General features: G+C 46.3%; 4 protein-coding genes and 1 long non-coding RNA gene across 7 annotated transcripts; 2 read left to right on the top strand and 3 right to left on the bottom strand.

Annotated features, from left to right (window-relative positions):
- Positions 1 to 21537: 21537 nt before the first annotated feature.
- LOC109753051 (putative F-box/FBD/LRR-repeat protein At5g22610) lies at positions 21538 to 24665 on the top strand. 2 transcript variants are annotated; one of them, XM_020311981.4, is made up of 4 exons: positions 21538 to 22057; positions 22196 to 22841; positions 22926 to 23852; positions 24002 to 24665. In XM_020311981.4, the coding sequence occupies exons 2-4, from the start codon at positions 22809 to 22811 to the stop codon at positions 24521 to 24523; spliced, it is 1482 nt and encodes a 493-aa protein (XP_020167570.1). In that variant the 5' UTR covers positions 21538 to 22057; positions 22196 to 22808; the 3' UTR covers positions 24524 to 24665. The 2 variants fall into 2 exon arrangements, with proteins under 2 accessions (XP_020167570.1, XP_040249092.1); XM_040393158.3 differs by having other exon boundaries at positions 21621 to 22057; positions 22345 to 22841.
- A 4134-nt stretch (positions 24666 to 28799) lies between these two features.
- Positions 28800 to 37128, bottom strand: LOC109753055 (uncharacterized). Its single transcript, XM_073502255.1, is given in 7 exon segments — positions 28800 to 29599; positions 29745 to 30175; positions 30178 to 30198; positions 30201 to 30681; positions 30965 to 31048; positions 35047 to 35198; positions 37059 to 37128. Coding segments are annotated over 7 exon segments (1761 nt in total). The 3' UTR covers positions 28800 to 29077.
- Positions 37129 to 41192: 4064 nt separating this feature from the next.
- LOC120966010 (protein FAR1-RELATED SEQUENCE 5-like) lies at positions 41193 to 43204 on the bottom strand. 2 transcript variants are annotated; one of them, XR_012188283.1, is made up of 3 exons: positions 42158 to 43204; positions 41700 to 42076; positions 41193 to 41624 (listed from the first exon to the last, which is right to left on the bottom strand). XR_012188283.1 is itself a non-coding variant. In XM_073502653.1 (2 exons), exons 1-2 carry the CDS (start codon positions 43186 to 43188, stop codon positions 41782 to 41784), a joined length of 1326 nt encoding a protein of 441 aa, XP_073358754.1. In that variant the 5' UTR covers positions 43189 to 43204; the 3' UTR covers positions 41193 to 41781. The 2 variants fall into 2 exon arrangements, 1 of the variants encoding a protein (XP_073358754.1); XM_073502653.1 differs by having other exon boundaries at positions 41193 to 42076.
- Positions 43205 to 45828: 2624 nt separating this feature from the next.
- On the top strand, positions 45829 to 47759 carry LOC109753060 (uncharacterized). The gene is made up of 3 exons (XM_073500736.1): positions 45829 to 46062; positions 46259 to 46965; positions 47138 to 47759. The coding sequence occupies exons 1-3, from the start codon at positions 45876 to 45878 to the stop codon at positions 47654 to 47656; spliced, it is 1413 nt and encodes a 470-aa protein (XP_073356837.1). The 5' UTR covers positions 45829 to 45875; the 3' UTR covers positions 47657 to 47759.
- An 8711-nt stretch (positions 47760 to 56470) lies between these two features.
- LOC120966718 (uncharacterized) lies at positions 56471 to 61973 on the bottom strand. Its single transcript, XR_006665745.2, has 4 exons — positions 60596 to 61973; positions 59644 to 59829; positions 59384 to 59459; positions 56471 to 56708 (listed from the first exon to the last, which is right to left on the bottom strand). It is a non-coding gene; the product is annotated as an uncharacterized lncRNA (long non-coding RNA).
- Positions 61974 to 71112: the final 9139 nt, after the last annotated feature.

Genomic DNA, 71112 nt, shown 5'->3' with positions numbered 1-71112 from the left:
ATGTTTTGTAACCGAGTTATCGGCAACTGGCAGGAGCCATATGGTTGTCGCTTTATTGTATGCAATGCAATCGCCATGTAATTGTTTTACTTTATCACTAAGTGGTAGCGATAGTCGTCGAAGCAATAGTTGGCGAGACGACAACGCTGCTACGATGGAGATCAAGGTGTCGCGCCGGTGACGATGGGGATCATGACGGTGCTTCGGAGATGGAGATCACAAGCACAAGATGATGATGGCCATATCATATCACTTATATTGATTGCATGTGATGTTTATCTTTTATGCATCTTATCTTGCTTTGATTGACAGTAGCATTATAAGATGATCTCTCACTAAATTCAAGATAAAAGTGTTCTCCCTGAGTATGCACCATTGCCAAAGTTCGTCGTGCCCAGACACTATGTGATGATCGGGTGTGATAAGCTCTACGTCCATCTACAACGGGTGCAAGCCAGTTTTGCACACGCAGAATACTCAGGTTAAACTTGACGAGCCTAGCATATGCAGATATGGCCTCGGAACACTGAGACCGAAAGGTCGAGCGTGAATCATATAATAGATATGATCAACATAGTGATGTTCACCATTGAAAACTACTCCATTTCACGTGATGATCGGTTATGGTTTAGTTGATTTGGATCACGTGATCACTAAGATGATTAGAGGGATGTCTATCTAAGTGGGAGTTCTTAAGTAATATGATTAATTGAACTTAAATTTATCATGAACTTAGTACCTGATAGTATCTTGCTTGTCTATGTTGATTGTAGATAGATGGCCCGTGTTGTTGTTCCGTTGAATTTTAATGCGTTCCTTGAGAAAGCAAAGTTGAAAGATGATGGTAGCAATTACACGGACTGGGTCCGTAACTTGAGGATTATCCTCATTGCTGCACAGAAGAATTACGTCCTAGAAGCACCGCTGGGTGCCAGGCCTGCTGCAGGAGCAACACCAGATGTTATGAACGTCTGGCAGAGCAAAGCTGATGACTACTCGATAGTTCAGTGTGCCATGCTTTACGGCTTAGAACCGGGTCTTCAACGACGTTTTGAACGTCATGGAGCATATGAGATGTTCCAAGAGTTGAAGTTAATATTTCAAGAAAATGCCCGGATTGAGAGATATGAAGTCTCCAATAAGTTCTACAGCTGCAAGATGGAAGAGAATAGTTCTGTCAGTGAGCATATACTCAAAATGTCTGGGTATAACAATCACTTGATTCAACTGGGAGTTAATCTTCCGGATGATAGCGTCATTGACAGAATTCTTCAATCACTGCCACCAAGCTACAAGAGCTTCGTGATGAACTATAACATGCAAGGAATGGATAAGACGATTCCTGAGCTCTTCGCAATGCTAAAGGCTGCGGTAGAAATCAAAAAGGAGCATCAAGTGTTGATGGTCAATAAGACCACTAGTTTCAAGAAAAAGGGCAAAGGGAAGAAGAAGGGGAACTTCAATAAGAACAGCAAGCAAGTTGCTGTTCAGGAGAAGAAACCCAAGTCTGGACCTAAGCCTGAGACTGAGTGCTTCTACTGCAAGCAGACTGGTCACTGGAAGCGGAACTGCCCCAAGTATTTGGCGGATAAGAAGGATGGCAAGGTGAACAAAGGTATATGTGATATACATGTTATTGATGTGTACCTTACTAGAGCTCGCAGTAGCACCTGGGTATTTGATACTGGTTCTGTTGCTAATATTTACAACTCGAAACAGGGACTACGGATTAAGCGAACACTGGCCAAGGACGAGGTGACGATGCGCGTGGGAAACGGTTCCATAGTCGATGTGATCGCCGTCGGCACGCTACCTCTACATCTACCTTTGGGATTAGTATTAGACCTAAATAATTGTTATTTGGTGCCAGCGTTGAGCATGAACATTATATCTGGATCTTGTTTGATGCGAGATGGTTATTCATTTAAATCAGAGAATAATGGTTGTTCTATTTATATGAGTAATATCTTTTTGGTCATGCACCCTTGAAGAGTGGTCTATTTTTAATGAATCTCGATAGTAGTGATACACATATTCATAATGTCGAAGCCATAAGATGCAGAGTTGATAATGATAGTGCAACTTATTTGTGGCACTGCCGTTTAGGTCATATCGGTGTAAAGCGCATGAAGAAACTCCATACTGATGGACTTTTGGAATCACTTGATTATGAATCACTTGGTACTTGCGAACCGTGCCTCATGGGCAAGATGACTAAAACGCCGTTCTCCGGAACTATGGAGAGAGCAACAGATTTATTGGAAATCATACATACAGATGTATGTGGTCCGATGAATATTGAGGCTCATGGTGGATATCGTTATTTTCTCACCTTCACAGATGATTTAAGAAGATATTGGTATATCTACTTAATGAAACATAAGTCTGAAACATTTGAAAGGTTCAAAGAATTTCAAAGTGAAGTTGAAAATCATCGTAACAAGAAAATAAAGTTTCTACGATCAGATCGTGGAGGAGAATATTTGAGTTACGAGTTTGGTCTACATTTGAAACAATGCGGAATAGTTTCGCAACTCACGCCACCCGGAACACCACAACGTAATGGTGTGTCCGAACGTCGTAATCGTACTTTACTAGATATGGTGCGATCTATGATGTCTCTTACTGATTTACCGCTATCGTTTTGGGGTTATGCTTTAGAGACGGCTGCATTCACGTTAAATAGGGCACCATCGAAATCCGTTGAGACGACGCCTTATGAACTGTGGTTTGGCAAGAAACCAAAGTTGTCGTTTCGTAAAGTTTGGGGCTGCGATGCTTATGTGAAGAAGCTTCAACCTGATAAGCTCGAACCTAAATCGGAGAAATATGTCTTCATAGGATACCCAAAGGAGACTGTTGGGTACATCTTCTATCACAGATCCGAAGGCAAGACATTCGTTGCTAAGAATGGATCCTTTCTAGAGAAGGACTTTCTCTCGAAAGAAGTGAGTGGGAGGAAAGTAGAACTTGATCAGGTAACTGTACCTGCTCCCTTATTGGAAAATAGTTCATCACAGAAACCGGTTCCTGTGACGCCTACACCAATTAGTGAGGAAGTTAATGATGATGATCATGGAACTTCAGATCAAGTTGTTACTGAACCTCGTAGGTCAACCAGAGTAAGATCCGCACCAGAGTGGTACGGTAATCCTGTTCTGGAGGTTATGTTACTAGACCATGACGAACCTACGAACTATGAAGAAGCGATGGTGAGCCCAGATTCCGCGAAATGGCTTGAGGCCATGAAATCTGAGATGGGATCCATGTATGAGAAAAAAGTGTGGACTTTGGTTGACTTGCCCGATGATCGGCAAGCAATTGAGAATAAATGGATCTTCAAGAAGAAGACTGACGTTGACGGTAATGTTACTATCTATAAAGCTCGACTTGTTGCAAAAGGTTTTCGACAAGTTCTAAGGGATTGACTACGATGAGACCTTCTCACCCGTAGCGATGCTTAAGTCTGTCTGAATCATGTTAGCAATTGCCGCATTTTATGATTATGAAATTTGGCAAATGGATGTCAAAACTGCATTCCTGAATGGATTTCTGGAAGAAGAGTTGTATATGATGCAACCGGAAGGTTTTGTTGATCCAAAGGGAGCTAACAAAGTGTGCAAGCTCCAGCGATCCATTTATGGACTGGTGCAAGCCTCTCGGAGTTGGAATAAATGCTTTGATAGTGTGATCAAAGCATTTGGTTTTGTACAGACTTTTGGAGAAGCCTGTATTTACAAGAAAGTGAGTGGGAGCTCTGTAGCATTTCTGATATTATATGTGGATGACATATTGCTGATTGGAAATGATATAGAATTTCTGGATAGCATAAAGGGATACTTGAATAAGAGTTTTTCAATGAAAGACCTCAGTGAAGCTGCGTATATATTGGGCATCAAGATCTATAGAGATAGATCAAGACGCTTAATTGGACTTTCACAAAGCACATACCTTGACAAAGTTTTGAAAAAGTTCAAAATGGATCAAGCAAAGAAAGGGTTCTTGCCTGTGTTACAAGGTGTGAAGTTGAGTAAGACTCAATGCCCGACCACTGCAGAAGATAGAGAGAAGATGAAAGATGTTCCCTATGCTTCAGCCATAGGCTCTATCATGTATGCAATGCTGTGTACCAGACCTGATGTGTGCCTTGCTATAAGTCTGGCAGGAAGGTACCAAAGTAATCCAGGAGTGGATCACTGGACAGCGGTCAAGAACATCCTGAAATACCTGAAAAGGACTAAGGATATGTTTCTCGTTTATGGAGGTGACAAAGAGCTCATCGTAAATGGTTACGTCGATGCAAGCTTTGACACTGATCCAGACGATTCTAAATCGCAAACCGGATACGTGTTTACATTGAACGGTGGAGCTGTCAGTTGGTGTAGTTCTAAACAAAGCGTCGTGGCGGGATCTACGTGTGAAGCGGAGTACATAGCTCCTTCGGAAGCAGCAAATGAAGGAGTCTGGATGAAGGAGTTCATATCCGATCTAGGTGTCATACCTAGTGCATCGGGTCCAATGAAAATCTTTTGTGACAATACTGGTGCAATTGCCTTAGCAAAGGAATCCAGATTTCACAAGAGAACCAAGCACATCAAAAGACGCTTCAATTCGATCTGGGATTTAGTCCAGGTGGGAGACATAGAAATTTGCAAGATACATACGGATCTGAATGTTGCAGACCCGTTGACTAAGCCTCTTCCACGAGCAAAACATGATCAGCACCAAGGCTCCATGGGTGTAAGAATCATTACTGTGTAATCTAGATTATTGACTCTAGTGCAAGTGGGAGACTGAAGGAAGTATGCCCTAGAGGCAATAATAAAGTTATTATTTATTTCCTTATATCATGATAAATGTTTATTATTCATGCTAAAATTGTATTAACCGGAAACATAATACTTGTGTGAATACATAGACAAACAGAGTGTCACTAGTATGCCTCTACTTGACTAGCTCGTTGATCAAAGATGGTTATGTTTCCTAGCCATTGACATGAGTTGTCATTTGATTAACGGGATCACATCATTAGGAGAATGATGTGATTGACTTGACCCATTTCGTTAGCTTAGCACTCGATCGTTTAGTATGTTGCTATTGCTTTCTTCATGACTTATACATGTTCCTATGACTATGAGATTATGCAACTCCCGTTTACCGGAGGAACACTTTGTGTGCTACCAAACGTCACAATGTAACTGGGTGATTATAAAGGTGCTCTACAGGTGTCTCCGAAGGTACTTGTTGGGTTGGCGTATTTCGAGATTAGGATTTGTCACTCCGATTGTCGGAGAGGTATCTTTGGGCCCTCTCGGTAATGCACATCACTTAAGCCTTGCAAGCATTGCAACTAATGAGTTTGTTGCGAGATGATGTATTACAGAACGAGTAAAGAGACTTGCCGGTAACGAGATTGAACTAGGTATTGAGATACCGACGATCGAATCTCGGGCAAGTAACATACCGATGACAAAGGGAGCAACGTATGTTGTTATGCGGTCTGACCGATAAAGATCTTCGTAGAATATGTGGGAGCCAATATGAGCATCCAGGTTCCGCTATTGGTTATTGAACGGAGACATGTCTCGGTCATGTCTATATAGTTCTCGAACCCGTAAGGTCCGCACGCTTAACGTTTCAATGACAGTTATATTATGAGTTTATATGTTTTGATGTACCGAAGGTTGTTCGGAGTCCCGGATGTGATCACGGACATGACGAGAAGTCTCGAAATGGTCGAGACATAAAGATTGATATATTGGAAGCCTATGTTTGGATATCGGAAGTGTTCCGGGTGAAATCGGGATTTTACCGGAGTACCAGGAGGTTACCGGAACCCCCCCCCCCCCGGCAACATAATGGGCCTTAGTGGGCCTAGGTGGAAGAGAAGAGAGGCGGATAGGGCTGGGCCGCGCTCCCCTCCCCCCTAGTCCGAATAGGACAAGGAGAAGGGGGCAGCGCCCCCCCCTTCCTTCTTCTCCCTCTCCTCTTTCCCCCCTCCCAAGTCCTAATCCAACTAGGAAAAGGGGGGGAGTCCTACTCCCTCCTGGCGCGCCCCAAGGCTGGCCGCACCTCCCCCTTTGATCCTTTATATACGGGGGCAAGGGGGCACCCCATAGACACAACAATTGATCATTGATCTCTTAGCCGTGTGCGGTGCCCCCCTCCACCATATTACACCTCGATAATATCGTAGCGGTGCTTAGGCGAAGCCCTGTGTCGATAGAACATCATCATCGTCACCACACCGTCGTGCTGATGAAACTCTCCCTCAACACTCAGCTGGATCGGAGTTTGAGGGACGTCATCGAGCTGAACGTGTGCTGAACTCGGAGGTGCCGTGCGTTCGGTACTTGATCGGTCGGATCATGAAGACGTACGACTACATCAACCGCGTTGTGTTAACGCTTCCGCTTTCGGTCTACGAGGGTACGTGGACAACACTCTCCCCTCTCGTTGCTATGCATCACCATGATCTTGCGTGTGCGTAGGAATATTTTTTTGAAATTACTACGTTCCCCAACAAAAAGCACCAAGAGAACGTCTCGGTGGCCGTCCAAAGGCTGGCTGGTGATGACGGCGCCGGAGGAAGAGCTGGAAGACGAGGCGGCAGGCCGCCAATACGCGATGAAGGCGTTGGTGCCCGCGTACTCTGACTTGACGGCCTTGCCGCCCGCCCTCTTCCTCTTCCGCAGCCTCCCAACGCCAGCCGCCCAAGGAAACGGCCCCGAGAAGTTCAAGGAGCTGGCCCCTCCCCCGGCGAACTCCGCCGGAGGAGCGGCCAGGTGCAGATGTTGCTGCTGCTGCACCCGCCCAGGCGCAGCACGCCCGACGCCTAGTCGGACCCGTCATCCTGCCGCCCGTTACCCTCATCGTCGCTGCCGATGTCTTCCTCGTCACTCTCGCTCGAGGAGGATTCTTCGCCATCAGAGGAGCTCTCCACGCAGCACCTTACGCGAGTCCCGAAGTGCCCAAAGGCCTTGAAGGAGAGGAGGCTGCTCTCCATTAATTTGAAATAGAGAGTGAGCCCCTCCGTCAGGCTGTGGATGCAAGCAAAAGTCTTCCATCCTCGGCGAAGGTACATGATGTGAGGGGCGGGGAACTCGACATCGGCCCATGTGCCGCTGTTCCCACAACCCCTCATATGCAGCCGCAGCGCCTGCGGCCGGTTCAGCTCCATTTCCCGCGCAAACGGGGTCGGAAGGCGAAGACGACGGTGCGGCGGCTGGCGTAGCCTGATGAAGAACTCGCGGGGGTTGTCCCCAACGTGGCCCTCCACCGCGGGAGGGGGCGCTGGCGGAGGCGAGGCCGATGTGCCGCCCCGTCCTCCTCTTCCCCGAGCACTACGACGACCACGGCCTCACCCCCTTCCCTTTCCCCTCACGGTTGGCTCCGCCAGCACGGGCTCTTGGGGAGGAGGGACGCGCTGTCCAGCGGAGACCCTCGCCGCCACCGTCGAAGGACCGGGGTTCCCCTTCTCCATGGCGGATGAGAGGAAGGAGGGAGCAGGAATGAAGAGAAGCAGGTGACGAAGGATTGGGAGGCGCCGTTCCTCCCGCTCCCCTCTTTATAAAGGGGCAGGGGCGAGGCTCGGTCGCCCCTTTCGGCCAATCCGGCTCATTGAAGTGACAGCGGGCGGGGCCGTCGACCGCCCTCCCCGCCCAATTGAAGGCACGCGGAAATCGACCCACGCGCGCGCGACTTCCTGTATCCCGCGCGACTGTCATTCGCTCTGCGTCGTGCATGCAGCGAACGTGGCGCAAGAGATGGGCATAATGGGACGTGTGGAGCAGCGGTTCCCCAAGTACGGAGAGTAAATGAGCAGCGGCCCTCCAGTCTCAAAGAGACACGCAGGCCGCCTCTTTACTGTTCACCACGGATGGCGTCAGCATGCTTCGGTCACCCGCACACACGATCCCCACGTCACGCAATCAACGCGGGTCGTGGGGAAACGCAGCGGACAGAAGTTTTACCGCGGTAAAAAAATGCCCCACCTACCCGCGCACCGTTTTGGGCCTGGCCCAACAACGCGTTGCGCTTATGTGTGGCCCAGGCCCGGGGGCTCCTGTCGGTGTACAAAAATAGGGGCTCCCCTTTTGACCCCTTTACTTGTGCACGGGCAGTCGGAGCCACACGCCACGGCCGCACTTGGCAGGGCAGGGGAGGTGAACCGAGGTGGAACCAAAGCACAAGACAAGCGAGACGACGCCAAGGCAAGGACCACAGAGAGCAGATGGACGAAGAAGGTTTCCCCGGCAAGACCCTTGCCAGGGCAGCCTCAGTAGCCCCGGCAAGATCCTTGCCGGGGCGGCTCGCCCACACTAGCGGAGCGAGCCACCCTTGAGCCCACGATTTCCAACGCCATTAACTGCGTTGGGGCAGGGCTCGGGAGGCACCTCCATGGTGGCATGCAGATCTTTGTGAAGACAAGGAACACTCAAGATCAAGTGAGGACCAGAAGACGACGACCCTCGGCAAGATCCTTGCCGAGGAAAGCCCACAAGACCCCCGGCAAGATCCTTGCCAGGGACGACCGCAACGCCACGGCGAGACCCTTGCCGGGGCCCCGGCAAGGCCCTTGCCGAGGCATCCGCGAGGCCGCAGCCAGGCCCGCACCCACCAAGCTCTTCGCCACCAATCCCATGCAGCAGCCAGCCCACCAGCCGGGCAGGCACCTGCGTGTCGACGCAGGGCTCCTCCGCCAACTCAGCACGTGCCTACGTGGTGGCATGCAGATGTTCCTGAAGGCACCACCACCGCGCCACCTCAGCTGCTTGCCTGCCTACATGGCGCCACCGCCTTGCTGGCCCAGGCGCGTGTCAAGGCGGGGCGAAGCGGCGGTAAAGTGGAAGGGACAGTCAGGGGTGCGTTAAATGCATCGTGTAATAGCTAGCAATAAGCTTAACCACAGTACCCCGATGCCACCTCCTGGTGCCACTGTGGCGATCCCTTTGCCTATAAAAGGAGACCCAGGGCATCCAGGAGAAGGATTCGGACTCAAGAACACCCAATACATCCACCAAAGCATGACTAGGGTATTATGCATCTCTGCGGCCCGAACCTGGGTAAACAATCTGCGTGCTTGTACTGACTGCTGATCCTACTCTCCTCACAACCCAGCGCCCCGCAATCGTAGAACGGATCCTCGTGGTCCCATAGGTGTTGTTTCCCATCGACACCCCGCCACGGAGGCCACACACTCATCGGCGATGGAGCCGAACACAGACTTCGCCTCCAATGAGGTCCGTGTCATCGGATCCTCTGACTCGTTTCCGGCCATAGGCTCCGAACCGCGTGCATCCGTGCCTATAGAATCTGATTGGGCACCGATCATGGAGTTTACTTCCACGGATATCTTTCAACACTCGCCCATGGGCGACGTGCTAAATTCGTTAAAATCTCTCTCCCTGTGAGGAGACTCTTGGCCGAACTATGTCCGGCTTGAGTGGGGAGCGGACAACGAAGAAATTCGTTACCCACCCACCACCCACTTAATAGCCACTATCGACGATTTAACCGACACGCTTGACTTCGACTCCGAAGACATCAACGGTATGGACGACGATGATAGAGAAGACCAGGAACCACCGCCCACAGGGCGCTGGACAGCCACCTCATCATATGATGTATACATGGTGGACACACCCAGAGAAAGCGATGGCGAGGAACGGAAGGATGCAACGGAGGATAATCCCCTTGAAGAGCAACCAAAGCGACGGCATCGGCGCCGCTCCAAATCCCTCCACAGTAAAAACAGCGATAACAGCGCAAGAAGAAATAATACCCCGGACGACCCCATGGACCCAGCGATGGAGCAGGATGAGCCGGGGGACGCCGAACATAATCCGGGGCCGCTGTCCGATCATGATGACGGCGGAGATAAAACTGATAAACATGTCTCTGGAGAGGAGAACAGTCCGGACGATGATGCATTCATCATCCCGGAAAAGCAATTGGAAAGAAGACCTTCGCGAAATGCTTATTGCCACCGCGAGGAGCTTGAAGAAGTAGAAGCAAAGGCTTAATGCCGCGCAGGATACGCTCAACCGCATATGGAATAAAGTGCTCGACACTGAAGAAAAATACGGCGGTGATCGCTATACCAAGAGCTACCCAAAACGCAAGCTTCTGCCTGAATTCGACGACAAGGTTATAAAGCCCATACCGCCGAAAAATAATACGGCCGACCGGCCGGACCGACCATCCCATGGCCGAGACAAAGCAGCTAATAATGCTGCACACAAGTCAGCACACGATTTACGTGAGCACCTGGACAAAAAAGCCGGTATGGCCAGGTCCATCTATGGATCTAGGAGGCGTGCTCCGACACAGGATCAGGGCCGCCCAAATGATCATACTGATCGAATAACAGCTCGGAATCAAAGCCGAACACTACAACCGTCAGAAGCATCCAAATACAAAGGTGCGGCACACCCCCTGTGCTTCACCGATGAGGTGCTGGATCATGAATTTCTAGAGGGATTTAAACCCGTAAACATAGAAGCATACGACGGAACGACAGACCCTGGGGTCTGGATTGAGGACTTTATTCTTCACATCCACATGGCTCGCGGAGATGATCTCCATGCCATTAAATATCTGCCCCTCAAGTTGAAAGGTCCAGCTCGGCACTGGTTGAAAAGCCTCCCCGAAAACTCAATTGGAAGCTGGGAAGAACTTGAGGATGCTTTCAGGGCTAATTTTCAAGGGACCGATGTCCGACCTCCGGATGCAGACGATCTAAGTCGCATAATTCAACAACCCGGAGAGTCAGCCCGAAAGCTTTGGAACAGATTTGTTACTAAGAAGAATCAAATCGTCGACTGCCCGGACGCCGAAGCCTTAGCGGCTTTCAAGCATAGTGTACGGGACGAATGGCTCACCAGACACCTCTGCCAGGAAAAGCCGAGGACAATGGCAGCCCTCACAAGCCTTATGACCCGCTTTTGCGCGGGCGAGGATAGTTGGTTGGCCCGCAATGGTACCAACGACCCAGGCACATCAGAAGCCAGGGACGGCAATGGAAAGCCACGACGCAATAAAAATAAGCATCAAAATAATGAGGACAGTCCAGACAACATGGCGGTCAACGCCGGATTTAGGGGCTCTCGACCCGGTCAGCGGAAGAAGCCATTTAAAGGCACCAGAGATGGACCATCCAGCCTAAACAAGATTCTAGACAAATTATGTCAGATTCATGGCAACCCCGAAAAACCTACAAATCACACCAACAGAGAATGCTGGGTCTTCAAGCAGGCCGGCAAGATAAACGCCAGACACAAAGGGAGGGAGACGCCAAGTGAAGACGAGGACGAGCCTCGCCAGCCGAACACTGGGGGACAGAAGGAATTTCCACCAGAGGTCAAAACAGTGAACATGATTTACGCTGTAGAGCCTGTCGCCCCCAAAGTCAACCCATGGTCGGCCTGCCCGATCTCTTTTGATCGCAGGGATCATCCGACTAGTATCTGTCATGGAGGTTCGGCTGCCTTGATGCTCGACCCAATAATTAACGGATACCATCTCACCCCGAGTCCTTATGGACGGCGGCAGTAGTCTTAATCTGATATATCAGGACACAGTCCGCAAAATGGGGATAGACCCATCAAGAATTAGCCAAAGCATTACTACCTTCAAAGGAGTAATACCAGGCACAGAGGCCCGCTGTACGGGCTCTCTAACATTAGAGGTTGTATTCGGTTCTCCCGACAACTTTCGAAGCGAAGAACTAATCTTTGACATAGCTCCATTCCGAAGCGGCTATCATGCACTACTGGGAAGAACGGCCTTCGCTCGTTTTAATGCAGTCACACATTATGCTTATCTTAAGCTCAAGATGCCCGGTCCACGTGGCGTCATCTCAATTAGCGGAAATACAGAGCGTTGTCTACGTGCGGAAGAATATGCGGCAGCTCTAATAGCCGAACCAACTCCCCAACCCGAACAAATGATCGGTCGTCAAGACCACGGACGCGGCTAGACGTGTCCGGCGCACCACTAGTTGTAGCAGCCCAGATAAACCTGAGCTTGGTTGGCGGACACGCCCCCACATGTGGTGCTAGGGGCTGCCCGCATGTATAAAGGCTCATAATTCGGCTTGATCCTATTAGTAAATTAATAGATTGCATTTTTATGGTTCATTAAGAATAACCAACTTTTCGCATGATCACCAGATTCTTTCAATTGGGTTTTTTTTCTCTTTTTTACAGATGATCATCATGCTACACCCTTCCAGGATACGGCACAACGGAGACAAAGGCGTAGACGTGCAGCAGTGCCCCGTTCAAAGGTTTCTTTTTAGATTAAGTCCCTGCGTTGACCTTTTTTACTGTCTCTTGTTGCTTCATTCCCCCCGGCACATAACACAACCGAGAGGGATACTGGCGTTGTTGACATTTCGTCACACCAGATTTACGCATGTACCTGGAAATTTAGGGCTCATTATCGAGGGCGTTACTCAGCCCAGTATATGTTGTAAAGTCCGGATACCTTAGGGAGTGTTCGGCGTCGCGAGTTTGGCCTTATATGCATCAGCTCTGAATCATGTCTTTGGTCAAATGTTGGGTTTGCCCGGCTCCCGTGTTTTGATACCTTACGTTCCGCTCTATCGGCTAAGGTGCCACCGGGAGAACTACTGCGATTGTGCCCCGGTTCATCTGGGCCAGCACCTCAGTAGAGAAAGCCAAAAACTGACTGTCATGATAAAGCAAGAGACTGGTCAGCCACTCGATGACTCATCGGAATCTTCGGGATTCCTCCGCATTAACGAAGGACCGTTTCCCGGTCATGTACATACGTTGTAAGTACATGATCAGTTATAATCCGGCGCTTATTGACCCGGTCTGGTTTTGACTACAAGTCGCCAGTGTTATATATGGATAATCCGGTGTTTATTATAACCCGACACTGTTTCATTGTAAACCGGCAAAACAGGGGAGGAGTTATCAATACTCAAGATTTGGGTAATCACCCTTACTACAATAAGTTGGTAAACCAACAATGTGATTCAGTATCACAGGTATGATGTATTTCATATTTGATTATTCTTAAAGTATAGCCTTGGTTATAAACCATGGTTTTATATTGGGCGTTATGACCCGTCCGGCGGTAAACCGCCAGGACACTTTAAACCTGTTGTATGCAGAAACAGGATTGAATAAAGCTGCTAAGGATCATAAGCAGACACAGCATAATCATGACGGATTAACAGTATTATGAGAGTAAATATGCACGATGGCATAGCAGACCAAGTGTTTTAACTAGCCTATTACAAGGCGTTTTGATGCCCCAAAAAGATAATTGTTTATCACACACATGGCAGTGGGCAGAAGCTAAACCGGCCTCCAGATCATGATTCTTCCTCAGGCTGGCTTGAAGGTTGGGGATCATCCTGTGCCGGTTCATCCTCCTCTTCTTTATCCAGTGGCTGGAAGTCAGTGGTTGACCATTCAATCCCAGTTAAGGCTCTGAACACAGCTTCATCGCTTATAAGATCGGAAGGGTCAACTTCAGGAGCATAAGTATGCTTACGAATTGGCGGAATAAGAGTGGGCGTTTCGTAGGCCGGCGTGTTGACCCTCTTGTTGTGGGCATCATAAATCGACTGATGAAACAAAAGATCAGTTTCTTCAGTCAGCTTACTAGCCAACGGGCGCATTTCCCTTGTCAAAGCCCGAAGATCTTCATTATCAAATGCTGATCCGTCCTCCTTAATGCTCGGGTATCCATTCCCTATGTTAGCCGGATCAAGGTCAGAAATCCATGCTTTAGCACGGGTCAGGGCGGTAAGAGCGCCGGCCCTCACAGTTGATCGCTTTATTTCTTCAAGCCAGGCGGGCATCATCGACAGCTTCTCTAAAGTGTCCTTGATCAAAGTTGGGGGCGGTTTATTGTAAGAAGTTGTGCAAATAACCCGTTGTGCACTGGTATACAGTTGCTCTATCAGTGTATAAGCAGCTTTCAATTTCTTCTGCATGTCCGAGCCAAGATGAGTAATGCGGCTACCTGCAAAGGGTTAAAATATTAGTAACCCCACGGTTTCATGGATATTGCTTATTTAAAGCTTATGAAGAAAGTATTTACCGAAGACAGCATTGGTCATAGCATTGATTTGCTGCTTCAAGCCAGTCAGCTCTTCCATCACCGGATTAAGGGCCGTCTCAGCGTCCTCAGCCCTCTTTTGCAGTGTGGCCTTCTCTAAATCCCAGTCTGCCCGCTCCTTCTTGAAGTTTCCCTTTAGCTTCTCCATGGCTGCTAAGGCGCTGGTCAGCTCCTCTTTGGCCTTGGTCGTCTCTGCTTGTTGGGACTTGATGTTTTCCTGAAGGTCGGCGGTTTGAGAGTCCTTTTTACTCAGCTCAGCTTGTAAGAGATGAACATATTAGGAGTTGGTGGTTTATATTTGAAGTCCCAAGCACATAACAAGTTATGCACTTGGCACTTGGGGGCTAATGCCTATCACTAGTTATCAACAATATGGTATTCAACAAAGTGTGATCCTTACAGCATGAAGTTTCGATTCATCTTGAAGAGATAAACTGGCCCTTGAGGGCTACACGGGTGAAAATGAATTCTTATTCTATAAAGTCCCGGTTTAGCCTGGAGGAATAAACCGGCCCTTGAGGGCTGCACAGGCAAAGTTGAAGCATTATTATGTAATGAAGTCCCGGTTTGCACAGGTATTGCCAAACCGGCCCTTGGGGGCTAATGCATATCGGTTCAAGGCAAAGTTATGAAGTTTTTTCCCAATAAATTGGATTACAAGAAGATGATTATCAGAAATTTTGGAACCTTCATGACAGGAAAGGTACCAGTTCATCCTAAAGGTATAAACCGGCCCCTGGGGGCTACGCAAGCAAAATCAAATATTATTCTACTACAAGTACCGATTCACATTAATATTATGAACCGGCACTTGGGGGCTACTGGAGTTGATAATTTAGGCCGGTTCTAAAGAAAAAGAACTTGTGCAAAGTAATTGATATTTACCTCATATCGCTCCTTCATTAGACCTACTAAACCGGCTTCATAGTCGCGGCTTGTGTACAGGTGGTTTAAATATCCAGAATGAATCTCCTGAGCACTGAGGTGGGCATAGCTTGATAAGTCTGTTTTCCACTTGCCCTTGTCCATAGCAGAAAACTCTTCCTTGGCACTATGCTTTGATAGAGCGACAGGGTTGCCAGGAATAGTATGACCAACACCGGTAATCATAATATCATCCGTGGTGTCATCAGTAGCTTTGGTTGGGCTTGGCGGTTTATCAGTTGTTTTTGCTGGGCTTGGTGGATCAGCAGATGGGCTTGGCGGATCAGCAGACTGGCTCGTCGGGTTTATTTCTACTGGTTCAATAAAAGTGTCATGAACCTAAGGTACCGGATCATCCAGGATGGTATCAGCATTCGGATCAAAGGGCTCTGGGGTCTTCTCCGGTTCAGTGGCCGGATTATCATCGGTCGGTTTATTCAACTTGGCCTTCTTGCTGGGTCTGGCTTTGGCACTGAAAAGAACAGACAAAAAAGTTAGTATAATAAACAAATACAAGGAATAAAGGGTTAAAGTGTAATATACTTACCCAGGAACAGTTTTGAGGGGAGGGAGTTGTGTGGCCGATGACTCGCCGGATGATGAATGGGAGGTTCCCTGATAATTTGAGTCAGACGGATTAAGAGGATATCGAAAGTAACCCACTTTAGGACAAAGTGTGTCAGGAGTATAAGAAACCTCTTGGCGACGTTTACGAACCGGAGAGTTCGGTAAACCGGAGGAGGTCACTACTTGGCCGCTATGCCGGGTTGTGTGGCGAGCTTCATGCTGCTATGTCTTGACAAGAAAGTGTGGATCCAAATAAGCTAAAGGGTTTGAAAATATTACTTTCCGGACTATTTGACGGATTTTTGATGTTGGCAGCGGATCTGAGCCAGAAGAAAGAATAATTACCTCGACCGCGCCAGCATGACTAGCCTCCGCATCATCCTGATAATGGTCATTGTCAATGAGGTGTATAAAAAATGAGCCAAGGGAGGTCAAGTTCTACCTCTGACGCCGGATCATCAAGATCTTCATCAATGTTCCGGTCGGAGGATTCGGCAGTTTTCTTCTTTGCAGGTTTCTTTATAACTTTGGTCTTGGCGCGAGGCATTTTCGCCGGTTTATCCTGCGGTTTCACCGGTTTATCCTGCGGTTTTCGCTTCCAGAATGGATCATCGCCCTGCACGGATTAACAAAGGTTATAATGGAGTGTTTACAGGAGGACGGATTAAAAGAGTGATGCAATTCTTACAGTTGGCGGTTTGTTGGAAGCACAGAAGGGACTAAGCCCTACTTTGCTGCATACAGCCACCGGTTCATCAAGCATTTTCTTGACAGATTCAGTGACTTCATCATCAGTGAGCTGGATGTCAATGTGACGCTGAGGGTCCTTTCGATTCCCTGTGTACTCACACATTAAACTGGGGCGCCGGCTTAAAGGCATAACGCTCCAAGAAACCCAGCATCAAACAAAGTCAACACCTGTCAATCCGTTTGCAACAAAAGCTTTGAGTTTTGACAGCTGAGGGGCGTATTTTGATCGTTCCTTAGCGGTTAGCCGCTGGGGGAATGGATGAGTGTTGGTAAGCCGGTGAGCACGGTAACCCGGCAGAGGATTCTCATCAGTTGGAGATGTATCACGGCAGTAAAACCAAGTCTGATTCCAGTCCTTGGGATGACTATGATGCTTGGCGTGAGGGAAGCTGACATCTTTCCTCTTCTGAATTGAAACCCCGCCCAGCTCAGTGTTCGGCCCATCTGTGAACTCAGTACGGCGGTTCAAATAGAAAAAGTCTCTGAACAGCTCAACGGTGGGTTCTTCTTGCAGATAAGCCTCACAAAAAACTTGAAAGTTACAAATATTGGACACGGAGTTAGGCCCAATATCTTGAGGATGGAGTTGAAAGCTAGCAAGCACATCACGGAAGAATTTTGAACCGGGTGGGCTAAACCCCCGACCCAGATGGTCAACAAACACAACCACTTCTCCATTTTCGGTTCTAGGAGGATTTTCTGGGGCGGGAACTCTCCAGTGTATGGCTTCCTTCTTCGCTAAAACACCAGCGGCAACTAACCCATTCAGTTGTTCTTCAGTAACTCGAGAAGGGACCCAATTGCAAGCATAGAACTGTTTGGCCATTTCAACAAAAAGCTGGAGGAAAAGATCAATGTCGGTTTAAGATTTATGACGGACAAACATAAAGCGACGTAAGATCAGAAGGAGAAGACAAAGGCACATACACATTGTTAAACCGGAGTCTGATATTGGAGGGGTTACAAATATAAATGAATTGGCGGTTTAAGAGGGGACTAATGGTACCTACCGGATTATCATTTTCTAAAAAGTTAAACCGCCTACATTGGTATAGAAGGTACAAATCTCAAATATCTAAGTAAGGGAAAAACAAGTTTCACAGATTGATATGGTAATTTCAGATCTGCAGCGTGTCAATAAATCAAAATATATCCAGGCTTAAAATACAGGTGTTTAAGTAGTTCATCAGGTCCAGATGAGTTTTTCTATGCGAAGAAGATGTTCTAAGGATGAAAAAGGGGATTACAACTACGACTGCGAAAGAAAATGTTGGATCTTAGGTTGCCGTTTGCACTACGGAGATGAACAGAGAAGAACAGCTTCGAGCTTTGATGAACACCGAAACCCTAATGGCGGATCTAGAACAAGGAAAAGGGAGACTTACTGTTACTGACGGAACAGCGAAGGCGCGCCGCGTTTCTCTGGTACGTTCAGGTTGATGCAGCGCCCGGAGATGAGGTCGAGGGCGGAGCTTGACGACGGCGGCTGCGCGTGAGGGTCAGGTCGGCGCAAGGAGGAAGAAGTGAGGGGACACGGGGGAAAAATGAAAAGGACCCCCCCGTCTTATTTATAAGGCGAAGGGATAAGTGACAGGCGCGAAAATCGAGGGGCCCAAAAGTTGGATATATAACAGAGCTGTCGCCTCGATTGTCGGAGGCTCATCAATGAAGGTGAGATATATACAATTTTTAATAACTGGTGACATCATGGCGGTTTATTACAATCTTAGAAGATGACGTCATGGCGGATTACAAGGTTATGCGAAGGCGCTAAAAGGGGAATTTTCCTAAGTGTTGAAGATTGACATGAACCGGTTCAAATCAATCTGGGGCCTAATGTTGGGGATATTACTACCGAGTATAATCCGGCCAGGAGGGGCCGGGTTATACCCATAATGAGTTATTTATCTGAAGCCCATGAAGGCATAGAAGATGGCGTTCTACGGAGGAGACTTGATAAGAAGGCCCAAGGCCCAAGGGCGGATTAGGGCTCGTAGGTATAAACCGCCATATCATGTATGACTTGTATTGTAAGGAATATAAGGTGAGTCACCGAGCCGGACACGTTGTATGAGCCGGCCGGGACTCTGTAGACCTTAGGGCGTCGACCCATGTATATAAGGGGACGACCCGGCCGCGGTTTAGGGACAACGAACAACAACTCGAGAGCCAGGCATAGCGGATTCGCTCCCTGGTCATCGAAACCCTAGCAATTCCACAACAACTGGATTAGGCCTTTACCTTCACCGCAAGGGGCCGAACCAGTATAAACTCCTTGTGTCCTTTGTCCCACTTTAACCCCTTTAAGCTAACCCGTCGCGATGGCTCCACGACTAAGTCCTTTCACTAGGACATCTGCCGTGACAAAACCACGACAGATCTTCTTGATGATGAATTTGTTGGTCATCTCTTCACTTTCTAAGCCAACAATCTCATTTGTGATGAGAGCAAACCTAGAGTATGTTTCGGCGACTCCTTCACCATCCTTCATCTTGAACTTGTCAAGTTGACCTTGAAGCACATCCAACTTGGATTCCTTAATGGACTCGGTACCTTCGTGCATATCAACCAAAGTATCCCAAATTTCCTTTGCATTCTCAAGGTGGCTGATTTTGTTGAATTCTTCGGGCACAATCCATTGAGGAGAATATCACAAGCTTGAGCATTGTATTGCAACATCTTCAATTCTTCCGCGGCCGCTTCACGATCCGGTTCTCTACCATCTTCAAAGAATTCACTTTGCAAGCCAATACGAACAATAGCCCGAACGGCGGGGTTATGACCAAGAATATGCATTTCATCTTATGCTTTCAACTAGCAAAAATTGTACCATCAAAGTAAGGACCTCTACGGTGATACTTACCCTCACTAGACACCATACTCTTCTAGGTTGTGAAACCAAGGCTATGATCAACAAAGCAATGGAATAAAGGCTTACATAGACCAAAGCTCTGATACCACTTGTAGGATCGAAAGTATGTACTACTTGACAAATAAAAACCTATCCTTTTCCCAATTTTAATTGTAGACATATTTTAGCAATTATGACAAGTCAAGCAATCAACCTACACACGCAGTTCTAAGAGTATAGCAGTGGAAAGTAAAACATTGACATGAAGGTAAAGGGGGAGGGTTTGGAGAAGGCAAACGCAATGGGGACACGAAGATTTTTGGTGTGGTTCCGATAGGTGGTGCTATAGTACGTCCATGTTGATGGAGATTTACCCTCCCCCCCCCCCCGAAGGGTAACGGCTTCGTGAGTCCACGGAGGGCTCCACCCACGAAGGGTCCACAAAGAAGAAACCTTGTCTATCCCACCATGGCCATCGTCCATGAAGGACTTGCCTCACTCGGGTAGATCTTCACGAAGTAAGCGATCTTCTTGCCCTTACAAACTTCTTGGTTCAACTCCACATCATGTCGGAGGCTCCCAAGCGACACCTAACCAATCTAGGAGACACCACCCTCCAAAAGGTAATAGAGGTTGTGTTGATGATGAACACCTTGCTCTTGTGTTTGAAATGGTAATCTCACCAACACTCAACTCTCTCACACAAATTTGGCTATGGTGGAAGAAGGATTTGAGTGGAAACCAACTTGGGGAAGGCTAGAAATCAAGGTTCAAATGGTAGGAATGAAATCTCTTGATCTCAATACATGAGTAGGTGGTTCTCTCTCAGAAAATAAATGGTGGAAGTGTAGGCACGTTCTGATGTCTCTCTCTACGGAGAAGAAGGGGGTGGAGGGGTATATATAGCCTCCACACAAAATCCAACCATAACACACATTTGACCCATCTTGGTGGCACTGATCAGAAAACTCGGTGGTGTGTAAAGATATGAACGTTAGGAATCTCGGTGGGACTGATGTGCAAGGGCTTAGGGCAAACCTCAACTCGATGGTACCGATTGCATCATCTCGGTGGGACCAAAGTGGAGCAATAATTAAGGCAAAAAAGAATCAGTCAAGCCATCTCGGTGAGACCGATTGCAATTCTTGGTGAGACCGAAATAATTGCAACAAGCAACCGAGAGCTGGCAAGGCCATCTCGGTTGGACCGAGATCCATATCGGTGGATCCGAATTGTTAGGGTTTTGGCAGTGGCTAAGTCCAGATGAACTTGGTGGCTCCGGGTAGGAAGTACCGGTGGGGCCAAGTTGGAGTTTAGGTTTTGGACATATTTGGATAGAGAAAGTGGCTGAGGGTTTTGGAGCAATATCACAAAGTACTCGAGCAAATAGATCATTAAGCAACACCTTATCCCCTTTTAATAGTTTTGACTTTCCTATGGACTCAATGTGATCTTGGATCACTTAAACAAAAATAAAGAGTCTTGAGCTTTTTGCCTATCCATTTCCTTAGCATTTTGAGGGGTCCACATCTCTAGTCCTTACCATGCCAATCGTTGAACATCCTGAAATATTTATCTTGAATGGACATTAGTTCAATGAGATATATGTTGTTATGAATTACCAAAACCACCCGGGGATTTGTTGCACTTTCAGCGCAGGAGAATGTGACTCCGCCTTGCCGCCGTCCACCGCCGCGAGGACTGTCACCGCCTCCCGCGCCCGGTGCCTTGCGCGGCGGGCACGCCGTGCCATGACCTCGTGGGACGATGGTGCATCCCAAATATCGACGCGCCACCAGAGCGGTTGCGCGTCCGCCAACGCGTTCGGACGCGAGATGGACCACATGGCCTCCAGCGAGGCAGCTACGACGCACCGGATCCATGCGCCATTTGGGCGGACGCAATGGATTCCCGACGGATGGAGTCCGAGCGCAGTCGTGCATAGGCCTCCTCCCGGGCGTGGCGGAGCGCAAGTCGAACGACCATCTCCTCTTCAGGGTCGTGTGGGATGAGCTCGGGGTCGACGGATCTGGAAGTGAAGGACTCAGATCCACTGCCCGCCATGCCTGAGATGACCGGAAGGAGCCGGAGACGAGCTTGGGTGACGGGGGGAAGTGAAGGTGAGGGGAGTGAAGTGACGGGTTTGGTCCGGCGAGCGGATGAGGAGGATTTTATGTGGGGTTGGGTGGGCCAGCGTGGGCTGGATCTGATGTGGCGGACGTGCCCGGGCGCCCCTATCCTCCCCATATTTAGGCTGGATATGGGGTACCGGTCAGTCCGGACATTTGAAGGGTCCGTCTAAATTAAAAAATCGTGACAGAACAGTGACCAGCCGGCCCGTCCGTACGAACGCGGGATGCTCTAATTAAGACTAACCCTAGGCGATCTGGGGATCCATACCACCAGCCGCGGGCGCCGTCCCTCCCCTGCGGCAACCACCTACCCCTCCCCTGCTCCGCCGCCGCCGGCCACCACCACCCGCTGCGATAGCACCTGGCCCACACCTGCCGTCCGGCTCCGGCCACCAGGATTGTCCTCCGCCGTCATTTCCTGCGACAACCCTACCCCACACCTGCCGTCCGGCTCCGGCCACCACGACTCTCCTCCACCGCCATCCCATGCGACAGCCCCCCACCCCAGACCTGCCGTTCTCCCCTTGCCACCACGACTCTCCTCCTCTCTCATCGCACCCCCCCGCCACTGCATCCCCTGCCGTCCGGCCGCCGGCCACCACCGCTCTCCTTCGTTGCCACCACCTCCGGTACCTGGGCTATTATGCCTGGCTGCGTTTCGGGCGAAATAATCTCGCGGAAGACGGAGGCGGGAGAAGAGTTGATTTCCTTGTGCAATCGGGGAAGAGCAGAGGTACAATTTCTGTTCGTGCGGCAAGCGCAGTCCAAAAGGAGTAATTTTTCTTCCGGAGGAGTCTGTCTGTTGAGAAGTTCTAATCCGGATCCTACTCCTCTCTAATACTCCCTCCGTTTCTAAATATTTGTCTTTTAGACATTTCAAACAGACTATCACATACGGATGTATGTAGACATATTTTAGAGCGTAGATTCACTTATTTTACTCCGTATGTAGTCATTTGTTGAAATATATAGAAAGACAAATATTTAAAAACGGAGGGAGTACTATCCTTCCTTTTGTAGGAATTGTGCAACCGGGGAAGAGAGGAGATAAATTTATGTTTGTGCGGCAAGCGTAATCTGAAAGGAGTATTTTTTTTCCGGAAGAGTTTGTCCGTTGAGAAGTTGTAATCCGGATCCTCCTCCCTCTCCTCTAATATCTCCTCCCTTTTGGAGGAGGGCCTGCCGTCGATTAGTCCGCCGGCCTCAATAAATAGAGGAGCGGGGGGAGTAGCAGGGGGCTCTGGTTGATCGAATAAGTTGGCGTCCCTGATCTTATTTTGGCCGGCGATTAGTCTGCTTTCTTGTGCAAGCCTATAAATAAATAGAGGAGGAGGGGGGATTCAAATTAGGTCGATCCAAATAGTGCAGACGTCCCATCATCAAGAAGACCAGTTTTTTTAGATCATCAGCAAGGTCAGAAAGCCCTCCCCATCACCCCACTTACATTGTGTGTTCAACAAGACCAGTTGTTGATCCGACCAGCCATGACGAAGAAAAGACATCACCGCAGACGCAATGTAAGTGTTGTTTCTGTTGTGCCTGATTGATGTTTGTACTTCACACAAAAGGTTCTTCCTAAAAAAGCTGATTATTTGTTCCAGGTAAATGCAACACAGAAAGCAACTCACAACAAAGATGCTGCCAGCAGCGAAGAAGACACAGACAGGCTTACCAAGCTGCCTAATGACCTTCTGCTAAACATTCTGGAGAGGGTGGACACGCTCGATGCAATAAGGGCCTGCATCCTCTCGAGACAAATGATGAAGCTCCGCACCATGCTCTCGCAGTTCTTCTTAAGTTGTAGTTCCATTCCAGGTCACCATTTCAACGTCAGTGAATTTGTCAGAACCAACGGTGTTGTGGCTCATGTAACGGATAACATCTTGAGCACAAGGAGCCCAGAGATCACCATCAGCAGACTCAAAATCAGATTCCTCTTGGTGCAACCTGACTGTTACACAATTGGCAAATCTGTCGCCCATGCCATGGCAACACAGAAGGTTGGCGCGGCTGAGTTTCAGATCGTAACAGACAAGACTCATTTGATGTGCTCTCCTGCCGATCTCCTCGACCATGCAAAGCAGCTCAATGATTTCTTCGGTGCTTGTCGTGATGCATTTGCTGGCCTCAGGCGCCTGTGGCTGTGCAATATGAGGTTTGGTGGTGAACTGGACATACCCAACATCCTCAGCACTTGCAAGCTCTTGGAGTCTTTGCGTTTAACCCATTGCGACTCTGGGATGAATTCTGTGCTGCAACTAGAACATGCTCAGCTTACCGAGCTCGAGGTCGACTATGGGAAATTTGAGATAGTTGAGCTGACATGTCTACCGAAACTCCAACGGGTGAGCTATAAGAGTTGGTTCTACTCTGAGAAAGATCCCCTGTATTTTGGTTTTGTGCCACAGCTTTCAAAGCTGAGGCTTGCTAAAACTGGCTCCAGATCGACTAGGACTCTTGAGTTAAGTCAGCTCCTCGGTAATGTTCCTTCCATAAGCGATCTGCATCTGGATTTTGAAAGTGAAAAGGTACTAATAATTAGTCATTTGAATCATACCTGTCCATTTTCACTCTATATATGATGGTTATATATGTAATAACAATAGTAGCTTATAAGTTAACAATGTGATTTATATGCAACCTGCACTCAGTTTGCAAATTATTTTTTCTTTCCCAGATTTGGGTTCTACCAGAAAGCCCGGAGCTGCTTAGGCCTGTGCTCAGCAAACTACAGCATGTGATTCTGGACAAACTTCCTGAAGAATGTGATTTAGCTTGGACAATGTTTATTCTTGAAGCTGCACCGTCCCTCAAAGAGCTGTGCATTACAGTATGGGATCATTGGTGCCATATGGTGATGAGAGACAAAGAGTTTCGGGAGAGAAATGGCTACTGTGAAAAGGCAGACGTGGAGTGGAAGCCACATGCCCCTGCTTTCAAGCACAAGAATCTGGTTAAGCTCACCATCTATGGCTTCCAACCTGACGACATCTTTGTGCGATTCATCAGGTGTGTCATGGAACATGCGGTTCATATGGCGGAGATATGTCTGCATGACAGGAAGGTATGTCTGCGCTGTGGTGACTTGGATCCCAAGATGAAGTGCCCATCGAGATATCCACGGAACGCTGATGAGCGCATGCAGATCATTGAAGAACTGGGGATGTCTTTGCCTGGTTTTGTTCGCTTCATGTCGTAGTTGAGAAAAAGAGATGTATGTCACCTTTGTGGTAGTTTGTAAGCCCTCTGAACTCTGTAATTCCGTAGTTATCGCGCTTGTACTCTTGCTTAAGCTATGTGAACTGTCGCCTAATGAAGAAAATATTTAATACTGTAGTAAATTTTCAGAGTGTTCTGATATTGGTGAATGCTTCCTTTGGGATAAGTTCATAGATACGTGGCTCCATTTAGAGGTTAGAACCGAGTGCTCCTGATGTGTTGGAACAAGTTAGACCTGCTCACTTCATCTTTATGGTTCTTGCTCTGGACATATTCTTGCAATCCAATAGTTCTTGCTCAAACACTTTTTCATTGCACTACTTCAGTAGTATACTAGCATACATGTTGACTGCTCACTTCAATGGTTACTCGTCAGTTCTGGGGATGATTTTTATTTTTATTTATTTTTGCTCAAGTGAGAAGTAAAAAAATAGTAATGTTACACTGATCGTAAGGGAAAGTGACATTGTTGCCTTTCAACAAAGGTAACCTGGTAGATTTCGTGTTTTGGAATTAAGGAGCCTCCCACGAGACAACAGAAAGCTCAGGTCCAGCAAAATTATTTACAGCAGCTATTCTTAAATATCCAAAGTTAATTAGTAGGACTGCCTATTGAACCATCAGCAAGAAATCTCCCTGCAGCAAATTGCATGACATTACTATGATATGTACTTTGAAAATTACCTGTCCTATTTATCTTTTGAGCCTGCGAAAATGCACTTGTGAGCACGAGCTCCATTGCTCCAGTTATCAGACAAAGATAGTACGTGGACGTGTAATGCTTTGATTGATGTTGCCAAGGACCAAAAAATAGTATAAATGAAAAACAAACAAGCCCACTTCACCGAAAATGCCAAATGAAGGCCGAGCTCCATGGAGGCCTTAATTTAAAAACTTCAAAATTTAAACTTTTCAGCCAACCAAACTTTTGAAGGTGGCTGGAGGCGGGAGGACGAAGACGTACACTTTGATGTCCACATCGTCCTATGAGAACCACTCTTGTCGGCGCCATACACTAAAGCTGCGCGAACGAGCTCGTCGGCGTCGGACTGCATCGACTGCTGCACCTCCTATATGTCCTCTAGGTCGGTCTCCATGGAGGGTGGCTGGGAGGATGCGCTTCGACCACCCGACGGGGGTCACATGCGGGAGAGCGACGGTTGCCACTGGTCGTAGCATCGCATGGGAGCCCAGAGGTGGGGGGTGCGAGGAGACGAGGAGAAAGGGTAGGATGGACGCGGCTGATCGCGTCGTTGCAGGCAACAACGCCGGCGGCCGTCGGCGCCTACTGCATAGGGTTAGCAGTAAGATGAAGACACAAGATGGGGGCTGTTTGGTTGGTGTGACGGCGCAAGGGGTGGGATATTTTGGATTAGGAATTCGGGAGGATGCAATTGGTTAGCGCCTTGTAGCTTAAAAGGTGTTTGGTTACTCGCATTCACTTGCACGAGGTCTGCATATCAACTGCGCCTGTCCCTGCTTGGCCTGGTCAAGCCAATGCAACAACCAAACGATAGGGGAAAATAACAACTCGTATGAAAGTAGATGGGGGTTGGTAGGAAGCGGACGAATGGCTCTCGGCGACGCCACACCCTGATATCTGTGTCATTGAGTTCCTGCGATGGCATAGCTGCATTAAAGGCACAATGAATTTGCTAGTTACAGATACATATCAAATACTCGTTGATACACTGTGAGTTATGTCCTCTCCACATAGAGTCAATATTCTCAATAAATGTCACATGTGTTTGCACGTAAAAAAGTGCGGGTGCCAGTTATAAATGTAGCAATTAATACCACATTGCTGTTGGATGGAGATGAATAATTTATGTTAGATAATTTTCTTTTAAAAGAAAAACCCGTTAAGTGAGAAGCTGATGTTTACACAAACACGAGTTAAGCTCCATTGAGTAGGTTTGTCTACCAGATAAACCAAAGGCTGTAAGTTTTAAACCCTGTTATCTATTAAGGCATATTGACCCAAGTATTGTTCTTCTTTTAGATGACTCTGACATCTTATTGGGCGTATAGGGCATGCAGTGTTATTTCATTAGTGACAGAAGAATGTAAACTGCTAATGAATGATTGTGGCCGGAGTTTAGTGTGCTGAGCAAGAAATTTTACCGCGTAAGTAGTAAATGGAGTGTACGACCGGAGGTTGGCAGTTAGAGCACGTACATGTGATAGATGCATGGTGGGACCAGAGTTAGAGCACGTACATTAAATCCTCAGCCTTCTTAGAGCAGGCTAATACCTGAGATTATTATAGAAAAGGTTTCTGGAATTATTCTCATAACGTACTCAATTTCTCAATTAACAGAAAAATATGAAATAACTTAGAAAATCACTCAAATCTAATTAGATAATTTTTCATGAATTAATATCATAAAAATTAAGCTTAGTAGAAAAGTGTGATTTCGTGAAATGGTTTTTAAATTTGAGACGAAGGAGTTCAAGGAAGATGAAACGGGAAAGATGAAGTCAATGGGAAAGGCATTAACTGATGATGTGGCCATTGCTTGAGTAAATGCAGCTTTAGTCGTTGGATGTTGGCGGCTAGAGCAGGAGCGTGCTGTTCAGCGGGCCAGTGCATGCAAAGAATACAACGCTATGCATATCTAAATCAAAACATACATGCAACTAAAATGATGAATACCTATAGTGGTGCGGATCCCTATGCATATTCAATGATGAGATATTAGGGGGCTGCGCCCGCAGGTGCTCCTATGCAATTTCGGGGGTTGGTAGAGTTATATTTAGTTGTTGCGGCATGGTGCATGTAGTGTGAGAGAGCTATGCAAGTGTCAGGAAATCTTTTCCGCCTCGTGTTGCACACGTGCTTACTTGAGGGTAATCGATTGATTTGGGTGTTCCTCTTGAGCCAGGTTTTGAGGTGCTTAGAACATCGTGCTAGCCAGAACTTGGAGCCACGTTTACTACCAAACAGCTGAAAAGTAAAAATTCCCTTCTATCTACTTCTACCAACTTCCATGCAAGCCCACCAACTTTTTACCAAGCAACCAAACACATCCTCAGGTTTTTTCTCAATCTAGTCAATGACACATAGGACCTACTTGACAGAATGTAGTAGTATACGGGTTTGCCGTTCACGGGTATGGGAACCCATACCCGCACCCACCTTATCAGATGGATGCATTTTTTCCCATTTAAGGAGCCCCGTAATGTTGCAAAAGTATCCTTCTGAGCTCGAGCTCAAATGAACAGTAAAATCAAAAATAATTGATAAAAAATCAGATTTTTTTATGGTAAACTTTGCCAAATTTTCAAGTGTTTGCAAAATTTCATCATGAGATCACATCTGTGGAAGGCGTGGCAGAAAAAAAAAAACCAATGCTCCAAAATGCTTTCGAAAGCAGCATTTTCGGACCATCGTTTTTTTTGTCACGCCTTCTACGAATGCGATCTCACGATAGCATTTTCGGTACTAAGTGCAAATTGACTAAAACTGCACTCATAATGTTTTTTTGGAACAAGCAATCCTATCTGGAAGCTTTGGAACAATCAATCCCCTCTGGTCTTACTTACCAAACAACACCAAATGTGCCAAACTGATTCCATCAGTTAACCTAGATACACATAAGATTCATACCAACATACACCTAAATTACTAGTAAGAAGTAAAAAAAATTACTAGTAAGAAGTAAAATTGCTGAACATACAGAGGATCTGCACAAACCTCATTAGCGCATCCGTAAAACCTACGGCCAGTGCTCACGCCTTGGAATACAACACCCCTCTGCACCGGCATGTTGTGACTGCACATCGGTCCTCCGGCAACTATGCCACACCACTCTGGGTCAACGATGGTATGTGGAACCTACAAGGGTACAGATACAGTACAGCCTCAAATCCCACATCAAATCGGTCAAAACAAACCTAAAATTGAGTTCAGATTGAAGAAAACCTAACCCTAATTGACACAGAAGAGAAACTCACGTAGGATTCTTCGGCGTGCGAATTCAAGAAGGGGGAAACAAACTCCTCGCTGCTAGTTTCACCGTCCTTCCAGGAGACCATGACTGCGGCGGTCGGCGGTGCGGTGTGGGCGTCGGCGGCAGAGAACTACACAAGAGAAAGGGGAACGAATGGGTTCGGTTTGACAACCTGCTTAGGTTTTGACCGACGCCTTCTAACGACATGACACGAGCGTCGTCTCGCCCAGGCCACGTGACGCCTGACAAAGGGCCCCACCGGTCAGAAATCTACTCAAACACGGTAAATCACCGCATCAGCGTTTTTTGAAAACTGTCACCCCAATGTTGGTGGTTTTTCGAAAAAAAACAAATGGTGGCGGTTTTGTGAATTAGTGTCCCCAATAGTGGTGGTTTTTTGCAATTTACTCCTATTTTCTCCATTAGGCAACAGTTCACATAGCTTCAATTTAAGGGAAAGCAAGTGTACAAGCACAATAACTACTGAATTATGGATTTCCTGAACTCCTTCCAACAACAGACCATAGAACACAGAACTTACAAACTACTACTAGGTCATACATCTCATTTCTTTTCAATTATTACGACGGGAAGTGAACCATAGCAGGCAAAGAAATCCCCAATTCTTCAATGATCTTCTTGCGCTCATCAACGTTCCGTGGATATCTGGATGCGCACTTCACCTTTGGATCCACGTCACCACAGCACAGACATACCTTCGTGTCGTGCAGACATATCTCCGCCATATTGACCGCATGTTCCATGACACAACTGATGAATCCCACAAAGATGTCATCAGGTTGGAAGCCATAGATGGTGAGCTTAACCAGATTCTTATGCTTGAAATCAGGGGCATGTGGCTTCCACTCCACGTCCACCTTTTCACAGTAGCCATTTCTCTCCCGAAACTCTTTGTCTCTCATCAACATATTGCACCAATGATCCCATACTGTGATGCACAACTCTTTTAGGGATGGTGCAGCTTCAAGAATAAACATTGTCCAAGCTAAATCACATCCTTCAGGAAGATTGTCCAGAATCACAAGCTGTAGTTTGCTAAGCACAGGTCTGAGCAGCTCCGGGCTTTCTGGCAGAACCCAAATCTGGGAAAGAAAAAACAATTTACATACTGAGTGCAAGTTGCATATAAATCACATCGTCAACTTAAGCTACTACTGTTATTACATATAACCATCCTATATAGAGTGAAAATGGACAGGTATGATTCAAATGACTAATTATTAGTACCTTTTCACTTTCAAAATCCAGATGCAGATCGCTTATGGAAGGAACATTACCAAGGAGCTGACTTAACACAACAGTCCTAGTCGATAGGGAGCCAGATTTAGCAAGCCTCGGCTTTGAAAGATGTGGTACAAAACCAAATAACAGGGGATCTTTCTCAGAGTAGAACCACCTCTTATAGCTCACCCGTTGGAGTTTTGGTAGACATGTCAGCTCAACTATCTCAAATTTCCCATAGTCGACCTCGAGCTCAGTAAGTTGAGCATGTTCTAGTTGCAGCAAAGAATTCATCCCCGAGTCACAATGGGATAAACGCAAAGAATCCAGGAGCTTGCAAGTGCTGAGGATATTGGGTATGTCCAGTTCACCAAACCTCATACTGCGCAGCCACAGGCGCCTGAGGCTAGCAAATGCACCTGGACAAGCACCGAAAAGTCATTGAACTGCTTCGCATGGCGAGGAGATCGGCAGGAGAGCACTTCAAATGAATCTTCTCTGTTACGATCTCAAACTCAGCTGTGCCAACCTTCTGTGTCGCCATGGCACGGGCGACAGATTTGCCAATTATGTAACAGTCAGGTTGCATCAAGATGAATCTGATTTTGAGTTTGCTGATGGTAATCTCCGGGCTCCTTGTGCTCAAGATGTTATCCGCTACATGAGCCACAACAGTGTTGGTTCTGACAAATTCACTGACGTCGTAAACACGAGTTCTAACATGGTGACCTGGAATGGAACTACAGCTCAGGAAGAACTGCGAGAGCATGGCGGGGAGCTTGAGCATTCGCTTGGATAGGACGCAGGCCCTTACTGCATCGAGCGTGTCCACCCTCTCCAGAATGTTGAGCAGAAGGTCATTTGGCAGCTTGCTAAGCCTGTCTCCGTCTTCTTCGCTGCCAGCAGTGTCTTTGTTGTGAGTTGCTTCCTGTGATGCATTTACCTGGAACAACAAATAATCAGCCTTTTTAGGAAGAACCTTCGTGTGAAGTAGTACAAATATGAGAGAATTTCTTATTTAACACTGTCTTAAAATTTGTTACCTTATTTGACACTGAAAACTTTTTTCTTCCTTATATAACACCGTGTCTAAATTTTATGCCCTTTATGACACTTTCATCCATTTGAAGCCATAACGGTGTTAAATGACACCTGAAAAGACCTACTTACCCCTTATGTGATAGATGGCCTAAATTTGTATGTATTCAGTCATAGAGGGAACAGACACTTTCAAACTGCTTGTGCGGAGCGTCGCGGTCAGCAACGAGGCTGTGCCTCGGCTTCGACTGGACGCTGGCTGCCTGGCTCCTCTGGATGAGATGGAGTACAGCACATGAGCAGCTGAGCAGTACGTGTGTGCTCGTCGATGCGCGAGGATGGGCTTATGCGAGCAATACGTGCGTGAGGATGGGCTTGTGCGTGCAACATTCGTGAAGATGGGTCTATCTCCTACGGCAAGCTGCTGATACATACTGTACCTTATTACATGACACGCTCCCATTACCTTTCTGAGCTCCTCTTTCTTTAGCTGGGTACACACGGGTATTCGGAATGCATAAACGTATGTGTACGTGGCTGGCCGGCACGCGGGTATTTCAATATGTACGCGTACTTTCCGGCTACAGGCTAATAAGACTGTATGGTTGCGGACACCCAAAAGCCACGAGCCCTTAGATGCATGCAGATACTAGCACCAGGCCTGACTAGCACGTAAAGAGTACGTGAGCAACCTAATATGCATGCACGTGTGCAAAACTACTCAAAGATGAGCTACCGCATGCTGCATATATGCATGTACTTATGCATGTTTGCTTCCCTGTATATTCTGCATTCATTTTATTATTCAGTAATTAAATTCTCTTTGGTACAAAATCACGTCGAACACCGTCCAGATAAAGTCACAAATTGAAGCTAAAGAACAACGTAAAATTTTGGTCACATACCCCATGAAGGGCAAATTGGTCTTTCCAGGTGTCATTTGACACCGTTAATGCTTAAAATGGATGAAAGTGCCATAAAGGACATAAAATTTAGACACAGTGTTATATAAGGAAGAAAAAAGTTTTCAGTGTCAAATAAGGAAACAATATTTAAAAGAGAAAAGTATGTTTTTGGTCCCTCAAGTTCCCACAAAGTATAGACATGATCCCTCAAAATTTTTGGATATACATTTGGTCCCTCAAGTCTCAAAACCGGATAAGCTTGGTCCTAAACCAGATTTTGAGCATGTTGACCGGGTTTGACCGCCACAAAACCGCCCGATGAATAGTAAATTTGAAAAAAAAAACTTCAAAAAATGACAAATTTTTTGCAAGAGCCCGTCCGATCTCATTTCAGGACAAAATTTTCGTCGCACCTTGCGCACCTAAGCATATTGGACCCCAAAAAATTTCATAATTTTTTGATTTTGTTTTGATTTTTTTCGAATTTACTATTCATCAGGCAGATATTTTTGTTTTCTTTTTGCCACGAGCTCCTCGCGTGCCGAAAGAGCCTGAAATTTTGTTCGCATCTTGCGTATGTAAGCATATTCGACCCCAAAAAATTTCAGATTTTTTTGAAGTTTTTTTTTCAAATTTACTGTTCATCGTGCGGTTTTGTGGCGGTTAAAACTGGTCAATATACTCAAAATCTGGTTTAGGACCAAAGTTATCCGGTTTTGAGACTTGAGGGACCAAATGTATACCAAAAAAATCTTGAGGGACCAAGCCTATACTTTGTGGGAACTTGAGGGACAAAAACATACTTTTCTCTATTTAAAACAGTGTTATATAAGGAATTTTCTCCACAAATATCAACCAAGCACAACAGAAACAACACTTACATTGCGTCTGCGATGACGTCTTTTCTTCGTCATGGCTGATCGGATCAACACCTGGTTTTCTTGATGATGGGACGCCTGCACTATTTGGATCGACCTTATTTGAATCCCCCTCCTCCTCCTCCTCCTCCTCTGTTTATTTAGGCCGGCACAAGAAAGCAGACTAATCGCCGGCGAAAATAAGATCAGGGACGCCAACTTATTCCATCAACGAGCGCCCCCTCCCACTCCTCCCGCTCCTCTATTTATCGAGGCCGGCTGACGGAGCGCCAGCAGGCTTTCCTCCAAAAGGGAGGAGGATCCTGATTACAACTTGTCAAATAGACAGACTCTTCCCCGATTGCACAAGGAAATCAACTCTTCTCCCGCATCCTTCACCCGCAGCCATGCATAATAGCCCAGGCCAGGCAGCGGAGGTGGTGGCAACGAAGGAGAGCGGTCGTGGCCGGCGGCGGACAGCAGGGGGTGACTGTCGCAAAGGGATGCGCGCGGAGGAGAGCCGTGATGGCCGGCGGCGAACGGCAGGTGTGGGGTAGGGGGCTGTCGCAGCGGACGGCAGGTGTGGGGTAGGTGGCCGTCGCAGGGGATGGCGGCGGAGGAGAGTCGTGGTGGCCGGAGACGGCAGGTTTTCCTTTTTTTTAGCGGTAGGGTTGTCCCAGAGGATGACGGCCATACCTCTTCGGCCCAGCCACAGAAGACTGAAGCCTTTTCGTTTGCTGTATACTACTGGGCCGGCCCGTTACCAGCGCTCGCTCGCTCGCTGTTGGTTCGCTCAGTCGTGGTGTTCGATGCAGGCGTTCCCCTTAAGAAAGTGTTCGATGCGTTTTTCTTTGTTATTTTTCGTTTCTTTTTTCGGGTTTTTTTATTTCTTCATCACTTTTCTTTTTTTTTGTTTTCTCATCAGTTTTCTTCGTTTTATTTTTGATTTTACTGGTTCTTTTCTTTTCTTTCTTCGTTCTTATTTGTTTCTTTCCCGGTTTACAGGTTTTTTCTTTCCTTTCTCCATATTTTTTGTTCCTTTTTTTCCTTGTTATCGATTTTTTTGTTTATCTTTGTTTAATTTCTCAGTTTTCATTCTTTTGCATCGGTTTTCTTTGACTTTTGGTTTTCTTTGTTTTTCATTAGGTTCTTTTTTTGTTTTTTTCTCAATTTTCATTGGTTTTCTTTTTCCAAATGATAACGCTCACACATGTGTTATATTTGTACATCGCCCACACGTCTTGATCCATGTTGATTCTATTTTGCACGAATCCTAAAGAAATTTGAGTGCCACGTAGGCATGGCGTGTTGTGTGGGCATTAGAGCATTCGCCCACACGACCCGCAGCGCGCGGTTGCCAGCTGCGCCGTGTGGACGAATCAGTTCCCGCCCACACAGTCACCAACCAGTCCATGCGCGTGTGGGTAAACTGCTCTTCGCCCCCTCGACGATCGTACGGTGATAGATGGCAACTGCAGTTGTGCGTATGCGGCAACTAGGTAAACACACATGGCAACTATGATTTGTTGGTAGATGGCAGTTGCGTGTACGTGGCAATCAGGTAAACACACATGACAACTATGATTAACCATACATTGCAACTATGGTTGGACCACACGTGGCAACTAGGTAAACACACATGGTAACTATTTGTTTGACCACATGTGGCAAATAGTTAATCACACACGACAACTATGGTTTGATTGCACGCGGCAACTATCATAAATTAGACATGGCAACTACAGTTAACCAAAACACAGAGAGTTGCCATGCTTTTACAACTACACTTGCCCCTCCCCCCCCCCCCCCCCCCCCCCCCGAGATGGTAACTAAAGCGTCATCCCGCGGGTAACTAACTTAGCTGCGCCAGGACGTGTGGTCATTTTTCTTCGTGTCACATGCGCGGGGTGGGATGAGTAGTACTTGTTGGGCTTGTGGCACGAAGTAGGTGCGCCCACACGTGTGGGCAGTTCTAATGTTCGTCCGCACATGGCCTGTGTGGGCTGCCTCCTGCTTACGCCACATACGATGTGTGGGCGGATGTCTAGTATGCCACACGTGTGGGCGTTATCAGCGTCCTTCTTTTCTGTTCAAAACATATCAACTTATTTCAGTGCACATTCAACATTTATATACATTATAAATATATTTTAAAATGTGTTTAACATTTTAAAATAAATTACTAACATTTTTTGAAATAATATATTTTTGAATTCCTCCATTTTTTTCATTCACATTCTACATTTCTAGTATATATATAATACATTTTCTAATACTTGTTAAAAAATTGAAATACAAATTAATATTTTTGAATACATGTACATATATCAACACTATTCAATACACGGCGAACATTTTTCACACACAATCTACATTTTTCGTAAACATGAGGAACATTGTTTTACATGTTTAACATTTTTTTACATACATAATCGACTTTTAAAATATATGTTTTTTGATTTCTACTTTATATTTAATGTATGATGTACAATTTTTAGTACATCCTACCCCCTCCCCGAGGTTGTAGCTCGCCACGGCCACCATTGCAACACCGCGCCGCTCGTCGCCTGCACAACAGGACTCGCTGTCCGTGATTCGCAACATCCCACCCCCATCACCCTCGCCGTGCTCGCTGGTGCACTTGTAGCAAATTCCATCGCCTGTTGTAGCAAAAACCGACTATGGTTGCAGTAAACGTCACATCATTGTCATGGGTCGCAGCTAATACATGAAGTTTGAAGCTTTTTTCAACGCCGGTTGTAGCTTTTGTAACCGCCGGTTGCAGCTTTTTCATTGCCGTCCACGGCTGTCGTCTCTACGGTTGAAACTTTTTTCATCGACGGAAAAGATTTTTTTCGTCGCCAGATGAAGCTTTTTTTATCACCGGTTGCAACTTTTCGTTGTCATCAATAGCTTCCGTCATGTATGGATTGAAACTTTTTTCATCACCGGTTGAACCTTTTTTCATTACCGGTTGTAGATTTTTTAGTCGTCGGTTGCAACACTAGGCATCTCTCCTGGCGCTCGATTTTTGCTGTAACGGGGGCAAGCGAGATGTTGCAAGCGTCAGGTGCGCCCGACAAGCTGCGACATCGGGGATGAGCAGCGGCAAGCTGCGGTCGTCGCCACATGAGCTGCAACCGCAAGGTACGGCTGTTGCATGGGCGAAGGCGGTGACGAGAGAACGGCCTTGCGAGGGCTTGACCGAAGAATTGGACAGCCGGCGAGGACGGTTGGTGAGGGGCAGCGACTAGAGATGAGGACGGTAGCGAAGGCGTGACAGAGGGAGAACGCGTGCGGCCGGCGGGCCGAAAGGGACGATGAGATGTAGGGGGGTTTCTTTGTATGCGTGCGTTGACGAAGACGAGGAGCATCAGACGGTTCCCAGCGCCCAAATCAGACGGCTGCGGGCCGACCGGCCTAAATTTGGGCCGGCATGCCGGCGCCGAGCATCGCCCTTATCATTTAGGCTGGTCATAGTGGGGGTAACATAACCAGTAACGTGCACTTGGGACTAGCAAACATGCTTATATGCCACACAATTAAAGAAGAGAGAGGGGGTTAGAGTAACATAGGTAGATACGGTATCATGTTAAATGCTATGCTACTTTGTGTCATGCATGGCAATAAATATGGTCATCTATGATACTATTTTATTATGTTACTATGCATTATGGAGGTACTCCCTCCGTCCCAAAATAAGTGTCTTGAGCTTAGTACAAATTTGTACTAGAGCTAGTACAAAGTTGAGACACTTATTTTGGGACGGAGGGAGTAGTATCATATACTAATATTTTTTCAAAACGGAACATCATATACTAATATCATATGCATGATACTAGTATATGATACTTCTTACTATAAGTAGCCTTAGGTTAAAATAAAAGTGTCATGAATAGCGATAAGTAAGGTGGGTGAATCCCTAAAAAAAGAAAAGAGACATTTTACGGTGCATCAGATGAATTTTGGCCGTTCATTTTTCTGTATGGATGGCCCAGATATGGAAATACTACTCCAGATTTCTGGTAGTATATTTTGCGATCAGGGGTAGTTTCGGTAGTTCACTGTTTAACGAAAACGTGGGCTGGTTCCCCCGAAAAACAAGTGAAGGGCATTAGTGGAATTTAACATGATCATTTGTATTTTCAATAGCCATCGTTGCCCTTCCTCGCCCGCAGTCTGACGGCCACGCACAGAACCGAATGAAAGGTGAAAGGAAAAGGGCGACCGATGGCGGCGCTATGGCGACAGGACGACGGCGAACCCCGGTCGCCGTGAGTACCCTCCGCGCAGTATTTGCGGGCGGTATGGTTTGGCGCCCCGCCGTACTCGGAGGGGCCAGCACCGCAGGCGCCGCCCCTTCCCGGTTTCCTAGGCGGCTGTGGTCGGCGGCTAAATGTCCCCGCCGCCCGTGTTCCCCTCCTAAGCTGCGGGATGTGGAGCGGGTCGCCGAGGGGGAGGACTAAGGCGAGACGTCGCCGGCATGCCCCGTCACGGTCAAGGCCCTACGCGCCGCCGACCAGTGCCGTACAGATCTGTCGCGGCCGATGCAGGTACTCGCATCCGACCCATCGATCCATTGGCCCCCATTTCTTTTGTCGAGTTCCTAAGCTAGCTTGTCCATCGTAAAAGCTGATCCAGCCATGGTCCTCGCCTAGGAGGAGGACGATTTTCATGACACCAGCAGTAGTTCAGGTCCATGCTCATCCTCTCTGCTCATCTTGTGTCGTTGTTCAAATTCAGAAATCAACACTAGCTTGTATAGCAGCAAGTCCGAAAGTAGCTCATGTAGACAATGATTTTTTTGTATGTGATATTAGTGCAGAGCATGTGCAGTTTCAGATTCCACAGAGAGCATGTTTCAGTTTCAGATTAAGTCATAGTCATATGAACAGACATTCCAGTTCAGACACCTGTTAAACACTCAGAGGTTAGGCAATGGCTAGTTCCCAAGTTGGTGGCCAAGTTGGCTCATCCTTTGACATTTTGTAACGGGGTAAGCAAACAGGACAGCATTTGCCTATCGTTCATTGGCATAATACAGAACTGAAACCCCAGGTTTAAAAAGGATGTGTTGCTTCCAAGGACACAAGTAGCAAGGAAATTGCCACCGGTAGTGTAAAGCCACTTAGAAATTTGGTTTTTGAAGCACATCCTATAAACCAAAGGGAATTGCATCATTAAACAAAGAATACAAGATTTTGTGCATGAAAGACTTTAATTAAAAATTAATGTAGATATTCAATGCAGATAAAAGTAGTAAATGTACGGCAATTTGCCGTATATATGAAGTAGCACAGCCAAAAAAATTGTTTGATACATCTCCGCTGTATAGATAAAGTAATAAAATTGAAAACGGTGTGGAAACCGTCTACGGGGCAAAAAACACACCACGCCCAATCCTATTAACTCTACCCTAAGTCCAGCAGCACACAACTATAGTGCGGAACCATCGTCTCCTGAGACATCTCCGCTGTCGTTGTGTCCGTCGTCACCTCCGAGGTCGAGGTCTTCTAAATCATCTTCTAAATCAACTGCTGGTATGGCCTTCCGAACTTTCAACTCATTGTGAGGTGAATTGATCAAGGCAGCAGCAAGCCATCTTCTGAACTATCTTATGTCATCCTGCATAGGAGGTAGACGTTAGGACCCTTTGTATATGTGAAAGTTAAGTTAGATAGGGAAGATGTAGTTACCTGGTTGAATATTGCCGACAATCTCACTCCGGTCCAATATTGGATGAATTTCAACACCCAGAGAGCACAGGAACAGCCATCTGTTTGTTGTGGCACTTCATAGTCTTTGATAGGCCACGAAGCCACTTGAGTGTCCGGCCATCTACTTCCTTGCATTCCATTTTCCATCACTGCTATATCAATATGTGTTTCCATTCCAAGAAGCTGCAAGTAACATATCACTCAATTTAGTACCGTATTCGTATAAACTGTAAGTTATATAAAATGTTGTTAGAGCCTCACCGCAGCAATTACTTCTTTCCGGTTGTTGCGTGATTGGAGTGAGTCCAGAATTTGAATCTCCCTCTTTTGGGAGTTGACAACAGCCAGGAACCAGTGGTTCTTGGGAATATTTGAAGGTAGGAAAATCTGCGTGCAAAATTTGTAAGTGGTTTGAAGTGCCTAAAAATAAAATTTCTTATTATTATAACAGAAGGGTGGATGTTGTTACCATGTCATGTTTAAGGTAGTTATCTCCCCATTTAGTGCCTGATTTGCCGCTTAAAACATCCAAGGTACAATTCGGGACTGTGCCATCTCTCTTCAGGATGTTGACGATGGTCGACCTTTCGACATACACGGTACCATGATCTCGTACACCTTCTAGTCCGTCCAGACGTAGGAGTTCGATTGCCGCATCGAGTACCTAAGAAAGAAGATATTAGTTCAATTGGAAAACATATAAATAATCAAAGATACCATATTGCGTTAGCACTTACATCATCATCCACCCAAGCTGCAAAGGAGGAATGATCTGGTGTTGTAAGGCATTTAAGATACTTCTGCGTTAGAAGTATGTCCTTGATCTTCACCAACTTGGCGGTCTCTGGAGTACTGTTTACATAATCTGCTACTATATTCTGTGTAACTCGATCTGTTTCTGCCTGAAAATTGATCAAGTCCTCCTTGAGCTGTTTTAGCTGCTGGCTGTTGCTTTTCCCGGGATTCATCTTCTTATTCTGTGTGTACATAACATCGTTACTGTCATGTGTCTGTTGAGATAGAGCTCTTTTCTTTCTGAGCGCGGGGGTGTAAAATTCGTATTCCTCGCTCTGAAGGAGTGAGGACTTCTTTTTCTTCCGGCCGTCATGTCTGACACGCCTCCCTATGGAGTCCATGTCATCCATGGACGTAGGCTTGACCTTCTGCGATATTTGACTTAAGGTTAGGAATATGGGTTGAGAAAAACGTTAGTTAGTTATTTGGTTCAGACATGTGATGCTGACCTCAGATTCGGAGGGTAAGTTCTTGCTATCGTCTCTTTCAGTCTTTGACTTCTGGGGGTGTGCATATGTTTTCTTCACCTTCTGCAATATTGTCATCAAGTTAAGAATATGGTTGAAATAAAACCTTTGCTAGCAATATGGTTCAGACATGTGATGCTGACCTCAGATTGGGAGGGTAAGTTCTTGCTGTCACTCCTAAAACGCTTACCAAATGAGTCCACAGCGTCATCTCTGTCTGTTTTTCCTTTGTGGGGGTCCACAGGTGTTTTCTTTACCTTCTGTACAGATGAACAAGTTAGTAGTAAGTATGGTTGACAAAAAAACATTGTACCAAGATGGAATTCATACCTCAAATTCCCCAGCAAGGTTCTTGCTGGGGTTGCTGTAGACACACTTTGGCACTTCATTTGTACTAGCAGCAACATTCTTTGAGGTTTTCTAAAAATAAAAAATGGTTAGCATACATTCTCTGACATGAAGACAGTTAGAAATGTTGTGACATACCTTGATATTATTATCAACTCTCTGACCCTCATTAAAGTCCTTTCCTATGCCAAATCGATGATCCTATTAATGGAAAAAATGTTAGTCATGCACGAAGGATGTATTACAAAAAAAAAACAAATGCATAGGACTTTGTAGGTTGATGTGAAACCTTGTGCACTGGCTTCCAAGGGCGCCTGAGGTCCTCAACCATCTGCAAAAAAATTTATATTATGAGCAATTTTGCAAAAACTGAGCAGATGACAACTAGTAACAGTAAGCATATACCTGTCCTACTCCTACGTAGTTCTGCGATATTATTTTGTCCACCTTTCCAGCCTTTGCTTCGTCCCAGTATTGGATCAATGGTTTATCTCGTTGAAGATAGGAAATGGTGCAATCAATATGGTCGACTCGGAATTTCTCATAGAACCAAGTCTGCAAGAGAATTAAAAAGAATACATAAGTGACCAATTAAAGAATATCATAGGAAATAATGAGTTCGTACTACCTGCAGTAGTGGGAGGTTCCCCTCCAAGTTCGCGGCACCGTTCACAAACTTCCTCACACTTGACATTAAGTGGTCGAGAGATAGTTTAGCATAATTTATGGATTTTATACTAGGTATGTCCACAACAATTCCCAAATATTTGGGATCAACATAGGGTTGTGTCGCTGGGCAAACCAACTTGCCAATGGTGTACAAGACGTAAGGCTTCACAAACCGTGGCCTCTCTTCGCCGATCATCTGCTTTCGAAGACCTGAAAAGGTTGTTTGTCAAGAATTGTAAGTATTGTAATTATGAAATTTGTTCCATTATCAGACGAAAAAATAGTTCTGAAAATATCATATACCTTTCAAGGTCAGTTTGTTATCTTCAGGATCCTTTAAATCAAGCCATAGGTCCTGCACTTCTTTGAACGGAGGAGGGACATAGTCCCTCCCCATGCTAGGCAGGCCTGTGATGTGTTCTACGTCTTGCAAGGTTATTCTCATAGGTACCCCGCGTATTACAAACGCGTCAACTTGTGAATCGTATGTGCTAGCAATCTCTTGGCACAAAACTCTCCTAACGTTCATTGCGGGAGTCTTCAGAGTTTCGCGAATTGTCGTTTGACTAGCTATGACATACTGTTCCCCAGTTAACGACTGGACAAACTCTGAGTACCCGTGCATTGATACAACCTGGGTACCCTGTATGTGCAAAGATTATTTTCAGTGACAAGGCAACAAAAATAAGAGATTTATTGTGAAGAAATAATTAAGCTAATCATTTAGGCTGTTTATTTGGCTTCTTAATTTAAGACGTGCAAGGCTGATGTAATGATTTGATTAATGTAAACAGGAGGAAATCGGGACTGATCTACATAAGAGGCGTCATGTGCACCTGACTTTATTTGAATCTAACAATAAGCGAGATTTGTACACGAGTTGATGTACGGGTTCAATGATATATGTATACCTTCTTTGCCGACGAGTGTGGGGGCTTCGGTGCACCTGACTTTGTCGATGAAGTAAAAAAGTGAATGTATAACACTTGTGACCAACAATTCGATAGAATAATGGCAAACAGAAAGTGGCTTCATTGTCATCTTTTCTTTGTCCCCCTTGTCTGTCTACTTAGACTTTCCAGCCGTTTTCCTGTACAAACTCAAATAAATTAACATGGTATCGACACAGGGTTCAACATGTACTTCTGAAAATGCATAAACTTACTTGAAAGGTCTTTTGTTCTTAGCACACACTTCGTCATTGTTCTCTTTTCTCTTTCTCCCCCGAGTCATCATACTAACTTCAGTCACCTTTGCTGAAGCTTTCCTGTGTAGTGCAAAACATTGTTTAAATTGCACATATTAGCATGCTTCAACAACAGTTCGACTTGCACAAGTACAGTAGACAAGATACATGAATTTTTTTTAAAACTTACTTCACCGGTTTCCTCTTCTTCTTCTTCTTCTTCTTCTTCTGCTTCTTCTTCTTCTTCTTCTTCTGCTCCTCCTCCTCCTCCTCCTCCTCCTCCTCCTTCTCCTGCTTCTTCTACAGTATTGTTCACTTTTTTCTTCCTCCCCCTACTCAACTGACCATGAACTTTCCTGCAAAAAGTAAACCATATTGACAGGCTGCAACCAAGAAATGAACATATGCAGTACACATCAAAATGACCAAACACTTACTTCAATGTTTTCTTTTTTGCTTGCAAATTCTCCAGGAATGGCTTCAACCTCTTATTCGATTCTTTGGCTGGTCTGCCTTTGGGATTTATTATTGGTTTAGGGTCTTGGACTTGATCTGTAAACCATTGCCGCGCCCCAGAAAAATAAGCCGGCATAGGAACAAATGATGGCGTGCCAGTATTCCCATCATTTTTGTTGCCCTCGTCCAATATGCTCCTCAGGTACTCCATCACCTTTTCTGACTGCATTTCACTAGCTGAGGCCGTGAATAAAGCCTCACTAGCCATATTGCGCAGTTCATGGTACTTATCCATCTGTTCTGACCATACATGTGTATTGGCACTCCTCACAGAACTGAAAGCAGGCTTGGCTTGCATTGTCCATCTAGCCTTCACACAACATGCGGGGATGGTGCATATCCCATTGTACTTCAAAACGCAAAATATATGAGCACATGGAAAATCCTCGCTTTCCATCTTCCTACATCCACAATATGCACTTTCCATCTTAGATCCATCAAAAATACATGTGACATGGAACCTAACGTGCACCGACTCTTTGCGAGCAACTCCATAGCTAACCAAACCAGTGTCCTCTTCCACCTCAAGAACATTCCATCTTGATAAGTTGACAATCTCGTCCTTTACCTTACTGAACATAACAGGGGTATAAATAGATGAGGCACTTATCTCAAGTGGATCGGCAGTCAATCTAGTGAAGGAGATTGTGTGCGAAGCTACAGCGTCCAATGCTGCTTCATTCCTACGCAAAACTGACACACAGTGTTCAACGTGTTGCACGAGATCAACGAGTTTCATTCTCCTATTCAGGTGCACATGAAGCCTCGAGTTTAGAGACTCACTCCTCTGATTGCTCAACATCCCTAGGAAATACCTTCCCTTGTTATATGCTACAGACCACTTTTCTCTCAGCTCGTACATCCTGTGAATCCATGCATCTTTCTTTTTCCTTGTGATTCTGAATCTCTTCTTATAAGCCAACCAGCGTCTCTCAAACTCATGAACCTCCATGGCATAGTAAATAAATTTCCTAAATTCCTTAAACTTTTCCTTTCGGAGGTGAAGCACCATATTCTGCTCGATATGCCAGATGCACAGACGGTGATATGTGCTAGGCCAGACTGATGATATGGCTTTGGCCATTGAAACGTCGCCGTCTGTGATCGCTGAGATGGGATGCTTCTGGTGCATTGCCTCCAAAAAAACCTGAAGCAGCCACTCATATGAGTTAGCCGACTCGTCGGATACAAGACCAACCCCAAACACGACTGTGCTGCGGTGATGGTTCAGCCCCACAAATGGAACAAACGGCAACCTATATTTGTTTGACCGGTATGTGCTGTCAAACACCACCACACCACCAAATGCAACATAGTCCAAGCGAGATTGGGCGTCTGCCCAGAATATGTTCTGCAGATGCCCATCACTGTCTGTGGTGTATCTGTAAAAAAAATCTGGGTCTTTCATCTGTTGTGCTGTCATGTAGTTCAGCATAAATTGAGCATCGCTACCTTCTATCTTTTTCTTCTTCTCCAACGCGACATGGTTATACAGATCGCGAGATATAAATCCAACCTTGCCCAAACCACCAGCCTGCTTCTCCATCACATCCATTATCTGATGTGTGCGAAGTCCACCAACCGAGTACTCAATGACATCCGCCTTCTGTGGATCGGTCATGCCACGATGAGACCACAAGAAAGGTGACAACTCAGGATTTATGAATGGATGGCTATGTTGGTCAACAAAATTCTTTACAAACCACAACCCAGTGCTTGCTTGAAGCTCAACCTGCAAAAGAGCAGGACAACCACACCGAGAGAGTGCCCTTGGCGTCCTTTTCTTGTCGGTTTCATCAAAGTGCTTTACGTCACGATATCCTTGTTTGCAACACACAAACGTCCTCCGGTATGCATTTTCCTTGTTTCCCTTATATTTCAGATCGCCCTTTCTAACACCAAACCCTTTGTTCTTCGCATACCCTAAGTAGAACTTGTACGCTTCGTTCTCACTTTTAAATGTCTGCCTGACCATCGAGTCGTACTCCATAAATTCATCTATCGAGATGGCTTCGCCAGCCATGCCGATATCCTGCCATAAGAAACAGCAAAACCTGTTACATATTTACATGAAAGAAAATACGCTGCAACTAAAACATATTAATTATACATTGTCATCGATTATCATCTGTAACTGAACCAATAATCTCTGACATCCTTACTAATTTTCTGAGCAGCCAAGAATCCTACTGGCCATAGTATTTAACCCATCGTTTTCATGTTCTAAGAAATCTGTATTATGTTCTTGTAAGAAGTAACATGCATCCCACAATATCAAACTCATAATCTGAGAGTTCTCACACACACTACTATTCCTTGCTAGGAAAAATGAGAAGAACTAGGAACCTCTCACACACTACTAATCCAGCATCCACACGGACAGAAAACCCAGCAGCCATTTTCGGATTCGTATTGCGTGCACAGCCAGCATCCATGTGCGCCCAGCTATGGTGTTTGGGGAGCATCAGAGGCAACGTACCTATGCGAGGGATCTCAACCACGACGCGCGGAGGAACCGATCTCGGGCGCCGTCCGAAGATCCTTCGATGGAGAGAGAGGGCCGCCGGGCGGCGCGGGCCGGCTGCGCCGTTGAAGATCTTGGGGCCCCGTCCAAGATCTTGCGGCAGCGCCCGCAGGGCGGGAGACGGAGCGGCCGCCCCAGTGCGACTCAGGAAACGGTGACCGATGGGCGGGGGAAGGAGCGACCGCAGGGCGGGGGAAGGAGCGGCGGCCCCTGTGCGACTCAGGCGACGGCGGCAGAAAAATGAAGAACGCACGAGATAGGGCAACGCACGAGATAGGGCAATTCTATTCCAGCTGTGATTACTTACGTTATTAATCACAGCAATTACCCATATTATTAATTAATAACATTATCATTAAGAAAGGACTAATCTACCCTTACAACCAATTACTAAAATGTCCTCAAGAGAAAAAAACAGGGATCAATAATGACCATTGGATCAACTATATACTACGCACTATTTACAGGAGTATGATGCACCGTAAAATATCTCAAAGAAAAGGAAGGTGTGTGAAGCGGTGAGAAGGATTCGTAGCCATTGAAGCCCGTCTTTGTTAACTGAAGATAGGAGACTTCAGATAGGTGGGCGAACATCTTCAGAACCTGACACTCCGCCGGCAACCCCTACGAACCCCACCACCTCTGCCGTCCGCCGCCGGCCACCCACCAGTCTCAGTCGGCCTCCTTCCCCCGACAACCCTCTCCACTCCATCCCTACCATCCGCCGTCTGGGTTCAAAGGTCCAGGGAATCTGAAGGTAACCTCGTTAGGTATGGCTGCGTTTTGGGAGAAAGAAAATCTCAAGGGAGACGGAGGCGGATTATCGATAAATTAAGTTGGTGTCCCCGATTTGATTTTCACCGGCTATTAATCTGCTTTGTCAGGAGCAGAGGGGAAATTTTTACCAAGGCCAGATCAGGCGTCCAGCGATTGTTGATCCGATCAGCCATGACGAACGGGTGCTTTAGTCGCAAAAAGAAGAAGAACAAAACTGGTCGGCGCAGACGCAATGTAAGTGCTGTTTCTATTGTGCTATTGTGCTTGATTGATGTTTGTCCATCACGTTGGATTCATCATCAAAAGTCTGATTATTTGTGGTTTTCCAGCTAGATGCGATGCACAAAGCAACTCACAACAAAGATGCTGCTGGCAGCGAAGCAGACGGAGACAGGCTTACCAAGCTGCCTGATGACCTTCTGCTCAACATTCTGGAGAGGGTGGACACGCTCGATGCAATAAGGGCCTGCGTCCTCTCGAAGCGAATGATGAAGCTCCCCACCATGCTCTCGCACTTCTTCCTAAGTGCTGGTTCCTTTCCAGGTTAACCATGATAAAGCTCGTGTTTTCGGCCCCAGTGAAGAGCTCCAGACCAACCGTGCCGTGGCTCATGTGATGGATAACATCCTGTGCCGTGGCTCGAAGCGAATGATGAAGCTCCCAACCATGCTCTCACACTTCTTCCTAAGTATTAACTCCATTCCAGGTCAATACGACAGAGCTCGTGTTTTCTACCTCAGTGACTTTCTCAGAATCAACAGCGCTGTGGCTCATGTAACGGATACCATCTTGAGCACAAGGAGCCCCGAGATCACCATCATCCAACTCAAAATCAGATTCATCTTGACGCAATCAGACTGTTCCAGAATCGCCAAATCTGTTGCTCGCGCCATGGCAACACACAAGGTTGGCGCGGCTGAGTTTGAGATCATACCGGAGAAGTTTTCCAAGTGCTCCCCTGCTGATCTCCTCGTCCATGCGAAGCAGTTCAATGATTTTTTCGGTGCTTGTCCGGATGCATTTGCTGGCCTCACCCGTCTGTGGCTGAACAATATGAGGTTCGGTGAACTGGACATACACAACATCCTCAGCACTTGCAAGCTCTTGGAGTCTTTGCGTTTATCCCATTGTGACTCGGGGTTCAATTCTATGCTGCAGCTAGAACATGCTCAACTTACTGAGCTCGAGGTCGAGTTTGGGAAATTTGAGGCAGTAGAGCTCACTTGCCTGCCAAAACTCCAGCTGGTGGGCTATAAGAATTGGTTCAACTCTCATAAATATCCCCTGTATTTTGGTTTTGTACGACAGCTTTCAAAGCTGAGGCTTGCTAAATCTGGCTCCTGTTCGACTGGGACTCTTATGTTCAGTCAGTTCCTTGGTAATGTTCCTTCCATAAGCGATCTGCATCTGGATTTTCAAAGTGAAAAGGTACTACTAATTAGTCATTTGAATCGTACCTGTCCATTGTCACTCTACATATGATGATGGTATATGCAACAACAACAATAGTAGCTTATGTTGTTGGTCTTCTCCGCCAGTAGTGGATGTGATTTATATGCAGCTTGCACTCAGGTTGTAAATTGTTTTTTTGTTTTCCCAGATTTGGGTTCTGCCAGAAAGCCCGAAGCTGCTGAGGCCTGTGCTCAGCAACCTACAGCACGTGAATCTGGACCATCTTCCTGAAGGATGTGATTTAGCTTGGACAATGTTTATTCTTGAAGCTGCACCATCCCTAAAAGAGTTGTGCATCACAGTATGGGATCATTGGTGCGTAATGGCGAGAGACGAAGAGTTTCGGAAGAGAAATGGTTACTGTGAAAAGGCAGACGTGGAGTGGAAGCCACATGCCCCTGATTTCAAGCACAAGAATCTGGTTAAGCTCACCATCTATGGCTTCCAACCTGACGGCATCTTTGTGCGATTCATCAGGTGTGTCATGGAACATGCAGTTAATATGGCGGAGATACCTCTGCATGACAGGAAGGTATGCCTGCGCTGTGGTGACTTGGATCCCAAGATGAAGTGCCCATCAAGATATCCACGGAACGCAGATGAGCGCATGCAGATCATTGAAGAATTGGGGATGTCTTTGCCTGCTATGGTTCGTTTCCTGTCGTAATTGAAAAAAAAAGAGATGTGTGACATAGTACTTGGTAGTTTGTAAGTCCTCTGTTCTATGGTCTGTTGTTGGAAGGAGTTCAGGAACTCCACAATTCAGTAGACATTGCGCTTGTACACTTGCTTTCTCTTAAATTGAAGCTATGGGCCTAATGGAGAAAATATTTAGTAAATTTTCTGATATTTGTGAATGCTTCCTTTGGGATAAGTTCACTGATACCTGGCTCTGTTTAGAGGTTAAAGCGGAGTGCTCTTGATGTGTTGGAACAAGTTGACATGCTCACTTCATCTTTATGCATATCAGTGTAGAAATAATAGTGGGATAATGCATTGTAATGATTTACGCTTTGATGTCTAAATTCCATCTTTAAGGAGGAAAAACGTGCAAGATCAGATATTTGTTTTTACACATCAACTTTTGTGTTACAAACTGAAACTAATAACTACAAGAGAAGCTCAGGTCCGGCAAATTAGTTACATCAGATATTCCTAAATATCCAAAGTTAACTAGGACTGCCTAGTGCCTACTGAACCAACAGCTAGAAAATCTGCGAGCCCCGTCGCGTCGCCACTTCCCAGACCAGCCGCGTCGCGCTCACATCCTGGTCTCTTATTTTTCAACCAGCACGAAGCCACGGGCTCAGAACTCTTCCTTAATCTCCCTGCAAAACTGCAGGCCCACCCTACTATATTCATTCTAATGCTTCTCACAGTTTTTTTACTTGGTTGGGGCAGATTCTTTTTTGAGAAAGCATCAACTTACATCCCAGCAGCTACGTGTGATGGACCGACGCCGCTGCTGCAACCCAAACATACTTCAAAATTTCAAACATTGTGGCTGCTGGGATGCGGCAAGGCACGTGTCCCCACACCTTTCATCACCACAGCAAAAGAGGGTGTGTCCCGCTTAGTAAAATTCATTTCACAGTAAAAGCAAGGTGCAAGCATTTATCACGAATAACACTTATCTGCATTTGCCAAAAAATACTTCACACTAACGTCAAGAGTACTCCTTATCCTCCTTCACACTAACGTCAGGAGTATCTGAGAAGGTTCACTAGTGACAATTAATCGATGCATATTGTTGTTCCTGCCAACTTCAGCTTGCAGCTCAAGAGCAGTATTTTTGCCATGTTAAAAATTGCCCTAACCTCGGGAACTGAATCTGGACGTGCGAAGACAGCATCCCCTTGTTGAGTTTGTAGCTAAGCTAAGCGACGACTTCTCCTTCAATGTCCACTCCTGAAGCGTGTGCTTGCAATCCTCACACACTGGACTCCTATAAAGTTTTATATCCTCCAGATTCACCGCTACTTTGATGATATTCCTGACAAAGCACACGATGTTGTCTTCTGCTTGAAACCTCCCGTAGATTCTGAGCTCGGAAAGGTTGTGGTGCTTGAAATCAGATGCAGATGGTTCCCACTCTAGTCCCATGTCCTTCCCCTCGCTAAACGCATACTTTTTCCTCTGCTCCCCCGTTACCATTTCACATAAATGATCCCGCACCTGCATTTGGTAAGGTAAAAAAAATCCTAAGTGGACACAGCAAGTTTGAACTTCAAAATGAGAGAATAAAATTGAGGACCGAATAATCGGTACAAGAGTTCACCAAGATGCGTAGTTTCTCAAGGGTGGGTGCCCCTCGGAGTATAAACAATGTCCAAGTCAGATCACATTCTTCAGAAATGTTAAGCAAATTCACAAGCTTTAGTTTGTGGAACACCGGTAACAATTGTCTTCGACCTTCCGGTTTGACCCAAATCTACAAAAGAAGGACATAATGCAGTGTTATGTTAACCAAAAATAGTGATTATTGTTAGATGTGTATAGTCTCTTTTCGTCATATCCCCATTGTACGAGGGGTTTTATGCACTTTACCACACATGTATATGTAATGGCCTTTGGCCCTCAATAAAGCTCAGTTGCTCATTATCCAACATGGTATCAGATGCTAGGTTAGCCCCCTCCTCCCGCACGCTGCAACTCCGTGCGCCCCGTCCCTAGTGCGGCCGCCCCCGTCTCCGGTCATCTCCGGCCATCTCCGGCCGTCTCCCCTCTGGTCTGGCCCAGAGTTGCCTTCTCTCCGTCGTGCCGGCCTTCCTCTCTGCCGAATGGGCTGAGCCCCGCTGCATCCGCCACCGCTCAAGCCTTGCCAAGCGCTGGCTCCCTCGTCCCGCTCCTCTCCCTGCTTCGGGTGCATCCCCTCCTGCTCTGGCCGCCCCCGGCCCCTCGTCCTCTTCTCCGGCCGGCTGTGGGCGCTGCTCTGGCCGCCCCCGACCCCTCGTCCTCTTCTTCGGCCGGCTGCGGGTGTTGGAAATATGCCCTAGAGGCAATAATAAAATGGTTATTATTATATTTCCTTGTTCATGATAATTGTCTATTGTTCATGCTATAATTGTGTTATCCGGAAATCGTAATACATGTGTGAATACATAGACCACAACATGTCCCTAGTGAGCCTCTAGTTGACTAGCTCGTTGATCAACAGATAGTCATGGTTTTCTGACTATGGACATTGGATGTCATTGATAACGAGATCACATCATTAGGAGAATGATGTGATGGACAAGACCCAATCCTAAGCATAGCACAAAGATCATGTAGTTCGTTTGCTAGAGCTTTTCCAATGTCAAGTATCATTTCCTTAGACCATGAGGTCGTGTAACTCCCGAATGCCGTAGGAGTGCTTTGGGTGTACCAAACGTCACAACGTAACTGGGTGACTATAAAGATACACTACAGGTATCTCTGAAAGTGTTTGTTGGGTTGACACGGATCGAGACCGGGATTTGTCACTCCGTATGATGGAGAGGTATCTCTAGGCCCACTCGGTAATGCATCATCATAATGAGCTCAAAGTGACCAAGTGGTTGGTCACGGGATCATGCATTACGGTACGAGTAAAGTGACTTGCCGGTAACGAGATTGAACGAGGTATTGGGATACCGACGATCGAATCTCGGGCAAGTAACGTACCGATTGACAAAGGGAATTGTATACGGGATTGATTGAATCCTCGACATCGTGGTTCATCCGATGAGATCATCGTGGAACATGTGGGAGCCAACATGGGTATCCAGATCCCGCTGTTGGTTATTGACCGGAGAGTCGTCTCGGTCATGTTTGCATGTCTCCCGAACCCGTAGGGTCTACACACTTAAGGTTCGGTGACGCTAGGGTTGTAGAGATATTAGTATGCGGTAACCCGAAAGTTGTTCGGAGTCCCGGATGAGATCCCGGACGTCACGAGGAGTTCCGAAATGGTTCGGAGGTAAAGAATTGTATATAGGAAGTCCAGTTTCGGCCACCGGGAAAGTTTCAGGGGTCACCGGTATTGTACCAGGACCACCGGAAGGGTCCCTGGGGCCATCGGGTGGGGCCACCTATCCCGGAGGGCCCCATGGGCTGAAGTGGGAGGGGAACCAGCCCCTGGTGGGCTGGTGCGCCCCCCTTGGGCCTCCCCTGCGCCTAGGGTTGGAAACCCTAGGGGTGGGGGCGCCCCCCACTTGGCTTGGGGGGGAAGCCAACCCCCTTGGCCGCCGCCCCCCTTGGAGATCAGATCTCCTAGGGCCGGCGCCCCCCCAGGGGGCCTATATATAGGAGGGGGAGGGAGGGCAGCCGCACCACAGCCCCTGGCGCCTCCCTCTCCCTCTCGCTGAGCTTGGCGAAGCCCTGCCGAGGTCCCCGCTACTTCCACCACCACGCCGTCGTGCTGCTGGATCTCCATCAACCTCTTCCTCCCCCTTGCTGGATCAAGGAGGAGACGTCTTCCCCAACCGTACGTGTGTTGAACGCGGAGGTGTCGTCCGTTCGGCGCTCGGTCATCGGTGATTTGGATCACGACGAGTACGACTCCATCAACCCCGTTCACTTGAACGCTTTCGCTCGCGATCTACAAGGGTATGTAGATGCACTCTTTTCCCTCTCGTTGCTAGAAGACTCCATAGATTGTTCTTGGTGATGCGTAGAAAATTTTAATTTCTGCAACGATCCCCAACAGCGGGCGCTGCTACCTTCGGGCGCCCTCCCCTTCGCTCGCTCTCCTCTGGATCTGCTGGTCCTCGATCCAGATCGGGCCTGGGTCGCCCGCTCGATCCCCCTCGCTCGGTCTCTGGCCTTGTGAGAGTTCTCCCCGATCCAGATCGGGCCTACAGTAGCAGTTGACTAAAAAAAGGGCTCCTTATGTCTTCTTCAGGCTTTGTTGCTGTCCCTCGGTGCTCGGTGATCTTCGATGGCACCAACTATGCTGAGTTTGTGGGCTTCATGCGTATCCATATGCGCGGTCTTCTTCTGTGGGGTGTTCTCTCTGGCGAGGTCCCCTGTCCGCCATGCCCTGTTGCGCCCGTGGCCCCAATACCCCCGGTGCCACCGGTCCTTGCTGCTGATGCTTCTCAGGCTGACCGGGATGCAGCCAAGGCTCTCGATGATGATGCCGTCGATGCTTATGATCAGCAGGTATTAGCCTATTCAGATGCTCTCACTGTGTACCGCGATGATCTGTTAGTGGATCAGAACATGCTGTTAGCAAGTCTAAATTTACTCAAGGCCTTGCTGTTAATGCATCTTTAACTGAATTTACTCAAGGCCTCTATTTAACTGAATTTCCCTTACTGTTAACTGATCTCCAGATTGTGGAGCAGTAAGGAACATCATGGAGTAATCCTGTTAATTGTCCCTGTGTACTGTCTGTCTAATTGTCTAATTATTCACATCATGGAGTAATCTTGTTAATTGTCCCTGTGTACAATCCTGTTGATTGTGGAGCAGTAAGGAACATCATGGAATTTTTATGACCTGGACTTATCATGTGTGAATAAAATTAGGAACAGTACAGTACAGGTTCTTCAGACCATGTTGATCAACAAAGTTATTGCCAAAAAAGTTGATACACATGTTGATCTATAGAGCTCTGTGTTTTTCTAATTTTCTGTTGTTGATCAGATCCATGTTGTCCAAAATTGCAAAGTACAGCTACAAGTCCAAACCTGAACATTTTCAGAACCTGAACATTTTCAGAACCTGAACATTTATAGAACTTGAACATTTTCAGTTAGTAATAATTCCAGTTGCCAAAATGACAAGGTTTCATCAGTGGTGACCATATAGTGTCTATGCAAACAAAAGAAAAGGAATGGAGTTCTAACGTAGAGACATGATAATACCTTTAGTGCTTTGACTTTTCTCCCACAATCCCTATTAGTGATGATATTTAAAAATTAAGCAGGATGTGTCATATTGCTCATCCGTGATTCAGAAGCTTCTTGTTTAATATATCTTACCCTTGCTTCATAATTTTAAGCTTCTTAGAAGTATGTTGACCACCATTCGCAACTATGGTAACATAAAAACACGACATCCATCCCCATGTTAGGAGCTATTTAAGCTTTCTCTCAAAATACATGAAGAGCAGATGTTTTATCATGTACTCCCTCCGTTCCTAAATATTTGTCTTTTTAAAGATTTCAAATGGACAACCACATATGGATGTATATAGACATATCTTAGAGTGTAGATTCACACACTTTGCTCCGTATGTAGTCACTTGTTGAAATCTCTAGAAAGACAAATATTTAGGAACAGAGGGAGTATGACATAGGCTACAAGTGCACCATGTACATAAAGAAGATTGGGCAGCCTCCGCTTCTTCGGGCGGAACCCCAGGCTGAGGACTTACACGGAATGCTGGCAAGATATCACCCCAAGCAACAATAAACGGGGAGCATGGACAATGAATTAACCTTTATAGCAGAAGTATGTGGATTGGTTGTATTTTGGGAAGTCTTGTATCTTAGGTTCTTATGTTTGTTCTTGTTAGCTTTATTAGTCCACGCTTCACTGCCATCATATGGCAATTGTCTGTCAAAATGAACAGTTGATGCATAATTCACATTCTTCCTCCCCAAGCACTCACCATGTAATGAAATTTGATCATCTTGGTGAGGAGTTTGTGTCTCCACTTGAAACATCTGTAACAAAATGTAGAAGGCTAAAAGCATCAGTAATAGCATGAGATTCAGTGCTACCGATTTTCTGCAATTATTAACTCTTTTAAACATATTTCCACAAGAAATATAAAGTGTTGACGACAAAAGGTTAAAAAAAATGGCTACAGAAATCCTTGGCATCCATGCAGTACAGAACTTCAGACCGTAAACTGAAGGTAACCAGATAATGAGACAGAACTTTAGAGTTTTTCATACAGTGGTAAAACTGTTGAAGACCTCCGCGGACAGCAATTTGGGGCACGGAAGTGAAGCCTTATGTCACACTGCTGGATAGGACCACCAGCACGGTAGTGCACCAGCGTGCCAGATCATGATAAGGAGGCAGCTCCGAAGTAGCGGTTCTGAAGTTACACCTGACGAAACTGAAGAAACGTGCAACACTGCCAAGCCTGAAGCTGAAGCTGGGGGAAAGGCGTCTCTGCCTAGTTGACGAGGTCTGGAGTTGTTGGGGTGGGGTCTCGGTGTCAGTGTGAGTGGGCATGGTTATAAGCCCGGGTTTGTAACCAATCAAAATTATCAATGAAGAAATAAGTTTCTTTCTTCTACTCCCCCAAGTCTTGTCTCTCTTCCGATCCCTGTTGTTCTTCACCAGATCCGTTACATACCCATATATACAAGAGAGAGGGTAAGCTCAACTGGTGCTCCAGAGGGAGTCAGGGAGAGACCAAATGAAATTTCTTAACCCTAGTGAGCATGGTACAGAAGAGGGCGAGAGAGGGAGAGAGAGAGAGACGCCTGGGTCGGGGGAAGATCAGAGATCAGTACTATGAGCTCATCGAATACGGTGACTTTCCGAGGTTTTGTCTGCAAATGAACCAGCCGCACATCTTCTGAACTGCATCATGTCCCTCTCTTTTGCATCAAACGGTCCATAAATCGCTGGTGCAGCGGGTACACTGGTTTACTCGTTTCACAGGATACCCTCTCGGCCTTGGTAGGTAATCAGGTGCCTCTCTTGTTGATTCTGGCAGTTCTCGCAGCTTTCTAATCAAGAGTTTGTCGACAAACTAAATCTATAAGTTACTTCCAGGCCAACGGTGCAGGTCAAAGTAGCTAATGGTGACATACTAACCAGCTCAACTGAACTTTCCCAGATAACATGGTTGATTGGGTAGTTCTGATGCCGTTCTGGGAATTGACTAGTTGGTCCAATACAGTCCTGAAATGTAATTGGGTAGACAAAGTGGAATCGGTTTGATTATGAGGGCAATTCAGTGAGACTTCAAGTAGTAGTGTCTTCTCCCCTCAGCATACTCACAGAGGCCACTTTAGAGCAAATTGACACTTTGTACAAAGGGAATGAGCTGTGGGCCACAGCTCTGCTGCTGCCCCACACTACTGAAGTTCAGTCTGAAGTTCCTTCCCTGGTTCAGAATCAGCTAATCAAATACGAGGATATTTTCTCTGAACCAAATACACTGCCTTCTCATAGGCAATTTGATCACGAAAGCGGCCACCATCAAAAACAAGTTTCCATTCCCATTTGGAAGAACTTTTGGATGAACTAACAGGAGCCGCTTACTTTTCTAAACTGGGTCTAAGAAGTGGTTACACCAGATCAGAATGAATGCTAGAAGCTGATGAACAGAAAACAACATTTAAAACCCAACATGGTCACTTTCAGTTCCGAGTTATGCCTTTTGGCTTAACAAATGCCCCGGGTACTTCTCAGTGTTTGACGAATGCTATATTTGATCCATTCATGATGAAATTTGTTGTGCTAGTTTGCATGGATGACATCCTTATCTATAGTCCCAACCGAGCATGTTCAACATTTGGAGCAGGTGTTCTCTGTGCTGCAGCATAATCAGTTCTTTGCCATGGCAACCAAGTGTGTGTTTTCTGTTTCTCAATTGGAATACCTTGGGCGCATCTTCCTCACCAAGGTGTAACCAATGATCCACAAAAAACTGCAGCAATGCTCCAACGGCCCACCCCTGCAAATGTGACTCAACTAAGAGGGTTTTGGGATTAATAACAGGCCATTACAGAAAGTTTGCCCAGGGATATGACCTATTGGACAAACCTCTCACCTTGCTCTTACAAAAGAACAAGACGTTCATCTGGACGGCTGCTACACAATAAGCTTTTGAGCTGCTCAAAAAGGCAATGGCATCTACACCTGTGCTCGCCCTACCAGACTTCACCAAACAGTGTCACTGAAACAGATCTGTGCTAGAGGAGTTAGGGCAGTTGTCTCTCAAGAGGGCCACCCAATTGCTTATTATAGCAGGCCTTAGGGATGCAAAATCAGAAACTATCTATCTATGAGAAAGAATTCCTTGCCATCATTATGGCCATTGATAAATGGAGATCCTATTTGGTCAGAGGACTATTTGTCATCAAGATTTATCATAAGAGTTTATGCCATCTGGCTGATCAATCTCTTTCTTTGGACTTACAAAAGAAGGCTATGACTAAGCTTATAGGACTGCGGTATCAGTTCCAGTATGAAAAAGGGAGTGGATAACAAAGCAACCGATGCACTCTCACATGTGGCCCAACAGTTGGATTTACAGGCCATTTCTGTAGTCCAACCTCTCTAGTTACAGGAGGTACTGAATTCCTATGCAACTGACAGCTCTGGACAGAAGGTGCTTCAGCAGTTGGCTTTGCACAATCCTGATGAAGATGGATTTTATCTAGTGGATGGCATTGTTTGGAAAGAGGGCAAGATATGTGTTGGTGCTAATGCAGCTTTGCAGACTAAACTTTTTTTTTTTTTTGAAAAGGGAAAAGACCCCGGCCTCTGCATCATCATGATGCACACAACCAATTTTATTAAAAGGAAATAAATAGGTCTGAAACGTACATAGTATCAACTAAAACGGCAAAAAGAAAAAGAAAACACCACAAATAGTGGGTACAAACGAAAGATTACATGACTTAACCACATAATCTATTAGTGGCATGCCAGCCAAACCGGTTGAATAACGCCTGTGAAACCATCTCCAGACGGTTGCACCCAAAGGCCATGAGCCCCCCAGCGTCCCCACGCTGAAGTGATGACCACATACGGATCGATGCGGTGGCTCTGAAGATAACCTGCAAAAAGTTAATAGAGCGAGACCTGTTAAAAACACAGTCATTCCGGCAATTCCAAATTGCCCAAAGTAAGGCACAAACCCCTACACGGATATGACCCTTAAGTATTTTGTTGATACCAACCAACCAGTTTCCAAACAAATTTGGGATACTTGTTGGTGGTGGCAAATTATATGCAACATGAAGCGTGCGCCAAATCAAAGTCGTGAAAGGGCAGGAAATAAAAAGATGTTGAATTGTTTCATCCTTATCACAAAAACAGCACTTCTTACATCCATTCCAGTTTCGCTTGGCCAAATTATCTTTGGTGAGGATCACCTCCCTCTGAACAAACCACTAAATGGGGGAGAATTTCACTTCCCCGGCCTCTGCACCAACTAGGGATGCATACGGCCATTTTAATATGAGTACCAAGATAAACATGGTCCTCAGAATTTTCTAAAATGAGTATCAAGATATTTTTTGATGAGTGGTTTCACCACACACCAAACTTGATCCTCAATAAATGGGGGAAAACCCCCTGTGCATCACCTGTCAATTCTAGGAATTGAACTCGGGTCGTTAGGCTGCACAACCGCATGCCCAACCACTGAGCCAAGGCTCTCTCTGCAAATTAAGATTTGTTCATGCATCTGCCCTAGGAGGCCACTCAGGCATTCAAAACACATTTCAACGAATTCAGAAACTCTTTGCTTGTACTGGGTTAAAAAGGGATGTCACTGAATTTGTAGAGCAATGAAGGCTAAACATTAACACTGCTAGACACCTAGCTTTTCTCTAGCCACTGCCAGTGCCGCAGGGTTCTGGCAAGACCTCTCTATGGATTTTATAGAAGGTCTGCTTAAATCCAATGGCCATTCAGTCATTTTTGTCGTGGTGAACAGATATACAAAACGTGCACACTTCTTTCCTCCGAAAAATCCATACACGGCTGCTAAAGTATCTCAAATATTCTTTGATATAGTCAAGTTACATGGTATACCCAGATCAATAGTATCAGATAGGGATAAGATTTATAAGTACATTTTTTCAAGATTTATAAGTACATTTTTTCAGTTAGCACTCAGCACAGCTTATCATCCCCAGTCTCATGGCCAGACAGCACGAGTCAATCAGACTCGTGAGATGTATTTGTGGTCTGCAGCCAATGCAACCCCCACAAAATGGTCTTCTTGGCTGCTCAAGGCTGGGTTTTCGTATAACTCTTCTCACCACCCCTCACTGGCTTGTTCCCCTTTCGGTACAGATCCTACTGCTGGTTTTCTACCTGCTTCTCCTACTGATGATAGTACTGAAGTTGGTGCTCTGCTGCAAGACAGAGCAGCTCACTCTGTTCCACTTCAACATTGAGAGTTCCAGGAAGGTGACCAAGTGTTCCTCGAACTCCAGCCCTATGCTCAGCATTCTGTCATTAGCAGGCCTTCCCCAAGTTGGCCTTTAAGTATTTTGGGCCATACAAGATCCTCTCCAAGGTTGGTCGAATTGGCTTACAAAACTGGACTTGGCAGATCATAGACCTGTCTTTGCGGATTTACCTCCTGGCCTCACCCTGGATTGCCTGCCGGTGGAACCGGAATTGATTCTGGAGCGTCGGTTGGACAAAAGGGACAATGTGCCTCTCCTTGAGGTGCTGGTGAGATGGACCCCGTTACCTGCAACAATGGCCAGGACCACTATGTGTTGCAGCAACGCTTTCCAAATGCTCCAGCTTGGGGGGCAAGCTGGACCTCAATCAGGCGGCAATGTACGCTGCTGGATGGGACAACCAGCAAGCCAGATCGTGGTAAGGAGGAGGAGAAAACAGGCAGCTCTGAGGGAGCGTTTCTGAAGATACTGTCAGGCCGGTTAGTCTGAATCTGCTCTGTTTCTCTGAAACTGTCAAAGCATCCTGTTCAGTAGTGTCGGATGCAAGGAGCGACGTCCATCTTCGAGCTGACAGTCAGTTGGGAATTTACCGCTTCGCCTCCCCGATATCCAATAGCAACCGATCTTCAATCTGACGGCTACCGCACATTCACCTGTAGTAGTTTGAATTTAGGAGTACCTTTTTCTTTTTGCCACTGAAGGCACCTCTCTCTCTTTTTACATGCTTGTAATGCTATAAAGCCGAGCCCCTGGATGGGAGAGGACTGAGATTTATGAATCGGGTTGTAGCCCTAGCCGCCGTGTTCCGGCTGGCCTAAACCTACCTCCTTAGTTCAAGTAGATCTTAGTGATTTGTCTCCACAAATTTGCTACTTTTACACTGAACTCCTGAAAGTTCTTCGTCAGACCTTAGATCGAGCCTGACAGATAGACTCTGACGAAACTGAAGAAACGTGCAGCGCTGTTGAACCTGAATCTGAAGCTAGGGGGATGGCTTTGACAGCTGTGAAGGAAATGTGCCTGGTTGACAAGGTCTGAAGTTGTTGGGGTGGGGTTTTTCTAATTTCTTAAATATGTGCCGTCCATGGCGTGGTTCAGTACAGTACTCTAGTAAGGTAGTATAAAGAGAGATGGAAGAAACAAACTATGTTCATTATTTGCTTGCACGTATATTGTCAGTCCATTTATGTGACAAACATAAGCAAAGAAAAACAAAAACGAAAAAAACAAAGTATATTCATCATGTTGTGAGATGTGTGCATAAAGCTTCTCTTCACCATTTTTTTTTTTGCGAATAAACTTCTCTTCACCTTATGATACATGAAAAGAGATTCCATGGACTCCCTGTATGCCAGCAGTGCACCAGCGGTACTGCGTAGAAAAACCCTAGAGAGAAAAAAAGAATCAGAAACGATGCTTGCCGAGTTAAATGTGAGCATGTTTCTAGTTGCGAAAACAGGGGTAATTGTGCCTACGGGTATATATCAGGACACTAAGCATGAGATGTCTTACAAAAAGAAAGTAATGAAACTAATAATCATCAACACTATAGAAAGTTGTGACAAATAACCTGTGAAAGATGATCACATGCTTTCAAGATGCCAAAGTCATTCAGCCTGTCAGGAGTAGGTGGTGCTTCAGTAAACACAGCAGAATCAGAAGCCTGAATGTTATATTCGAGAAATCGAACAGCATGATCCTGAATATGAGATCGAAGAGGATGTATAGACTGTTCCGTTTCTATGGATTCATTGCCCTGCAAATCCACAGATAATGTCAATCTCAGAGATCATAGACACTAAACATGATTTTGTGAGGGTGAAACTGTTAAAGAATTCCATTTTATTCAGTTTCTATAAAGATCCATGAATATACCGGTACTAGAGCGATACATGCGCGATGTCATGACAACGTATACACTACAAGCCGTGACAAAAGGTTGTCTCTACTAGCATACTTGAATCATTTTATTGCGTCACTTTAGCTGTTCAGCCAGTAGGTAGGAAAGCCTCAGCTGAACACCAAAAACTCATGACACCCTTTGCAGGGCTTCTAATGATAGATTTCTGCTTCTAAGAATGATTGCTTGGTCAAACTTGGCCAGACCATCAAAGGCAATCCAATTGCACATTTTGAGATGCAGCCGTAATTATCCATAGGCATTCCTGTTAATCAGACCATCAGATTAAACCAGGACAACAAGACTAACTCTAGAAAAAGAATAAATTGGACCATGGTCCCTAAACTAGCACTGAATTATCACTAAAATCCCTGAATCTGAAAATTAATTTGTCAGGTCACTAAATTTGCAACAGACACAAAACATGCTGATTGTGTCAATTTAGATCATTACAACTATTAAGTTCGCTACATTTGTTAACATACTGCTGGCTCTTCTCTAAGGATATACATGGAGATCGTTCACAAACTCTCCTGAGACCCATCTATTGTACAAAATTATCTTCACTCTTTCTAGAACACGATTAATATTAGAGGATAGAAATTAAATACACTAACAGTACCTTCTTATAAGACGAGCTTTTCTAAGGATAGATTCTTCGTCTTCATCTCTCCATATTTTTGAATCTCACTCTCCACATTAGACCCATCGGGTCTTAATGATGGTGTTAGAGTAGAATCAAGCGAAGTATTTGAAGCTGAGCCTACAATGATAGGATGGGCCATGACAACTGACAGTCCTCTCCAAACCTGGACTTCCCTTATTGTTCATAATGTGTCCCGGATATGGGCAGCTTGTATCCTTCTGTGCAACTGTCATCACAAATCTCCATTTCAACTTTCACACGAACAAATGGTACTAACTTCAGGTGGTACAGAACTGGAAATTTCGATCACAGAAGTAGGCCTGCTAAAACCTTCCAGTTGTACCCTCTGCACACGTTCTATTCCTTCTACCAATGAAATGGTACGCAAGCTTTGCGTATTCGCGAAAAAAAAAACCTTCCAGTTGTGCACGTTCCTCAACAGCCTTGCTAGAGAATACCACTGATGTTCAGATCTTCATGAGACTTTATATCAATTTTCAATGGAACTAGATTATTGTCATCTGCATGATTTCCGTTAGTACTGGTGATGTCTTGGATACATTGCATTTTGGTGCAAAGTGTCAGTTTGGACAGCACAGACAGGAATCATACTTTTGTTATCCAGTTTACCTACATGGACTTGGGCCATATCTTCATCCAGATGATCATTGCCAACCTTCTCATCAGCAGAGCAAGTTTCTGTCTCATCATGTGCAGATGCCCATTCTCACACTTTGGTCCTGCCAGGTTTAAACTTGGACACAGGATACACCAAGATCATCTGATTGTTTTCCCTTGGTTACAGCCCTTGCATCTGTTGGTTCAGAAACTGTAGCAGGAATCACAGGAGATGCAACAGAAGTCACATCAGCACTCTCCCTACATGGCTTTGACCTGTTGCATCGATCATATGCCTAACTCTTCACTCCAAGGCGTGTGACAAGCCAGAATCATCAAATTCTTTCTGCTGTGGCCATCAGAAAACCGCCTGAGTTGAGCTACAGTAGTTTTTCTGGATCCTTGCTTTATAATTTCGTCCTTCACAACACCATTGTTATCTCCAAAAAAAGCATAAGATTGTCTTCTGTGTTGGTTTCGTGACATGATGACTTCCTGATTTACTGCAACTCTCAACTGAATCTGCACGAGGTGATGCTGTTGCCATCAGAAGACTGCCTGAGTTGGGCTAAATTAGTTCTTCTGGATCCTTTCTTTACAATTATGTCCTTCACAACACCATTGTTTTTTTTAGTTCACAACAGCATTGTTATCTCCACCAAAAATCATAAGATTGTCTGCTGTGTTGGTTTAGTGACACGATGACTTCCTGGTTTGCCGCAACTCTCAGCTGAATCTACATGAGGTGATCCAGCAAATGCAAACTAACTTTAGCTTCACTACAATTGGAAGCACAAAAGAAGCTAAATCAACTTATGGTATGAGCTCAAATGCTACATCAGGAAGAAATCATTACCTTATCACATTGTGTTCAGCTGTGAGGGGAAGAGGACTGCAAAATGACTGATTCTACCTGGTCAAATTTGAAATCGAATGGGTTGCCACACTGTAAAATAATAGGAGTATGAACTCTAGTCCCCTCTCCTCTTCTCTCCCGCGACCGCGCCGCCCCCGCGGGCGGCCGGCCGCGCCCAGCCTTCTCCCCCGCGCGCCTCTCCCTCCCCCTTCCTCTCTGCCACCGTCGCCGGCGCCCGCTGTGGGCCTGGCCCGGGCGACGCTGGTGGCGGCGGCCCCCTAGCTTTTCCCCTCTCGGGTGTCCGCCGACGCGGGACGGGGCGACCCCGGGCGGTGCTTCTAGGCGGCGGCGGTCCAGCGCGGCGGCGGGGGCTCCTGGCGCGAGCGGGGGCGGACTTCGGGATGGCGGCGTCGCGGTCTGGCGGCGCCCGCTCGGCCCAGATCTGGGCCCTTCGGGCCCCATCTGGGCCTGGGCGGGCCGGTGGCGGGGTGGGTCTGCTTCGTGGCTTCCGGGAGGCGGGGAGAGGCGATGAGCGGCAGGGTGCTGGCGGCGCCATCGCCGGCTTGCTGCAGCGTGGCGGTGGGGCTTAGCGGGGCCGTTTCGGGCCTGGCTGGGCCAGGGGTGGCCTGGCATGCCCTGCTGCCGCCTTCGGACGGCTACCGCGACAGTGCCGGAGGCTCTGGCCTCCCGCACGACAGCGGTGGAGGTGGTTCCCTCCCGTTCGGCTTCGGTGCTGCTTCTCCCTCCGCGGGGCGCTTCTCTCCGGCCCTCTTGGCCTCGTGTTGGTGTTCGCAGTGAGGCGGCGTGGGTGACGGCGCAACCGCGATGGCGCATGGTGGTGGGCGGCGGTCTGGCTGGTCGGCTCTGGTCCGTTGGGCAGTGGGGATTGGAGTACGGGAGAAATCCTTGCCGGTCTTCGGCCCCGATGCGGTGACACCTGCGGGTGCCACCATTCCTTCCTGGAGGGTGTCGGTGATATCCATCCCCCACCTTCCTCCGCGTGCTGGGGAAACCCTAGGACATGTCCGGGCAGTAGCGTCGTCGGCGTCGCTTTCCTTCTTGGAGGTGCTGTTTTGTATGCGGTGGTCCGGAGCCTCGGGTTGCAGTGGTTTGTCTCTGGTGGGCATAGCGGTGGCGGGTCATCCGCGCTCTGTTGAGTTGCCGTTGTTGGCATTTGCTTCTTCTTCTTTTTTCTTTTGGGCTTGTTGTGCTGTTCACCCCAGCGATTCTGTATCGGTGTTGGTTGCTTTGGAATACAAAGCGGGGGGAAACCCTTTTTCGGTAAAATAATAGGAGTATTAGACCAAATGAATAGCAAAATCCAATCTGCAAGATGACCTGCAAACTTAGTTTCTCTAGAAATTCCAGCTCGCTCCCTCCGTTCTTCACGGACATCATACTCCTGCCTGAAGTTCAAAACCACAATGTAAGTCATGCAGTTCCATACCCCAACATCCACACAAAAATGCTGGAAAATCTCATATCAGTAGCCCACCTGAGCTTTTTCAATGGCGGACACTGTCCAGGAAGACTTGGTACTGACGCGCTAACGCCATACTCAACCATTCCGTCCACCCAGCGCAGCTCAGCCTTCACAATAGCGCAGAAGCCATAGTCATGGCTCACGCACCACCAGACTCGCTGGCACAGTTACACAGACAGGACTCCGCTACGAGACAGTATCACGGCGAGTCGCCACAGGCAATAGCTAGAACAGACGAGAAGGAAAAAGAGACAGGGCGAAATGTGGCGGGGCTGATCGCCGCCCGAGCCTCCCCTACCCTAGCCAGCGGCCCACGGACCCAGCCTCCGCGTGAGTACTTCCCAACGCTGGGCATGCCCGGGGCACTGGCATGAGACAGAACGAACGAAGAATGGAGGATGCGGAGATGTACGTACGTACCTCGGGAGCCATGGCGCGCGGAGCTAGGGCTTGGTTTTGGGGTGGAGGAAGGCGGAGAGGGCACCGGGCGCGCAGCGGGGTCGAGGGGGTCCGCGCGGCGACGAGGGAGGCGCAGCCCGGCGACGGGTCGGGCGGCGGTGGGTCGCCGGAGACGCGCGCATGGCTTGGATAGCGGTAAGGGGGAGGGGCCCACGAAACCAAATACGGTGTTTATCTCTCTTTTTAGCATACATCGCCGTAATTATTGCTAATACCTCGTCGCTACATCACTGGCACACCCTTACTCATTGAAATTAAAGTTCTTGCTAATGACTTCACTGATAGCTAGACGGGGAGGAGCCCCTAGGACTTTTTAAGTAATAATTAAGATAAAAAGGAAACGTGAGATACAATATCAACTTGAGGTACAACTCAACATATCACGCACAATCGGGTGGTCAAACAAAGAGATACAATCAATGTGTGAAACTTATCTAAGATGCCTGGAGTTCAATGAACCCAAAAAAAATGGGCTTCTTGGTTATATGTAGCAGAATACTAATGCAAAAAATGGTCATCACATTGCTCTAAAAATGTCTCCATTCCAAGCACTATGGTTTTCCCCCACCTCTCACTAGTGAGCTGGCTATTTCTGGCCCCTTAGATATTGATGCTAAATCATCCGTATAAAGTAAGTAGACCAAGCTCACTCAAGTCAAAACAACATCTCCTCCAAAATGAGAGACACTTCTCACTAGGTGACATGGTATACCTCAAAATGGAACCCTGCACGCTTGCATCTTTTGGATGTAGAGGCCATATAAAACTGCAAATAAAGTATCATGGCATTTTCAAAATACTGAGCAAAGTTGTTCATGTTTCTTACAAACTCCTTGTCCGGGATGGTTTTAAAATTCACCCTATCTTCCGTGTGAGCCAGCTAAAAATGCATTTGGGCTGAAAGTATTACTCCCTCCATCCATATCAATTGTCACTAACTTAGTACAACTTTGTACCAAGTCAGAGACAATTAATATGGGTCATAGGGAGCACCAAGTTTAGATCTACCGTCTAAAAACACCGATGGCACTGCCTTACATGCTCATGCCACAGTCTTATGGACTAGGTAGATCTCAAGGAATAATGAATGTGTCATTTAGTGGGAAAATCTTTCTCCATAGGAAGCAACATGAAATGATATTGATCTCACCAAGTGTAATTTTCTATTCTCTCATATCCATAGTTCAAGCTTGGTTCGCCTGACCACAAATGCCTCGAGGACAAGTTGATCCCCAGCCTAGACATTGTTGGGCCTAGCTATCTAGCGAAGTGTGAATGTGCATATTGTTTCATTCAATTATCATATGACTCATAACACTCCCCGGTTCCCTTTCGTCACCCAACACTCAGGTCTTGCCTCCGGTCATGGCGATGGTGGAAGGAGAGGAGTGAGACCTCGCGTGGGGAAGACTAGAGCAGCCCGACGGTGGAATTTGGGAACGGGAGAAGGGATTTGATATTTTCCCCTATGTTCCACTTTCTATGGCAAAGGAGCTGCAACCAACGTGTATACTCGGCCACGCATTTTCTAGATCAACGACACACATTTGCAAAGCTGCAGCCTTTATGGCAAGTGGCGTAAGCGGGCGCGATAATGAAGGCATCGTTTGCGCCCCCACTATGCTTGATATAGTGCGCATACTAGGTCAAGAGAGATCAAGAGTGGGAATCAAGGCATTTCTGTGCAAAGCCAACTTGTTGAATCCCTAAGATTTTGTTGTGAATATTGCTGATGCATGCAAAAGATTTCCTCTGGCCCGCTCAGAGACACCATCATGCAAAACATTCAATTGGATGAAGGTTATCCCGACTGTGAGAACCGCATGCCAAGTTTTACGCACAACTAGTACAAAGGAAAAAAATTATGATCGTTCACACTCCATGGATCAGTTCTGTGAAAATATATACCGGTGATCCTTTCAACGAGAATGCCAGATCACTCGGAAACATTTGAGCAAGCGGTGAATTCGATATCTCCGTGGCATTGTTTAATCCTTCTTCTAGGATCCAAACATAGGAGTCACAAGTTTGGATCTAGAGTGGATGAAAAGTTAGTGTTCCTTCGGGATAATGATTGGCATCTCTTTGAGAGAATCATCCCAAACATCACATTCATTAATCGGATTTTATGATACATCCCCTGCCAGATCGCTAGTTAGCCTCTCCCAAGAGATGATTGAGTATCACAAACTTTTCCTAATAAGCTTGATTCTTTACAATTCAAACCATGAAAGATTGGCTTTCTAGAACCCGTCGGGATTTTTCTTTAAGCAAATACACAGTTCATTGGGATTCAACTAAACATTTGGGATTCAATTCCCCATAAACAATCAGTTGGATCCAACGGATTGCAAGTCTCGGTTCTCGAAATCCTGATGGGTTCAGAGGCTAATGATGAGGCTATCTCCCACCGGATAGGCCCATGGTGACTTAAAACCTAGCAACAACCCATGAAGGCTCGGGCCCAGGTTATCAAAATACCAGCGTACCGTCCTGCTTGATGAGGATTTAGTCACTCGGGACTATGCGAGTGGAGATTTCCTTCACTCGGTTCAGATCAAGAAAGACGCATCCTCACTAGGGTGTATCCTCACTCGGGCGACATGAGTCCAACAACCTGCAACATTAATTGGAGTATTACCGCAACCATGAAGCTTGACATTTCATTGAGTGATAAAGGCACCCGTTACTACTAAGTAGTGGGCACGTGTTATTAGACTTAAACACACCTGCAACGTAGCATGCAGGGGGATAGCAAAACTCTATCTATATCACCCCTTTAGAATTTGGTAACGGGTTCATAACTTAACACACACACACATACGCAAGAACAATCTCCCAAGAGAACAAGGCTATGTTTTTACCTCCACTGCGAGGAGCATGCACCTGTATACCTTCCTGTGTCACCCCCATGCGTCTCGCTAGATCAAGCTCCGTTTCTTCCCCTACCTGAAGAAAATATGCCCTAGAGGCAATAATAAAGTTATTATTTATTTCCTTATATCATGATAAATGTTTATTATTCATGCTAGAATCGTATTAACCGGAAACATGATACATGTGTGAATACATAGACAAACAGAGTGTCACTAGTATGCCTCTACTTGACTAGCTCGTTAATCAAAGATGGTTATGTTTCCTAGCCATAGACATGAGTTGTCATTTGATTAATGGGATCACATCATTAGGAGAATGATGTGATTGACTTGACCCATCCCGTTAGCTTAGCACTCGATCGTTTAGTATGTTGCTATTGCTTTCTTCATGACTTATACATGTTCCTATGACTATGAGATTATGCAACTCCCGTTTACCGGAGGAACACTTTGTGTGCTACCAAACGTCACAACGTAACTGGGTGATTATAAAGGTGCTCTACAGGTGTCTCTGAAGGTACTTATTGGGTTGGCGTATTTCGAGATTAGGATTTGTCACTCCGATTGTCGGAGAGGTATCTCTGGGCCCACTCGGTAATGCACATCACTTAAGCCTTGCAAGCACTGCAACTAATGAGTTAGTTGCGGGATGATGTATTACAGAACGAGTAAAGAGACTTGCCGGTAACGAGATTGAACTAGGTATTGAGATACCGACGATCGAATCTCGGGCAAGTAACATACCGATGACAAAGGGAACAACGTATGTTGTTATGCGGTCTGACCGATAAAGATCTTTGTAGAATATGTGGGAGCCAATATGAGCATCCAAGTTCCGCTATTGGTTATTGACCGGAGACATGTCTCGGTCATGTCTACATAGTTCTCGAACCCGTAGGGTCTGCACGCTTAACGTTTCGATGACAGTTATATTATGAGTTTATATGTTTTGATGTACCGAAGGTTGTTCGGAGTCCCGGATGTGATCACGAACATGACGAGGAGTCTCGAAATGGTCGAGACATGAAGATTGATATATTGGAAGCCTATATTTGGATATCGGAAGTGTTCCGGGTGAAATCGGGATTTTACCGGAGTACCGGAGGGGTTACCGGAACCCCCCGGGGGTTAATGGGCCATAGTGGGCCTTAGTGGAGAAGAGGAGAGGCGGCCAGGGCAAGCGCCGCGCGCCCCTCCCCCCTAGTCCGAATAGGACAAGGAGAGGGGGGCGGCGCCCCCCTTTCCTTCTTCTCCTCCACCTCTTTCCCCCTCTTCTCCTAATCCAACAAGGAATAGGGAGGGAGTCCTACTCTCGGTGGGAGTAGGACTCCTCCTGGCGCGCCCCCTCCTGGCCGGCCGCACCCCCCCCTTGCTCCTTTATATACGGGGGCAGGGGGCACCCTAGAGACACAACAATTGATCGTTTGATCTTTTAGCCGTGTGCGGTGCCCCCCTCCACCATAGTCCACCTCGATAATACTGTAGCGGTGCTTAGGCGAAGCCCTGCGTCGGTAGAACATCATCATCGTCACCACGCCGTCGTGCTGACGAAACTCTCCCTCAACACTCGGCTGGATCGGAGTTCGAGGGACGTCATCGGGCTGAACGTGTGCTGAACTCGGAGGTGCCATGCGTTCGGTACTTGATCGGTCGGATCGTGAAGACGTACGACTATAGCGACCGCGTTGTGCTAACGCTTCCGCTTTCGGTCTATGAGGGTACGTGGACAAACACTCTCCCCTCTCGTTGCTATGCATCACCATGATCTTGCGTGTGCGTAGGATTTTTTTTGAAATTACTACGTTCCCCTACAGTGGCATCCGAGCCTGGTTTTATGCGTAGATGTCATATGCACGAGTAGAACACAAGTGAGTTGTGGGCGATATAAGTCATACTGCTTACCAGCATGTCATAGTTTGGTTCGGCGGTATTGTTGGATGAAGCGGCCCGGACCGACATTACGCGTACGCTTACGCGAGACTGGTTCTACCGACGTGCTTTGCACACAGGTGGCTGGCGGGTGTCAGTTTCTCCAACTTTAGTTGAACCGAGTGTGGCTACGCCCGGTCCTTGCGAAGGTTAAAACAACACCAACTTGACAAACTATCGTTGTGGTTTTGAAGCGTAGGTAAGAACGGTTCTTGCTAAGCCCATAGCAGCCACGTAAAAATTGCAACAACAGAATAGAGGACGTCTAACTTGTTTTTGCAGGGCATGTTGTGATGTGATATGGTCAAGACATGATACTAAATTTTATTGTATGAGATGATCATGTTTTGTAACCGAGTTATCGGCAACTGGCAGGAGCCATATGGTTGTCGCTTTATTGTATGCAATGCAATCGCCCTGTAATGCTTTACTTTATCACTAAGTGGTAGCGATAGTCGTAGAAGCATAAGATTGGCGAGACGACGACGATGCTACGATGAAGATCAAGGTGTCGCGCCGGTGACGATGGTGATCATGACGGTGCTTCGGAGATGGAGATCACAAGCACAAGATGATGATGGCCATATCATATCACTTATATTGATTGCATGTGATGTTTATCTTTTATGCATCTTATCTTGCTTTGATTGACGGTAGCATTATAAGATGATCCCTCACTAAATTATCAAAGTATAAGTGTTCTCCCTGAGTATGCACCGTTGCGAAAGTTCTTTGTGCTGAGACACCACGTGATGATTGGGTGTGATAGGCTCTACGTTCAAATACAATGGGTGCAAAACAGTTGCACATGCGGAATACTCAGGTTAAGCTTGACGAGCCTAGCATATAACAGATATGGCCTCAGAACACGGAGACCGAAAGGTCGAGCGTGAATCATATAGTAGATATGATTAACATAGTGATGTTCACCGTTGAAATTACTCCATCTCACGTGATGATCGGACATGGTTTAGTTGATATGGATCACGTGATCACTTAGAGGATTAGAGGGATGTCTATCTAAGTGGGAGTTCTTAAGTAATTTGATTAATTGAACTTTAATTTATTATGAACTTAGTCCTGATAGTATTAGCATATCTATGTTGTAGATCAATAGCTCGCGTTTAGCTCCCCTATTTTATTTTTGATATGTTCCTAGAGAAAACTAAGTTGAAAGATGTTAGTAGCAATGATGCGGATTGGATCCGTGATCTGAGGATTATCCTCATTGCTGCACAGAAGAATTATGTCCTTGATGCACCGTTAGGCGACAGACCTATTGCAGGAGCAGATGCAGACGTTATGAACGTTTTGACAAAAGCTCGGTATGATGACTACTTGATAGTTAAGTGCACCATGCTTTACGGCTTAGAACCGGGACTTCAAAAATGTTTTGAACGCCACGGAGCATATAAGATGTTCCAAGAGTTGAAATTGATATTTCATACTCATGCCCGTGTCGAGAGGTATGAGACCTCTGACAGTACTTTGCCTACAAGATGGAGGAGAATAGCTCAACCAGTGAGCATGTGCTCAGATTGTCTGGGTACTACAATTGCTTGAATCAAGTGGGAGTTAATCTTCCAGATAAGATAGTAATTGACATAATTCTCTAGTCACCATCACCAAGTTAGTAGAACTTCGTGATGAACTATAGTATGCAAGGGATGACGAAAGTAATTCCCGAGCTCTTCGCGATGCTAAAATCGACGAAGGTAGAAATCAAGAAAGAACATCAAGTGTTGATGGTTAACAAGACCACTAGTTTCAAGTAAAGGGGCAAAGGGAAGAAAGGGGAACTTCAAGAAGAACGGCAAGCAAGTTGCTGCTCAAGTGAAAAAGCCCAAGTCTAGACCTAAGCCTAAAACTGAGTGCTTCTATTGCAAAGGGACTGATCACTGGAAGCGGTACTGCCCCAAATATTTGGTGGATAAGAAGGATGGCAAAGTGAAAAAAGCTATATTTGATATACCTGTTATTGATGTGTACTTTACTAGTGTTTATAGCAACCCCTCGGTATTTGGTACTGGTTCAGTTGCTAAGAGTAGTAACTCGAAACGGGAGTTGCAGAATGAACAAAGACTAGTTAAGGGTGAAGTGACGATGTGTATTGGAAGTGGTTCCAAGATTGATATGATCATCATAGCACACTCCCTATACTTTCGGGACTAGTGTTGAACCTAAAATAAATGTTATTTAGTGTTTGCGTTGAAGCATGAATATGATTAGATCATATTTATTGCAATACGGTTATTCATGTAAGTTAGAGAAT

The sequence above is a fragment of the Aegilops tauschii genome, chromosome 6, assembly GCF_002575655.3.
Source record: "Aegilops tauschii subsp. strangulata cultivar AL8/78 chromosome 6, Aet v6.0, whole genome shotgun sequence".
Taxonomy (NCBI): Eukaryota; Viridiplantae; Streptophyta; class Magnoliopsida; order Poales; family Poaceae; genus Aegilops; species Aegilops tauschii.
This window is presented reverse-complemented; position numbering and strand designations above follow the sequence as displayed.

Excerpts from the sequence above, each read along its gene's own strand:
- LOC109753051 (XM_020311981.4), top strand. The coding sequence starts at position 22,809 with ATGACGAAGAAAAGACATCACCGCAGACGCAAT. Across the intron at positions 22,842-22,925 it reads GACATCACCGCAGACGCAAT|GTAAATGCAACACAGAAAGC; the intron begins GTAAGTGTTGTT and ends TATTTGTTCCAG. Across the intron at positions 23,853-24,001 it reads TGGATTTTGAAAGTGAAAAG|ATTTGGGTTCTACCAGAAAG; the intron begins GTACTAATAATT and ends TTTCTTTCCCAG.
- LOC120966010 (XM_073502653.1), bottom strand. The coding sequence starts at position 43,188 with ATGGAGGTTCATGAGTTTGAGAGACGCTGGTTGGCTTATAAGAAGAGA. Across the intron at positions 42,077-42,157 it reads GCAAAAAAGAAAACATTGAA|GAAAGTTCATGGTCAGTTGA; the intron begins GTAAGTGTTTGG and ends TACTTTTTGCAG.
- LOC109753060 (XM_073500736.1), top strand. The coding sequence starts at position 45,876 with ATGCACAAAGCAACTCACAACAAAGATGCTGCTGGCAGCGAAGCAGAC. Across the intron at positions 46,063-46,258 it reads GCTCTCGCACTTCTTCCTAA|CTCGTGTTTTCTACCTCAGT; the intron begins GTGCTGGTTCCT and ends AATACGACAGAG. Across the intron at positions 46,966-47,137 it reads TGGATTTTCAAAGTGAAAAG|ATTTGGGTTCTGCCAGAAAG; the intron begins GTACTACTAATT and ends TTGTTTTCCCAG.